The following is a 72,089-nucleotide window of genomic DNA, read 5'->3' on the forward strand; positions in this document are numbered from 1 at the left end:
TATTTGATTATTTATTTGATAACTTGCCAAATAATATTCATAGATTTATCATTTGAAAAACACTTCAGAATGTACAAACCTCAGTTAATTAACGATACAAATACATTGCATTTCAGTTTGGCGTTTACTAATCGGAGTATTTTGTACGATTTTTTTAATTTTCTTTTTAACACACCCTAACTGTCACTGGTACGTTTTTGAAAAGAGGTGCAAAGAGGCACATATATGCTGTGCAACAGTGCTCTTACCACAGGCCTACCACTACTTTTTATTTGTATGACCTATTTCTCTCGGTCACATAGGATAGTTCAAGAAAGGCCCACTGTATCTTCACTATCTACTTAATGTACGTTAGACGTTCGACCCACTATGTGCACGAGTGAAACATTTTGATTGAACGTATTTTTGCATCTCAATTTTTAATTATCATTTCACTGGTTTGATATTCACAATAAATACATTTGTGCGCATACACTCTTTCCCTTTTCTTCTCGACGTGCTTGCCCATCAAATGTTTGTAAATTTAACCAGTTATTTTCAGCATACGCTTTCTCGGCACAACTGGTATTCTGACATATAAATATTTTCAAGCGAATTTATAGTTGTACTAAGAGAAGCACACAGTTGACGAGTCACCAGGCTAAGGAGTCGAAATTGGGGAGTAACCTCAATAATCTCACTATAAATTGAACTCTAACTTTGATATAAACATGATAAGGTAAATAACACTTTTGGTTGTGATTATTTGAATGAAACAGGTTCTGATTCATAATAAATTTAATCCCACTTCGAACTCGTGACCTACCTTCGTTTATTAACTGGAAACACTGGTTTCAAACACTCAGTGAAAATATCTAACAATTTTGAGATAGTATAAGGATTGCGAGCGTGCGAATTCATCGAGTTTTGAGAGTGTTAAAGGTCAAATGTATCCTAAAATACGGTCATGATAAATGAAAATTTAAGACGTATACAGTAACATGAAATGTTTGCATGTATTTATATGGAAGGAAAGAAAGGGAAGGTTAAGAATAATCCAAGCATTTGGTGAGGTTTTAGTGGGGTTGCAATATTCAGAACTGCCGAGCGGTGTTATTTTTACTGCTAGACTATCAGGTCTGATACAACATGGTTGACTTACAATGACGTGACCATTTAATATATGAGATATCGTTTTGATGTTTCACCACTGTCTACCCTAACGCGACCTATCGTGTTAACCACAGCATGATACATTTTAGAACCTTTAAAGGACAGGTAGAATCCTTCCAACAGAATAATGTATCCTACATAATGATGAAAATGTTGCGCAGAGTGACTAAGTCAAGCCATATAGCCTCATTTGTGTTCTTGTTTTCACGTTTATTGACCTACACCACTTTTCATCGTTCAAAGGGAAATTTTTTAAGCTGGAAACTAAGTGTTATTCTAATGTCTCCATAAACTAAGGATCTGCGGGATTCTGGCGTAAACAATGTTACTATCACTATCGTGGATTCCTCAAGTAGTCAAGTGAACTTTGGCCTCACCAAGCGATTCGCGATATTTTGACATGGTAATATTGGACCTATTCTCAAGAAAATTCCGACGCACATTTTATTGGATACCGGAAAACTACTAAAAACATGGAATTCATGGAATGGGTCGTTGCAAAAGTACCCTGAATTATTTAACTATCCACAAACTATTTTTATAAATTTTGACCCCTTCTGACTGGCGACACGGCATAAAAGCTAGCTTAAAACGGCCCTGTCGATCTTTACATGTTATCGTGGCTTATGTTGAAATCGTTAAAAATAGGCACTGGAGTCAGTGAGTGCATGCAAATTTTTGTTGTCCTAGATTCAGAAGCTGCAAGGCATTGTGGCCAGTATGGATTACAGGAAAACGGGGTGCTTGCTTTGCAGGTAAACACCATGAATACATGTCATTTGCAAATGTCAGAATTACACTCTTTCTTCATGCTGGAGAAGTTTTGAGTCACTTTCGAATCCATCATATATCAAGAACCTTTGAGATTGAATTGTTTGACGAGAAGTATCGGCAAAACGGGTCGAACTACTCTCAGGAGTATTTAACGCCGTATTACTACTGAATAAACGGACAGAAAATAGTTCGACCACCGAAGGGTGTAACACCGAGGTTTATTCAGCATGCGGGCAGACAAAAACGTACCATGCACATCGCTACATACAGTTCGGCGTTTTCTGATGTAGGCCTCCTAAAGGTACACAAACTACAGTTTGAGGTTAGCTTATATCCCGTTCCTACTTTTACTTCACCCAACATTTATACTTAGTTCGTTAACATATTTAACTTCGACCTCTAGCTCCACTCATTATTAGTTGTCCACATGTTTCCTGAATTCGTAAAACCTTAATAATGAAAGCCTATGATGTGTGTGAGTGAAAGCATCATGTCGTTCTTAACACCGAAATCATTTGAAATTATCAAACAAATCTTGGACACTGAACGAATAACTGTAGCCTTGGTCTCGGCCCAATCGTTACCTGGATTGTACACTATCGAGTGGGTAGTTTTTCGGCTGTCTTAAATAGTGACTCAAATTCGAGCTTGCTTACAAGGTTAGAGGGAAAGTGCTAATTTTTCTCTCACAATTTTTATGTAAATTTGTGTACATAGGCTGTAAATTTTCTGCAGCATTCCCTCGGTTTCAGTAAGATATTTCCCTAAAATAGCTACTATGATTAAAGTGAGGCCGTTTCACTGGTGTTTCGTCACAATATGGTTTCGTTACCGACTTTCTAATATTTAGATCTTTCGTGCAACAGTTTTTAATGAATAATATTACCGAGGGATAGATTCATCGTCATTAACCTACTCAGTTGGCATATGGCTCTTAGCCATCGGGTTTTGGGGTTAAAGTTGAGGTTTCCAGTTAGTGTTAGGATTTGCGACTAGTTATTACATATATTTCTATCCTAGGCTGTGAACTCTGACGCATTTATAGTCCTCGCCTTAAATCTAGCCCTAAAATACATTGTGTTTTTCAACCAGCCATTTGGTTCTTGGCTTTGTAATGCCTACTTTGTCCTCCAAGTTGTTACGGTTAATGGTCAACATCCTTGTTTGGTATGTGCTCCATGACCTTGGGGTCTCTTTCTTGATCCTAATTAACTCAGCTTTATGTTGTACTGTTATACTATGATGATGACTAAGCCTTTATATGATTATTTCGGTTTGTTTGACCAATTCATGTGTGTCCTGTTGTATGAAGGTCCACGTGTCCCGTTGTCCATATCAAGTTCGAAGCTAAGTTAAAAAATAGGTCTTTAGATTTCTGAAAGGCTGTTAAACTACTCATGCGTTTTAAAGATTTTGTCCCTACCCATATAACCAAATATATTCAATTGCGCATAAATTTATTTGCTTTTAATTTGTAATTGTAAAATGTTCGGAAAATATCCACGTTTTATCTATTTTTCATGTTCTGATATTTTTCAGGAGCTTATAGTCTCTTTTACTTCAAGTTCCCAAAGTGTATTCAAATAATCTTTGAATTCTTGTAATTGCTTGTGCAGAGTACTAGTCTAATGTATGATGCTATCTCCTAACCTGATCACGTGTTCAAGGGGTACTTTCTTTATACCTGTTCGGTATTACTTGATGAGAAAGAGTTATGTGCCACCCATACTTGAGCCGGGTGTCTATCCACATCCGAAACGTCAAGTGCCGGAATGTGGTCGGAAAACATTCAAAGAAAGAATCAAAGGTGAGGTACTTAAACTACGTAAAACAGGTTTGTGACAATTCACCGATTTTGTTTGTATACAGTATCGTTTTGTTTGAGCAATTGGGTAACGGCAAAATACCAAAACTTGGTATAGTACAACGTTGTTTCATATATTATTGTGTGCTTCATAATTATTGTGTCCTTGTGGATTAGCTTATTTATTTATTTGGGCATTTCAATATTAGTACAAAGGGGCACCAAATACATATGCACCACACAAGTCACTTGATTTGTGTGTGGGCTGTAATACTGTCCGGGTGCCCGGACCGAAGCAGGTGGTTTCCTTAGATGGCCATACTCTGAGCTTTTGACCTAAAGGCCTGATCCACAAGGCAGTGGAGCACCGTCATTAGATGCAGTCCCATGGTAGCCAATGACCAATAATGAGTTCATACTCCATTTGTTCCCGCAGGATACTGGAGCCTATATGCACTATTGGTTTGGAATTAGGGTTTTCCAACTCCTAGGTAGATGTTTCATATCCACCTACCCGGTTAGAGCGCTGGACATTCGCCTCTCGTTCTCTCAATTCCGTAAACAACACCTCAGCCACGAGAATGCAGTGAGTAAGACTTCCTGGACAGTGGCTGTATACGCGTGACCATGTGTGAGCATTTCGACAGGAAGAGCTGACTTCCCCACCCTTGGCCGTACCAGGGCATTTGGGTACTGATTAGTTACAACTTTTAAAGCAAAACTCGATTGTCACTACTTAAATAGGATTAGTTTGTTACTATTTATTTATTTATTTGAACATAAATATTAGTACCAGAGAGCGCCAATATATATGCGCCACACAAAACAGTGAGAATTCGAAGAGAAAAAAAGGTAAGGAGCGTAAAAAAAGAGAACAATAACGAAGAGATTGGTGTAAGGTAGTGGGTTTCGTTCCGATCGAGGATGTATTGACCATATCTTCACCCACCGCCATACTTATCAAAGGCCAACAATCATAGTGTTTCTTGACATCAGGGCTGCCTTCGATTCGTTGGATAGGACTGTTCTCTGGGATTGTCTATTGAAGAAGGGTGTGCCTGAGAAGTTTATTAACACCCTAAAAGCCCTATATACAAACACCTCAGGCAGAGTGAGGGCATACAACCACCTTTCTCCATTGTTTCATTTACGAAGTGGGGTTAGACAGGGTTGCCCAATCTCATTATTTCTCTTCAACTTTGCCATCGATGACATTCTGGAAACAGCTCTGATGGATGTAAGTAATGGCGGTGTGGATATGTTGCCTGGAGAAAAACTTCTCGATCTTGAGTATGCGGATGATATTTTCTTACTGTGCGATAATGCCCAAGCCATGTAATCCTCACTTTATGAGTTGGCAATCAATGTCCATAGGTACGGTATGTGCTTTGCACCTTCGAAGTGCAAAGTACTTCTACAAGATTGGCAGGATTCTAATCCTGTACTCACCCTGGGTGGTGAGCAGATAGAAGTAGTCGAGAAGTTCGTGTATCTAGGTAGCTGCATAAGTGCTGGTGATGGCGTGAGTGATGAGATCGATTCACGTATAATGAAAGCCAGAGCGGCTTATGCCAATCTGGGCCATCTTTGGCGCCTTCGTGATGTTAGTCTGGCTGTAAAAGGTCGGGTCTACAACGCATCGGTGAGAGCAGTTTTGCTCTATGTTTGTGAAACCTGGCCTCTCTGAGTTGAGGACGTTAGACGACTCTCTGTGTTCGATCATTGTTATCTCCGAAGGATTGTTGACATCCAGTGGCAACACTATGTCAGTAATGCAGAGGTTCGGCATCGTGTGTTGAGGCACAGAGACGATAATGCAATTGGTGTCACTATCTCGAAACATCGACTTCGGTGGCTTGGATGTTCTACGAATATCATTCCAGAGAATTCCACGACGTGCATTATTCGCCAATGCTGGGACTGGTTGGAAAAAGCGGAGAGGTGGTCAGTATATGACATGGTGTCGTGGGATGAAAGAAAGCTGCAAAGGACTGGCATCTGCTAGTCCTTCACGACTCCCTGGCTGTGGTCCTAGAGATGGTGCAACACAGTGGCTAGAGACGTTATCAGATATGGCTCAGAATAGAAGCCAGTGGCGATCCTGCTGTAACTTTCTTTCACTTTCTTCATAAAATGTGGTTGTTTCTCCCTTAACCGAAAGATTTCTTCTGATTGTACCTTTCCGTTCCCCCATTTTTACCATTATTATTATTACATCACCTTACATCAATCTCTTCGTTATTATTCTATCTTTTTTTCCTTCCCCTTAAATTCTCATTGTTTTGTGTGGCGCATATATATTTGGCGTATTCTTGTACCAGTATTTATGTGTTCAAATAAAATAAAATTTTTGAAGCTATAATAGTCATTTAACAAATTGTCACAACGAAATGATGGTTTGATGTAAACACTATCCTAGGTGACATAAAGTAGTAAAATAAACAGCAGTTTGCTCTGTGACTGGAATAATACGTGTGAAAATAAAAGACACGTGTGGTTTGAGAGAATGTTGTCATAAATACTTCCGGAGCTGAACTTGCAGAAGTTTTCTTGTTGGACTTTTTCAGTACCTGATAACGTGCAGACAGACACGCCGACAGGCCGAATGATAATTTGAGTTCGGACATTTTTTAGGAGTGGGAGCTTCTGTCAACTCTTTTCAGCTGACTGATAACGATAAATGTAAGCTGTAGGTATGTGACCATAGATATTTCGCTAACTGATTAGTCCTAAAGTTAGGTTTAGGTTGTGCTTGTCAGTCAGTCTGTCAGCTACAACGTAGGACCAGGCACATATATGCATCGGTCCAAGTTGCCATACCTCATTAACACAACAAGTTTAACACTGGATTCATGAAAGTAGTTAATTCAGTGGTGGTAATATATAAAAGAAAGATTGAAATAAGGATATAGTACAGGAAGAAAGAATTAGTTCGTAGAAAGAAAGATATGAAGCGATTTTAATCTCTTAGTTTAAGGGAAGACAGAGAGTGTATACACCCACGCCATTGTGATCGATTCTGAGCCATGTCACTAAGAGTCTCCAACCATTGATTACGATAGTCACGCGGACTCCAACCAGGTAGTCTGCATCTTCCAACATGGCTCAGAATAGAAGTTAGTGACTTCAAGCACTGATGCCACGTTTTGGTTTGGCTGCCCCTAACTTTCTTCCAACCATCTCCAACACCGGTTAGCATTGCACGTCGTGGTAATCGGTGTTTAGGCATATGTAACACGTGGCCCAACCATCTCAGTCGATGAAGATTCACAACCTCATCAACTGATTTACCATCCTTCCCTAATACCCTGCGTCTAACCTCACTATTACTTACCCGGTGATCCCAGCAGACGCCAGCAATATTTCTAAGGCATCTGTGGTCAAATACTAGTAGCTTACGAGTGTCTTCTACTCTTAATGGCCATGTTTCGCTGCCGTAAATTAAGACAGAACGGACTGCCGCACAGTATACTCATCCTTTTATTGATAGATGGATATCTCGCCTTCGCCAAAGGTGACGTAAGTTGGCAAAAGCCAAACGAGCTTATCGAATCTGTACTGAGATTTCGTCAGACACCAACCCATTAGGGCTGACCAGACTTCCAAGATAAGTGAAGTTGTCAACGCGTTCGACTACTTCATTCCCTATCCTTAGTTCAGGTGTTGACGCAGACCAGTCCTGAAGCAACAACTTGCATTGAGAAGAAGAGAAGCGCATTCCAAATATTCTGGCATTGTTGCTTAGTGCTACCAGAAGACTGCATTTTGTCAGCGTCCTCACCAAACAGGACTATATCATCTGCGTATTCTAAGTCGATAAGTGGACCTCCTGGAAGGAGATCAATACCCGAGAATTCAGAACCTGATGGAATGAGTTTAAGAGAATCCATCAGTGCAATAGACCATTGGTTCCATTGGTTCTTTGTAACCCTGTGGTTTAAATCACTGATAGATATCACTGCTGTTTCCACAGCTGCTTGTATATCTTTCCAAGCAACATCTGGGTCAGCCTCGTTTTCAGAACTACTTAAGTGTGACCTCAGTTGTTCCTGGAATCTACTTTTGGTTTTCTCGCTACTCAATTCAGTTCTAATGCGTCTTTTTAGTGTGGCTTTTTTGCATCCAGTGAGGCGCAAGCAGATGCGTGCCCGTATTACGGCATGGTCAGAGTCCAAGCAGGTACTCCAGAATGAGCGACAATCTTCTACCGACCCTCTCCAACGATGACTGATGGCAATATGGTCTATTTGAGTCCATCGTAGGTTTGGTGTACGGGGTCGCCATATAAGACAATGTCTCTCCTTATGCTTAAAATCAGTGTGTGCTAAAAATAAACGATTGTCTGAGCACAGTTGCAACAGATGATCACCATTATCTGTTCGTTGTGCCGGAATACTAAAATACGCACCTAAATGCCTTTCTGTTTGGTTCAAACTACCTATCTGGGCATTAAAGTCACCTGCTACGAGTACCATGTCTGAACGTTTAGTTTTCTGAAGAAGTTCAGATAGCTTTCTGTAAAATTCATCTTTCACTTCATCTGAGCTGTAGTCGGTGGGAGCGTAGGCAGAAACGACAAAAAGGCAACGACGTGTGTCCCTATCCTTCCGAGTTCTTACGGAGCCGTTTAGCCGAACAGCACATAAACGACTGTTAACGGGGATCCACTCTAACAGTGCTTGTTCCGCCCTCATGCTTAGTGGTATGCCCACACCTGCCAGTCAACGAGAACTGGCCATCGGGTCACCAGATACACAGAGGGTGCATCTCGTTGGCTCTCCGTTTTGCCGAGGTGAGGTCAAGTGGATGACCACACTGGAATCCTGTATGCGTATTTCGGAGACACAGCACACATCAATGGTACGAGATTCTAGGGTTCTAGCCAAGGAAGCCTGTTGACCGATTTGACATAGGGTGCGTACGTTGAAGGCTCCAATGTGTAGTTTGGAGCGAGGTTTCAGTAGACCTGGAACAGTGTTTTGAGCACTAGAATCGTTGGCTATGGTGACACTTGAGGGGGAAGCCGAAAGAGGAAGTTTAGAGTTGAAAGTCGATGTAGGAGGAATAATAGGAAGGGAAGACGGAGGTTGATTATGAATACAGTGGTCTCGAGTGCTGTTAGAGGTATGAGGGCGGTTATCACTTCCCGGTTACCCACACCGTGGAAGGGTTCTTCTGGAGGTACCTGAAAAGGAAATTGGATTAGAGGTGGTCTCAGTGACCTGAGAGCGTGACCGCAGTGCCCAAGGGACAACTGCACGGCCTTTTCGTGGGAGGTTTTTGACGTGTTAGCTCCGTTCTTCAAAGGGCCTTACCGCCGGAGACGGAAATCCGTGAGGTAAGGTAAGGTGTGCATTTTTAGGGTCGACCTTTTCTAACCCCACCCTTCCTTGTGGGAAGGCAGCATCGCTGTCATGCTGCTGTCACATCTTTGTACAGTCAGCAGTACGACTTCGCCTTCGGACCTTGGGTTTGTTGCTTTTAGTCTTACCGCTCTTCAACCGACCTGTCTGACATGGTAGGACCTTGAGGAACGGTTATGCAATGAAAACGATATCGGTTTATGAGGCTGTGAATCTTCATCTACTCAGGTGTTTGACAGATATGCTACTCATGACAAGCCACAGCAACGTGCAACCCTAGCTGGCTTAGAAGTAGTTTGCGAAACGGTAGGAACGTACAGATTAGTACATGACAATGGCACAGTTGCGTTCATTCTGTATCTTCGTCTGAATCTTAAACTGTATCATTCCATGATTTTAGTCCTTATGTTTTGCTATGCTTCGCTTGTAATTAGGAGTGGGAACCAAATTTATTCCAAAATCCCACTCTGTATAACCACTGAGCAAGAAATTGACAGAATGGGGAAATACTGAGACGAACAAACATAAATTGCAGGTTGATGTTACTTGTTAAATATTAGCTGAGATGTCATAGATTTCACCGTTATTTGTAAATATCCCAGTTAGAGAAAAGCAAGAGATTACACGGTAGGGATTCTTAATTGTTGCTTAGTGACTTATATGTCTCTTTACAAACTACTGGTTCATCTGGTTTAAGTCGGTTTAATTTGCTTAGTTTTCTTGGGTGTTTTCTTTGGTTTACATGCGATAAACGTACTTTAAAACATGGAGGACGGTTCTCCGTATAGTTACTAATTTAGCCGTTAAGAACTTAAATTTCCCCAGAACAGTGTTTACTCATACTTTTTTCCTCATGATATTTAGAATTAGCTGTGAAACCAAACGATCTTTCATCGTTGGAACCCCTTGACATTGGATTACCGTATGTTTTCCCTAAAGAATCAACAGCGTTTTTGAAGAGACTGGATTTGGAACCTCAAGCCCGTAAAAGAACACTACAAGTCCCGCTCGACGTAATTCACTCACCGAGTGAAGATAATGAAGCCCCAGTTCGTCTGCTAAATATTGCGCATCATTACGGCATCTTCAATTCACTTTTTGGACCGCCCCATATCTTCGTTCCTGTTGTGAATTTCGAAGTTGAGTATTTAAAACCAGATGATAAGCCTGGTATTTCGGATGAAGGTAAATGTAATGATGACAAGTCAACTACATATGTACAACCTGTGTTTAGTGGAAATCTAATATCTGCCAATATAGCTATGGTTAGTTAGTTACACTTTGCTGTACCCACTTTTAGTTTAATGTTTGGTACTTTAACGTTTCATTTGGAGTTTTTATAATCCATAAAGTTAGGAGTCCATTTCCATATTTCAGTCGTTTGTAATCGCTGATTCTTATTTCTTATTGAGATTGACCATTGATAATTTTCTAAAGATTAACGCAGGTATAAAATAATCGTTTTGTAAACAGACTTCATGAACCCAAATATTCTAATATTACTGTTTGGTCACATACAAACCAAGCGAGTTGACGGAGAATTCCAAGCTAGCTTTCTGAATGTGCCTAACGTTTGTCAGATACTAAACTACCAGGGCTGAGAGGCTTCAAAGATGAGTGAGAGGTGGTGAGCACGCTCAACTAATCTACTCTGAGTAGTCATCCTAGGTGATAGTCCAGACTAATTCTCAAGCTACATTGTGCATCTAAAGAGAGACATGTGCATCCTGAACATGCTTGAATCACGCCATTTCATTATTTGCGTCCCGGTTACTGCATTATGTCAGTATCGTCACTAGAACAACATACCATCTGCGTACTTGATGTATATGAGTAATTTTTCAGCGAGGAAATCAGTTTTTGAGCAGTTAGGTGAAGTATAATCTACAGAGTGAAATCTATGATGGAACTAAGTAAAAGTGAGGTTGATGTGAAACTAACACAAACCACTTGATGGATAGTGGCTAGCAGTGGAATCCAGGATGCGCTTTTCGTCCTGCCTGGGACTCGTCAGTTGGGTGTGCCTGCATCCCAGAGTTAATGTTCACTCCGGGACTCGAACCCAGTACCATTCGCTTCAAACGCCATCGCGTTATCCATTTAGCTACTGAGTGCTGATAACCACCTGCTTGTGCAATGGGGTTAAGTTAGAATTCACTTGGTTTTGTTTTACTTGTATCTTCCCATTGTTGTTTAGGGCTGCAATTGATCAGTCTTTTATTGGCATATGTGCATTCTGTGCGGATCGCCTCGATATTGCCTGAAGTCACAAGCTTTTTGAGCAAATAGAACGAAACCCGTGTCCTGGATTCAACTGCTAGTCATTGTCCATCTTTGCTTAAAAAGCTTGTGACTTCAGGCGATATCGAGGCAATCCGCACAGAATGCACATATGCCAATAAGAGACTGATCAATTGCAGTCCTAAACAACAATGGGAAGATACAAGCAAACAACACCAAGTGAATAGAAACCACTTGAGTTTGAAAATTATCCACATGTTATAATTTGATCGATCACATTCTAACGATGAACATCCAGAAAATTTACGTATTTCTTCGACAAATCTTATGGTGACAAATACTACTATAAAACCTCTAGTGCCGGTTTCAGGTAAAGAAATGCAGTTATGGTCGAGCGTCGATGACTATGGATTTGTTTCAAAACGTGGTGAATATTTGATTAATAGATCTGAATCTTGGCCCGGAGTTGGCCTATTTTTTCCGAGTTTACTTTATAGCTCTGTTTGGTAAGCTTTACAGTCGTTTTTAACGAACAAGCAATCTATCAAAGCCATGAGTGTTCAGTTTCTAGCCCTCTCATAAACTGTGAATCAAAGGCGAGTGAATAAAATATGTACTGTGTCATTGAGTTATGCTCATCGCTACTATGAGTTTACAAATAACAGATTCTGAATTTGAGGCAGTTCAGCGAAGAAAATTTTCTTTTCAGTGGTGTCTAGTATCAGAATAGTTAAAATTGCCATCTATTGCTAGTTAGAACACTGCCTCATTAACCTAAGCATTTGACTCTCAGTAGTTGGGACTTCTCTTCGTCTGCATCATTTGCAGTATTCAGATAATAAACTTATTCTGTAATTTCGTCTAAAACCTGATCTCATTAATCCGTTCTTTGTTAATTATTGGCCTTAAGTTAATTGTATAGTTTCCATGTGATATTCAAGAGAGGCTAAACACATGTTCATTTAGAAAATGAATGTTAGTTGTTTACTTTTGTTTTATTTAAAAGTTGAATCTATTGTATGTAATTAAAATCAAATTGGGATACTTCATTTCAATGCATTTTAATAGTTTGACTACATTTCACTTAGTTTCTCTCAAAATTGAGGATAGTGGATTAGCATTTATTCTCAGGTCTTTTCTCTTGATAACTATGGAGGAAAAATATATCCAAACTAGAATTGTTTTTCAAAACGTTTTTTCGTAGAATCCTCCATTGATTAACTTGTCTACAGCACCAAGCAATTTCTACTGGACTTTGTTGATGACCTGTCCGGACGAACCCATAGGCAGCGATAGTTGTGAACCATCTAATGAATATATTCACTGGATGATGTAAGCTACTTTATTTGTGATAACTCTTATTTGTTAAGATCTTTTTTACATTGACATTATTTAGTGGTTGTCATCGGTGAGATTGTATATTCACTCGATTGGTCTTTGCTAATAAATCAAAGCCAAAAAGCTGTTCGATAATGCTCCAACTTACCTTTACACTAGTGTCTTCTTGATTGTTTACATGTTCTTTCTCATTCCATAGTCATAATTAGATTGAAGTGAGGTTGTGACGACTAGATACAAACGTTGTATTGATGTATTTGTGCTTTTTAGGATAATTAATCAGGTAATCTTGCAGGTTGTCTTATTTTAAACGTGTAGTACTATACTCATAATGTATTGTTTAGATAGTCAGAATATACATTTGGGTGTGGTGCCTTCCATCTTTGACATTGGATTCTTTCACTGTTCATTCAAGTAGACAACATTGTGGAAGTTAAAACAAATATGCATTGGTTGTGTTTACCATACTTCAATTACTGAACGAACTTCGTTGGCTTGCATTTGAGTTAGTGTTGTTTTCTGTCATGGTGTCCCACAAAATAATTTTCCGAGCACATTTTGGTTCGAAAGAATCTATCGCAGTACACTTACGTTCTTGATTTTTCTACTGGATATTATCAACAATATTCGTCCTTAAATTATGTTCTCCAAGGCTTTGTAGGTGTAATATTGGTTCCGTAATATATATTTAGTTAGCTAGTGATAATATCAATTCAGGGAATAAGGGGTTTTATTGCTTTTAGTTAGCAGTCTTCAGAAGAGACAAAATGTTGTTCCACATTTGTAACCATCCTCATGAGTTAGAATCATTTGTCAGTTTAAACACTTACCATTTGTGAATGTACGTACTCGTCAAATGTATAGTAAGTTTCATTTCTAAGTTTTGAAAAGTTGGCTAAAAAATCCTGACACATGTATACATGTATCCTACGTAGTACCATTCTCAGTTAATATCTGATAACGTTAATCACATTTATCTATGAAAGTCATGTGGTATTTCATTATATTTACAAAATTTATTCTCTATTGAATTGTGAAGATCACCTGTTAAACACAGCTATATAGATATCATCTGAAGCTTCGTGTCTCTTTGTTGTTGTGAATTTCCAATATGTAGGACAAATCTACAGTCCATACCAGAAGGTGTTGGTGTTATTGGGGATGAGATTATTCCATATATGCCACCTATACCGTACCAAGGAACTGGTTATCATCGGTATATATTTGTTCTTTATCGACAAGATCGTGGGAAAATTGATTTAAATCAGTGGAGAAAAGGAAATCCTAGTGGATGGTATGTTTAAAATATGACTCTCCTTTTTGTTTACAAGCTGTTATAGTTATTATTAGCATTCATTTAATTACATGATTAATATTCGTGAAAATCAAATATCTTATGGTTTATTTTCTTAAAACGGTGGAAAGCAAAAATTGTTATGTAGTTTAACGGAAAGAAATTGAAATATCTCATGGAGTATAATTGGTACATTTTGGTAGGTGTGAAGAAGTTATGATCATCAAAGTTAGGATAGAAGAATGATGAATTATTTTCCGTATGACGAACAAGTAGTAAATATCAGTCCACAACCATTGTGAAAAGTGGAAGACAAACTATTTAGGTCTGAAAAGTAGTTCAGGTGGCTAAAAATGTATCAGATTAAGCTGTTGAATGTAATCCGCTTCAACATAAAAAAGAGGTGACCAAGCGGCCTCTGACTATTCGGTGCTCGGAATTGCTGCTAGGGCATTAAACATATAAGCAGAGAAGTTTACAGAATAAAAAATAGGATGGAATCTGAACTCGTAACAGTGTCAGGTTATTGAAGTACTCTCATAAATGGTTTTTAACTTATTGTGAAAATAACCATCAGCCTGTTATTTTAAAGGTATGCCTTAGATTGACACTTATGTTTATCCACACATTTAAGTTTTTAATTTGTGGATAGTTTTCATTACAAGTTGAGTTCGGACCATGTGCTATTAAAAGCATGGAGGCTTTGGTTTAAAACCCCTTGGTAGTATACGGTTGTAACGTCACACAGGACCAAATTAAGGACCTTGGGGTTTTTTGCGAGGAACGAGATATTACTGAGTCGAAATCTATCGTTTAACACTTATCACCATTCAATCCACAATATAATACATCCACTATCTATTTTCATCAGTATTTTCCCATCCTTTCTTCTGCCATACCACAAACAGCACTCACAAACTAGCTAAATACACGAACATTCCTATTACTTGCGTAGACCAATATTGAGTGCAAGCAGAGACCATTGGAAATCTTGTAGAGGTACTTTGATTTCTGATCTTATCATATCATACTTACAAAAACTCACCAACAAACCAATAAAGTGCTATTTGAGCGAAACATAAGTCACTATATAGTAAGACGACATCCAGATACTCGAAGTTGAATAAATTGTAGTCTAATTCGTTGTTCTTTCTGGTGTCTGTGCTTGACTTTATAACAGAGAACTTGACACAGTATCGGTTTTTCGAACAATTGAACTAATTGCACCTTTTTTGTTCAAATTTTCCATTTTAACTGTCAGTGATGTTCAGTCTCAACGCGGCTTCAGCACACTAGAATTTTATCGAAGTTTAGAAGATGAAATTACTCCTGCTGGTTTAGCATTTTTTCAGTCAATTTGGGATGAAAGTGTGAGATCTTATTTTCGCCATAAACTTGGTAAGCTGAATTATCCCTTTGTGTTTATTTATAACAAGTGTATTCTTTGCATATTTAACCGTTCAGCCGACAAATCCGGAATTTTACTGTTCGTCCTACTCGTATGTTGGAGTGTGGTAATGCTACTGATGTCGATGGATATAAGTAGTATGTATCATCAATCAAAAGTGAAATACCTGTCGTCAGAAGGTAGAATAGAGAATTATCGATGTGGAAACGAAGGAACAATGAAGTCTGAGACGATTGACTGATGTTTTGCAAGTGAAGTATTTACTGTATGGTTCTCAGATTTTACTAAGACTTTCTGTAATTTTGTGTTCAAATACATTCGACTGTCCCCACGTGTGTTCTCGTTCACTACGGTAGAACTTGTTATATAATAGCCAATGTCTAGACGATCCTCTCATGATGCACATATACCAACAAAGACCGATCCAAGTTCAATCCTGATTATAAACAACGGAGTATTACAAACTCTTATTAATAGTATATTTGGCCATTAGTTTGAAAATGTAGCTCGGAAAATTAGTTTGGATTTTCATAAACCTGACTAGAAACCATGTTTATTGGGTAATAATTAATGACACCTGAGCACAGGAAAATGGGTACTTGAACTGTAGTTCAAATGTGTAGTCTAGCTGCTTGAATTTGACTGACTAAATCAGTAATCTGTAGGTCCAGCATTGTATAAACAGAAGATACCTATTATCCTAACTGTTATGTTTTTATATTCAAGGATTAGTGAGATACATTTATACTTTAGAACAGAAGCTGATTGTTGGTTTTTCAACTTTCCACTCCCGATCCGATCAGGAATGTAATATTTTGTCTGTAATAGTTAGGTAAATACTATATAGCAGGTGTTAAGTGTGCATACTTGAGACATAGAATATTATGTTTCGGCCGTTTGGATGATATATGCTATACTATGTTATATCGGTGCTTTAGATTTGAAATCATATCCACCTATACGTAGTTATTCGCAATTTCAGTTTTCGCCTTCATATTTATTTCTATAGGGATCAAACTACTTAACCAGTTTCAGTAACACAACTTGGTTTTCTAAATTTTTAAGCTTTTCACTTCTAACTTGTAGACTCACCAGAACCAGTCTTTGAAATTCAATTCCCAGATGCTCGTTTGCCACCTCAACAGAAATTTCCAGTCGCTGATACATGGACTAAACCTCGTCGTCACCCTCATGGTATTCCTCTGATAAGAGAAAGATATGGTGTGCACAGTGATGTATCTTTTGATGTATACTTGGATCGTTATCGAGATCGCAAAGAATTATACGAGGAGATAGTCCACGAACGACTATCAAATGAAGGTAATCCTCTTGATCCAGAAGAACCTCGTCGTAAAATATATGAATACCCAGCTGCTGTTCCGATTCCCCCGAAAATGCCAAGTTGGTGGGTCAAACAGGAAATGCAGCGTCGCCTACGTCGTGGTAGGTGGAGAGAATTGAATGGACATGACGGTTAATTATCAGTTAATCATAAATAACTAGTTTCACTTTAAACCCTTGTACAGCTATAAATATAATAAATATGTTTTCTAATCATCTGTTTGCTTTACATTTTGTTCGTTGATTAATTTAGGATCTGCTAAAATATGTATTTACAATCAAATCTGCTCTTATAGTAACTAGGACGGAATTTGTGTTGACTAAATTCGTCTTCCTATTCAGTAAGTTCTGGCTTTCAGAATAAGTTGGCTTATCTAGATTAGTTGTTAAGCGTGGTATCTGATATTTTACTGGCCATTTCATTCCTTAACGGATCAAATATAAGCTGTTGTTTGGGATATCTCAATTTTTTTGTCTTAAAGTTTATTTACATTTACGTGGTTAGTTATCTGCGACCTGCTCATCCCGAACACACTTCCAAGTATTGTACTATCTGGATCTCTGGATGAGAATGTATACGAATTAGTAGCTATGTTTTCGAGTATCTTTTCACAGTTTCTCAAAAAATCCTTTTAAGTCATCTACAAAATAAAGGTTTCTAGTTATAAGGTAATTAAAAGTTAAATCTTCATAACTAAGGTACCGGAAATTAAAGAGTTGAGGCTGCTACTTGGTGTATTAAGTTGGCTTGTTCAGTTTTAACCGTCTATTTCGTCTACATTATTATTAATTGTTACTTCACTGTTGTCACTTTTTCCCCTTATGCAAAAATTAAGGAATCACTTAATTCAAATAGTTCTTGTTTGTAAGTAATTTTTATTCATGTTAGGTTGTATACTGCTCCAACCGATTCCATTGCTTTATGAATTACCGTGTAACCCCTACGTGAAACGGTTTACCACTCGATTATTTTGTTAATAGAGCATAAGCAATATAAGTAGTTGTTACCTGTTAGCAATGACAATAAATCAAATTCTTCAGACTTACGTAATGACGTAATCCTGAGTCCCATGCAGATATTTAAAATCCCTATAAACTGTGAGATACAATTTTTAGACCTGAATTTACTAGGGACTTTATTTTGAACGATATTCATTTGCTTATTCGGTCACAGAAAACGTAATAAATTCCGTCTCTAAACTTCACATCAGGATGTTGAAAGAAAATCGAAGGAGCTGAAGTAACGGCCATATAAATTGTACAAAAGAACCAAAAATAACACGGAAAGGAATAGAATTTAATTAAATATTGCATTTCGTCATTATCCTTATATGCACCAAAATTCATTCAATAAGCCAACATAAACATTTTTAATAATATTTATTGATTGCTAGTCATTATTATTAGGAATGTAATTAAATTATTTACAGTCCTATCCAAATAATACATTAAACCTAAGAGGAAATCATGTATAACATTTCCTACGAGATATCTGTCAATACTGTTAATGTTAGTCGATATACTTAATTCATAATAACGCAGATTGTTATGTTATCTGTTAGTGGTTTACTGTATAATAAAGTTTTCTATCGTTCCCTGAACCGCATTTCTAACCCATCACCATTTGTGAATTTCACCTGAATATTTACTAGTATTTTACAAGCCATTATGGTCACTTACTTTCATTAATCTACTGTCGAGTATCCGTTTTTATATCATGTTGGACAATAAGTTTTAATAATTCTTTTGCTCATAGTACGTTGTGTATTCAGAACACTTTCTCACTACTTTATCAAAATAATGCAATAAGCCTTCATAAGCATTTTAGCTTTACAATGCGATTAAATATAAATGAAAGTATTTTTACTGTTATAATTAACATTGTCACAAATAAGTCGTTGCACAACATAAAGATTAATCACTTATCAACATTAACTTATAAATGGGGTGTAATGATTTTGGTTATTATTGCCGCTGAGTAAGAAGGTATCTTAGTGATTTACGAGATTTATGATGCGAAAGTCATTTGAGTTGCGTGATAGAAAGATAAAAAAGAGTGATATAGAAACGAAGATAATGTGATAGGTAATTGGTTTTTATTCTACTCAGTGATCATTTTTTCAAGAAACTCTGAAGTGGTCTTGGAGACTACTGAAATTAGTTGCTTTTTCATTCCATAATATATTTTTATGGCTTTAGTAATCCATTACCATGCATGATTAAAATGCCTTTGAGGGAGATTGTCTGAATAGTTTGTTAGATACATACTCAGTCGAATTTTCTTATCACTTATTAATTATTCATATTAACCTATTACATTTTCAGAATGATAATGACTGCATATTTTATCAATAATCTTACACAAATTCCGGAGAATGGGTGAGTTGATCTGTGTTTAAGAGGCAGAACTTTTTGATGCTTCAAGGAAATTTGGACATTAGTAGGGTTCAAACCAGTGGCTTTAGAGATTGTCCTTTCTGTTAATATAGATAGGATAACGTAAGATTGCACGGTGTTCTGTTAGGTTGAATAAAATATGTATGTTGTTCGTATGCACATCGTTGTGGTTGTATTCGATAAGATTTCAAGAAAGTTTGATCTCAATTGTTTTTCTAGTATAAAAAATAATTTAAAATAATCTCGATGAATCGTGATATTTTTGAGTTTTACGTAAAATGTTTGGTTGCTTCATCGGTCTAGAAAAATCTAATTTTTCAATCGTTAGCTTTCTTTTCAATCTGCCTGTTCAGTACTGTCATTCCATCTGTTGTATTAGAGCAAACATCATATATATAACTACTTACTTGAGCATTTCCAGACTCATACCATCTTATTTGACTGAATACGTGGTTAGAAAAAGGTAAACATATGCATACCTGTAAATCATAAAAAGATACCACAACAGATTAGTCGACTAATTCAACAAAGGGGTGTCATATAAAAGTATAACTTGATATTTTCTACTAGTTAGCGTTTACAGTGATTTTCCACTGAAGTTTAATTTCATTTAGAGGTAGATAGATAAGTAGAGGAATTAGTAAAACTGTTTAACCACTTGGGTACAAAAAATGTATGAACGAATTGGTCAGCCTGCTGTCATTTGCTTGGATTCATTTTAAGATGTATTGCTTGACTGAGAAGATTGATTGTTATCATTATTAAGTATCTTGATCTTCTTCATTTTCTAACTTTTCTGCCTTCCTTTTTTGTATGTAAAAAGATACTCGTTTTTGATTCTTATCCTCTTCTGTTACTTTTAAACACATGACTGAATTTTAGAAAGTTCTTTATCGGTGTTTGCTTTTCAAAACTCTTCATGTCTTTTAAAAAAAATAAAAACTTCATTTCTAAAAGGGAAGGTAGTAGTGAGTTAGTAGGTAAATAGATATAAAAAATATGAGTAAATGAACATATTCAATAAGAAATGAAAGTAGTAAGCGTAACAAAAGATAGTGGAAATCATTACTCATCATTGTAATCATTTTTGTCTAGAGTATCGGTACTAGAAATAACATACTCTATGAAGTTGATGTGACGACCAATAATAAGTTATAATTTTTCTATTGAGATCATGAACTGATTGATGTCAGACCACCGTTGGAAACCTGGAAGCACTGGACGGCCATTTCGTCCCATTGTGGGACTCAGCAGTGCGCACCCACGATCTCGCTTGTGGGATTCGAATCCAAGGTCTCTAGTCTCGCGTGCGAATGCTTAAACTACTGGACCACTGAGCCGGCACCCAATGGCGTTAGTGTCTAACATCAACCAATCCACGAAATTGCGCGACCATCTTCGATTGTACTAAAGTAGATACCTGTTTCTACCCGACACGGACTAGTCCCACTGGTCACGGCTTCTCATTAGAACTCTGAGAACCCTCTCAAGAAGCTAGTCCCTAGTGAGCACATGTTAATTATCAGTATAGGGGTTGTTGTGATTCAAGGTTTCCGACGGTGGTCTAATATCAATTGGTTCATGATCTCAATCAAAAACTTAATAATCTCCGCAACCCCTACACTGATAAGTTATGATGTTTATTTATAAGTGACTAATAATCGTGACTGTCACCCTATATTTACGTAATGAAGTCTACTACTCATTGTGAGACTACTTCTATCCTGGGCTCTTCTTTCAGTTGTTACCAAATAGTGTTTATGGTCTTAATATCTATTTCCGATTTCTGTCGCCATGTATTATTTGGTCTTGAGCCTTTTCTTCCACCCTGAAGATTCTAAATTATGACTTGACTTATGATATAGTTCATTGGTTTATGTAGAGTATATCCTGTCCACCCCCATGCGTACACCAGTGTTTAGTCTAGGAAAAGCTCATTACACACTTAAAACATTGTAAATTATCTAGTTTTATGTCGATATATATATGATTAAGTAACAATTAACAGTTCGCAAATATTCCTTGTTTTTTCCAAACTTTTAGTTATATCACAAAACGTTATTTATAAATTTTGGTGCTATGAAATATCTTGTCTTCAGTGCAATTTTTTTAAAGTGAATTTAACAGGAGTACTATCATTTTTCTCATGTCTTACAATTGGGCTTTGGATAAGTTACTTCAAATCCCTCTAATTATTATGTCATTCATTCTATTGTCAATTTTTTCTTAATCAGAACTAAATAGTAATCTATTGAAAACTAATAATAATAGCTAATCTCTCATTATATTTAAATGGAATTATTATGATTTCATTTATAGCTCAATGAACAATTAAATTCATTATTTTTTTAAAAAACGATAATACTATTCAAACTAATTCATGTATCCTTTTAATCACTAAACCAGCATGTGATTTATCTCTATGTTATGATTATAAATCTTTGATTAATAATATCTCTCATTTGTCTACTGAATAATAATATTTATTACGTTTTATTTTGTTTTTAATGTTGGAGTTTATGTTTACCAAGTTAGATTATTTTTGATTGTAAGTGTTTCTCTATATGTATCTTATCAACAGACAAAAATATTTCGAAAATATCAGTAAATTTGATTATATTTTGATATTGAATAAAATTATCTCATCTAGTCTTATTGATATGTGTTTATATAAATTTAACTATTCCTATAGAATGAAATGGAAATTAAATGATGAAGTAAACTTGTGGCACGAATAGATATTTTTCTTTTTTTTCTAGTGATGTTACATCCTCTCCAATGAATGGTTTATTTGTGAAATGTTGAAACAGTGTTCAAGATAACCACATAATTGTATTCCTTAAAGAAAAATAAATATTTTGTTGAGAAATTATTATGTAACGGGCAAATCACAATACTTTCTTATGAATCGATTTGTAATAAATTGTTTTCAAAAACTTAGTTTTCTTAATGTGAATTTGGATCTTTAGTGAATATTGTGTTAAGATTTATTTGACTGTTTTTGTCCTAAGTTTTTGGTAGAATGAATTTATGTCGAAAATGTCTAGTGTTTGAAGATTGGTCTAAATGTCGAGATTCTGAGCATTATTCAGAATGAGTACAGTTTCCTCTTGGTAAGATACAGACATTATTTCAGTTAAATTCTTGCATACAGGTGTCTATATAGGCAGGCATGAATGATGATGTATCTTATCGTTTAGGTGTACATCTATTTCTGTAAAATAAGAGTGATTCAATTAGTTTTAGCTCAACTAAACTTCTCACACTCACTAGAATTAGTTGTTGATTATGTTGCCCGCAATATCAATAAAAGCTTGGCTAGTAAACCATTCAGCCTATAGAACGCGAGATCGCATAAAGAATAAGTTGTATTATACAAATTGAATGAGTCAGTCTTTGTACTTAGGCATTCCGTTGCATCAGGTCTGTCACTCTTCTTCTTTCCGATTGTCACCAAGTTTTATTTATTCGCTTGATGTTCACCTCCGATTCCTTGCGCTATCTGTTCTTTAGCCTTCTTCGTTTTCTCTGACGATTCCATGTTAGGACTTGCTTTGTGACACATTCTGATGATTTATCCATCTCTAGTGTCTTTTCCTAATTTCCTCTTCAGCTGGAAGTTGGTTTGTTCTCCAACATGGTCGACTGTTGCTAATGTAATCTGGCTAACGGGTCTGGAAAACTGCTTACAAATACCTGTACCCTTTTGATAATGCTTTTAGTAGTTCTCCAAGTTTCAGCTCTATGCAACAGGACTCCCTGGACATTCGTATTGAGAATTCGATTAGTTTTCCAGCATCAACTCCGCCTGTAGCTCTTATAGGGTTACTGCCGGTCCCAAGCCCGGGTAAAGGAAGAGGGTTGGGCATGGGGTTAGCGTTCCCATCCCGTAGAAAACTAACTCGCTAAAAAAACGCTTACCAGAAAAAAATGGTCCAAACCATTTTAACTCTGCCCTGGGAGTTAGAAGGTCTTCATTTAGAAGAATTATGACGCTTCATGGTGAAAGCCGAGCTCCTTCGGAAGCCACGAGGCCGATGCCCCTTCTAACAATCAGAGCAAAAATTTTTATAGGTACATGGAACGTTCGAACAATGTGGGAAACCGGGAAGACCAGTCAAATAGCAATGGAAATGGGGAGATACAACTTAGCAGTACTGGGAATCAGCGAAACCCACTGGACCCAAGCTGGACAGAAAAGGCTAGCTACGGGAGAGATGCTGCTATACTCCGGTCACGAAGAGGACAACGCTCCACACACTCAGGGAGTCGCTCTTATGCTGTCCAAAGTAGCACGAAATGCACTTGTAGGATGGGAATCTCACGGATCCAGAATCATCAAAGCATCATCCAAAACAAAGAAGGAGGGGATCTTAATGAATGTTATCCAATGTTATGCACCCACCAATGATAGCAACGACGACATTAAAGATCAGTTCTACGAGCGGCTACAGTCAATCATTGAGAAATGCCCAAGGAAGGACCTAACTATTCTGATGTGATATCTAAATGCCAAAGTCGGAATAGACAACATTGGATATGAAGATATTATGGGACGACATGGACTGGGACAGAGAAACGAAAATGGAGAAAGATTTGAAAATCTATGTGCATTCAACAAATTGGTCATAGGAGGCACAGTATTTCCACACAAGCGTATACACAAGGCTACATGGATCTCGCCGGACCACACTACAGAGAACCAGATAGATCATATTTGCATCAACAAAAAAATTCCGAAGGACAATGGAAGATGTGAGAACCAGGAGAGGAGCCGACATAGCTTCAGATCACCATCTTGTTGTGGCTAAAGAAGAACTGGATAACTGGACAATCAGCACTACAAAGGTTCAATACAACCTTCCTTCGAGATACTGAAAAACTAGACAAATTCAAGATAGCTCTCAAGAACAGGTTTCAAGCCTTACAGTATCTCCTGAAGAAAGAAGCTACTATGGAGGACAACTGAAAAGGTATCAAAGAAGCATTAACTTCAACGTGTCAAGAGGTTCTGGGTATCAAGAAGCATCATCATAAGGAATGGATCTCTGTAGAAACACTGAACAGGATCAAAGAGAGGAAGAACAAGAAGACACCAATTAACAACAGCCGAACACGAGCAGAGGAATTCCTAGCACAAGCTGAATACATTGAAGCAAACAAGCAAGTGAAGAGGAGCATTAGAATCGACAAGAAGAAGTACGTGGAAGAACAAGCAACGACGGCGGAAAAAGCTGCTAGAGAAGGAAATATGAAACAACTTTACGATACAACGAAGAAACTAGCAGGGAAATACAGTAAACAAGAGAGACCGGTCGAAGACAAAGAAGGCAAGTCAATCACTGAAATTCAACAACAGCGGAACAGATGGGTAGAATACTTCGAGAAACTCCTGAATAGGCCGGCTCCAATGAATACACCGGACATCGAAGCAGCGCACACAGATCTTCCTATAGATGTCAATCCACCAACTACGGAAGAAATTAGAATGGCCGTCAGACAAATCAAGAACGGGAAAGCAGCAGGACCCGACAACATACCAGCTGAAGCACTGAAATCAGACATCGAAACAACCACAGTCATGCTTTATCTTCTATTCGAAAAGATTTGGGAGGAGGAACAAGTGCCGATGGACTGGAAAGAAGGACACCTCATCAAGATTCCAAAGAAAGGAGATCTGAGCAAATGTGAAAAACACAGAGGCATTACACTACTGTCAGTACCAGGAAAAGTCTTTATTAGAGTTTTGCTGAACCGGATGGAAGATGCAGTAGACGCCCAACTTCGAGATCAACAAGCTGGATTCTGTAAGGATCGGTCGTGCACAGACCAAATTGCAACACTACGGATCATCGTCGAACAATCAGTTGAGTGGAACTCATCACTATACATCAACTTGATCGATTATGAAAAGGCATTTGACAGTATAGATAGGATAACGTTATGGAAACTTCGACACTACGGAGTTCCTGAGAAGATTGTCAATATTATCCGGAATTCATATGACGGACTCCAGTGCAAGGTCGTGCATGGAGGACAGCTGACAGATGCATTCCAAGTAAGGATCGGAGTCAGACAAGGCTGTCTACTCTCTCCCTTCCTCTTTGTTCTGGTGGTCAACTGGATTATGAAGACCTCGACATCTGAGGGAAAACACGGCATACAATGGACAGCTCAGAATCAATTATACGATTTGGTCCTCGCAGATGACCTAGCCCTCCTATCCCATACACACAAACAAATGAAGATGAAGACAATTAGTGTAGGAGCAGCTGTGGCGGCCCTTTAATCTGACTCCATTTAGAGCGTATGAATGATTGTTATCGCTGATTCTCGTATATAATCGTCGACTTAAATCGCGTTATCCAATAACGGAATTAAATAAGTCGAATAACGAGAATTGACTTGAGAATACATATATTTCGTACATGAAGTGAATGAAGCACAGCAAAGCAAAAATGACACGTATGGAAGATGGCTGGGAAGCCAACTCCATTTTAATCAAGCGTTACTCAGTATTTATAGTCAGACAAAAATAAACTACAAACATGTGATGAGTCATGGGACATGAAGTGTACACACATATACGCTCATATATAAAAACAGTCAAGACTGATAAGTGAATAATTGACAAGGTCAAAATATGACTCAAGTAGAATGAATAAAATGGAATGTCCGAAAACTAGAATATAAGATATATGGGCTTAAAATAATGACTGACACTACATAGCCCCCTCGTAGAAAATAGCACTTTTAAAAAATGTCTGTTTTCGAAAATAACACTGAAGTGATATGAAGCTAACGTTAACAATAAGTAGCCAAAAAAAATTGTACAACACTCGATAAAGTACAGTGTCACATGAAGGGTGAGTGTATTATATGAAAATGTTATACTTATGCAAAAGAATACATGAATATCGAAAAGGCGCGAACAAAAATGGAAACGTTAGCATGCGAATATGAGAAAATTAATGAGCGTACAACAAATTAACATGCACTTATGTTGTGATTGTCTGAACGATAAAATAACACGTTTGTATGAGTGATTCAAATTATCGTGAAAATAGTAATAAATTGTTTCTGGGTATGACAGGGAAATAAATCGTCAAAATGAGTACAGTAGAATACGACAGAAATTGGTCTGTGATGTTGACAGAATAGTGAAATATGCGAAATATATGTTCTGTTGAGCCGCAGCAGAATAAATAGCATCGACTAGCTATGAGTGAATTCGAATTTGAATGCGTAGTTCCCGTTTGTAGGATGATAATAGGCAAGTCGTGAAATGATATCTGCATTGACGGGTGATATTAGTTGCTGTACTGCAATTGATAAATCATAAAATTTGAAGTCAGTGAATGTTGTCGTCTGCATTATGACAGATGCATTGAGTTATCATTAACTATGTATTAGTAGAAGAATGACCAGAGGAACAGAATGGTGACTGAGCAGACGAAATACGTAGAGTCGAATTCCTTTTTGGTCATGAAGCCTAGAGTGGTTTGAGGGAGATGCGCTCGATCTCGTTTGTTATAAAACCGTACTAAGGCATGACAAAAATACCAATACATATGATTAGCGATGGCGACGTATGAGACTGACTTGGATGTAACGAACAAGAGTGTATCTTTGAGAGACTAGCTCTAAACTCTATGTTCTGACATGCAGTGCGATGTGAATAGAATAGTAGTTGCAGTACTCGAATAGCGTTTTTGGGTAATTAATGATGCGGCATGCAGTTATGCATGTGAAAGAATAGATAAGATGAACGTAATGATTTCTAGTTAGCTAGTTAGATGCATCCACAGACATAATAGGAGGCGATTTCGAAATGAAAAATGTATGTTATGATAACATAAATTGCTGACCTCGACTAAGTGAATGAATGTAATATTAGGTCAAAATGACATGGAAAAAAATTGGAACGAACTCACTTAAAGCAGGAAAATTTCATGTTTTGGATAGTAAAAATATTCCAGTGAGTTTTGAATGTCATAAAGTGGAGTGGAATTTTCATAAAATGATAATTTGTTCAGTGAGTGATATGGTTGCGAAAATGTCAATTTAGTGACAGCACGAACAAGATTAATGATTCCACATTCGGTCATGATATTGGCAATAATGTAATAATAAGCATATAATGATAATTTGAATCGTAATTAAACAACCCAACGAATGGATCAATGAGAATGGTTGACATGAGTACAAAGTATCGATAAGATAATACGACATGAGCATGTCCATACCATGATGCACCGGCTTTGCTGATTGCGTCGGATTGGATATTTCGCTGGCTTCGCTGAGTTTGTTCGTCGAACGTATAGAGTGCAGCAGTTCCTTCATCGACGTAGCCTGCTGCGTTGCGTTCGTCGTCGGCGGGCTCACCAATGTTGTGACCCTTTAATCTGACTCCATTTAGAGCGTATGAATGATTGTTATCGCTGATTCTCGTATATAATCGTCGACTTAAATCGCGTTATCCAATAACGGAATTAAATAAGTCGAATAACGAGAATTGACTTGAGAATACATATATTTCGTACATGAAGTGAATGAAGCACAGCAAAGCAAAATGACACGTATGGAAGATGGCTGGGAAGCCAACTCCATTTTAATCAAGCGTTACTCAGTATTTATAGTCAGACAAAAATAAACTACAAACATGTGATGAGTCATGGGACATGAAGTGTACACACATATACGCTCATATATAAAAACAGTCAAGACTGATAAGTGAATAATTGACAAGGTCAAAATATGACTCAAGTAGAATGAATAAAATGGAATGTCCGAAAACTAGAATATAAGATATATGGGCTTAAAATAATGACTGACACTACACAGCCTTTGCATCAGTAGGCCTCAACATACGCAGGGGAAAAAGTAAGATTCTCAAATACAACACAGAGAACACCAACCCAATCACACTTGACGGCGAAACTCTGGGAGATATGTATCCTGCACATACCTGGGAAGCATCAACGACAAACAAGGAGGATGTGATGCAGACGTAAAGGCGAAGAATGGCAAAGTAAGGGCCTCATTCCTACAATTGAAGAGCATATGGAACTCGAAACAACTGTCAACCAATGTCAAAGTCAGAATCTCCAATACGAACGTCAAGACAGTTCTACTGTACGAAGCTGAAAAGTGAAGAACTACTACAACCATCATCAAGAAGGTACAAGTATTTATAAATAGTTGTCTACGCAAGATACTCAGCACCCATTGGCCGGATACCATCAGCAACAGTCTACTGTGGGAGAGAACAAAGCAGCTTCGAGTTGAAGAGGAAATTAGGAAAAGACGTTGGAAATGGATAGGACATACATTACGGAAATTACCAAACTACATCACGAGGCAAGTCGTAACTTGGAATCCTGAAGGGAAGCGGAAAAGAGGAAGGCCAAAGAACACATTACGTCGGATAATAGAAGCAGATATGAAAACGATGAATTACAACTGGACGGAGCTAGAAAGGATTGATCAGGACAGGGTTGGATGGAGAATGCTGGTGAGCGGCCTGTGCTCCTTCACGAGGAGTAACAGGCGTAAGTAAGTAAGTAAGTAAGTAATCAATATCATAGAATAAATCATGGACTAATTATAGTTAAACCACGAAACACTAGACCGCTGTTTTATTTTAGTATAAAACTCATTATCATTAAGCGACCACGATCTCACTACCCGAGATCGAACCCAAGACCTTCTGTGTTGCTCTTGGACGCTTAACCTCTAGACCACTGTAGGGATCGTGACACACACACACGCGGTTGTTGAGCTTCATATTAGTACAAAACAGTTGTTCAGTGCTCCTCAGTTTTTACCGGGTGATTATACCAAGAACAGTCCATGAATAATTTCATGAACATTTAACAATTTGTAGAAAAGTCCTTATACTATTATCATTATTATTATCATCATTACTATACTTCTTATTTAACCAACACGAAAGATATCTGAGTCTCTTTAATTAAAATGATTATATTCTTCTGATTTCTAGTCTAATTAAAATTAAACATTTGTTTTCAAGTAATTAAATTAAAAATGGTTTGTTTTTGCGTTTAAATACTGTTTCTTTTTTTACTCAATCTTAATTTAATTAGATAATACTTTTTGTTGTTGTTGTTGTTGTTAAATCCAAAATTAGATCATTGTGTAGTTTAAATTACAATAATCATGTCAACATATTGTATGATTTTTTTCTCACAGTTTCGAGTACATTTATTCTTTCTTAACTTACTGTTAAAATAATTTTGTTATTATGATTGTTATTACTTTGATAAATTCCATCTCATAATAATTGATTAGAATCTTTGTTGTTGTGGTAAATATCATCTTTAAACCAAATGAACATTTAACAACTGGATATGTATACAAGTAACTGGCCATTTTAAAGAAATTTTTGTAGTGTAATGAAGTATCTTTTTTTAAAAAAATCTTATTGAATTTAATCTTATTATATAATGTAAGTTTAGTTAGTTAAGGAATCACGATGAATAATTCAAGAGTATGTAAGGTAGGATAAAATGGGGTTATTTTAATCTAGCAAATAAGTCAGAGTATGAATAATTATGTCTGAAATGTTCTATTTCAAATGATTTGGGCAATCAATTACATTGACCAGAATGCTATCAAATATTCTCTAGATAAAAGTAAGAAAATATCAGCCATAGTAAGTCTATGTCTCTCATTGCAGAATAGGGGATCATAGATTTCACATACGAGAAGAAACTTTCAATTCATAACAACTTTTGATTATCGGTCTGACAAAGTTTATTTCATTCAACCGGTCACAAAGTCCCGATATGTTAACTTTGTTTCCTGTGGTTGTTTATATTAAGGTTTAAGGGATTCAATTAATTACCGGGAACAGCTGTGTGAAATAAACTGATAGTTTTTCTTACTAATACTGTTACCTCTACTTCTAATAATATCATGTTTAATTACTGGTTAAGAATCTCGGTTGTATTGTTTGTATGTATTTAACAGAGATAAACTTTTCACGCTAGTGTTACACAGCTTACTGACTTTTTACTCATCCAAAATTTTCAGTTTCTTTCTTGCTTATATGAATACTAACTTGAAGCTATAAAATAAATTTAAATTTGCCTGTTATCTAATTCATGTTTTATGTAAATTTAATCTCTTTATATTCTTATAGTTTTCTGATAGCTTTTAAAGAATTACTGAATAAAGGTATCCACTGCAAGCTTTTATGTTGACACAAAAAATACTTGATAGAATTTTGATGGTTTTAAGTTGAGCAATCTTCATTTCTATCAATTATTTGGGTCTGTTTAATTAATTACACGTATTTTGGTCATTCAGTGACTGGTTATGTTTGAAGCTGGACTCATTTGTTTATCTTTCATTGATTTACTTAATTATGCCCGTTTTTAACGCTGTCTTTTTCTATCTTTATGCTTTTTCTAAAACTTGATCACGTCAATATCTGTTCCTTCTTTTGCCTTTATTCACTTATAGGGTATATTTATTATTCGAAGCATATTTTTGAGTTAAAGTTTCTTTAAATTGAATTTTTTCCCTACAAATTATTTGTTTATTATTATCATCTAAAACATTGTCTAGTATTTTTAATAGTTGAATTCATGAGTCAATCAAAGTTAGATCACCATAAAAAACCTGGAATCACTAGACGACCGTTCAGTGCTAAATCACTAAGATCTCCATAAAACCCCATTCTGATAATATTTTCAGTTTGATGAGGTTGGTGAGAGTTTTTTTAGACAGTGAATATACAATAACGTTTGTCGTTTAGAATTTATACTTAAATGGAAGTTGTTATAATTATATCAACTGGTAATTAACAAAGAGAATATGAATATTTCCAGGAAATGAGCCTTACTTATTCCGACTAATAACTGAAGTGCTAGGAACTTGATTAGTATTTATGTTGTTATGAAAAAGTCATCATTCGAGTGGTTCAATCTTTTTTCTCTGTAATCCTAGTACGTGTATCATACTGCTACTGATGTCATATAACTTTGTGTTAGACATGTACCACTGATCTGTATTTGGATCAAGACGAAACAGAATCTGACTGACCTCATGAGATCGTAATAAAGTAAAACTCGAGTTATAGATATTTAGAACAATTTTTCATCACTTTTCTTGCTTAATCATTGTATTTCGAAAATTCCTAGAAGAATAGAAACCACTGGTTTAACTACAGGAAAGGCTTTATGATATCAAATGAATTTTTTTCTTACAATAGTACCATAGTATTTTTTAAAGAAATTAATCTAACAACATGACTAATTACACAGATATCAACTGATTATAAAGGGTGTGCTTGTATCTATGTAAGCTTTATTTAGGTTAATGATAATAATTCTATTAAGGTTGCTTATTGAATTAAAAAAGATCATCATCTGAAATCAGTGCATCGGTTTATACAGACAGATTTGTATTTCTTAGTTGGTAATATATAAGTCTGGATAATCAACCGGAGAGCGGATATGGATAGTTATTTAAGATTTCAGGACTTATTTTTTAAGATTTAATGATGTAACATTTATTATTATCTGTAACACCAGGATTTCAAACTGGATTGAAATTATACTATTCATTCACAGAGAAGAATTTAATTTATAGTCAAGTTCAATAACATTTATTTAGTTGCCAGTATTCAATAAACATAGATTCTACGTAACGAAAGAAAACTATTGTGTCACTGAAGAAAAATAAAAATAATTCATTGAAGAAAATTCCCTTCATGACTATTTCATTTGCAACTGTACAAATGTTCTTGTATTTAATTTACTTGCCAAAATTAGTAGCTCATAGCAGAATAGAGTAGTGTTGAACAATTTTAAAAACTGAAATGATATCCTGTCATAAATCTGATAAGTCTTATAACCGAACGCTCGATTCGATTCCTTTGCCGCTTCTATTAAATTTAGACAGGATCTACACAGCAACTTGAACATAGGAAAGAAGGCTCGAAGACGTGTGATAAGGACTTATTTGATTCGCAACATAAATCTACGTAATCTGCAAATACACCACGTTTTATATTATTTATTTACAGTTAGTTAAGCAGTCAGATTCGTATAGGTTGAACTGAGTTTTATTTAACAATAATAATTCATTAACTTTGTGAACACATATTTGCAACATAATGTAGTGAAACATCTATAACCCGTCTTAAGATGAGAATGTGTGTCACACACGATAGGAAAAAAACCCAGTTTATATGTCATTCTCATTCCAATTAATTAAGCTATCCGTCACCAGATCAAAATCGTTTGCGAAATTTAAATATTGAGAGGAATTTATGTAGTATTCCAATGGCTAATAAAAAGCGTCAAGATGAAGATAGTTTATAGATGAGCGTTAATTGTCCATTTGATAAATATTAGGGACAGAATAATTAAATGTTCTAATAATGGCTAGTTAATAATCGTGAAAAATAATTAGGAAGGAATGGAAAAAAAGATGGATTATAGAAGATAGGAAGGAAAGTTAAGATCACTGTAGAATGGATGACTGAACATACTGAAAACTTGTACACGAAGGTCAGGCTTAAATTAGTGGATAACTAGGGCCTTTGGCGCAAATATAGTTTTCATTCGTGTTTCTTTTGTACCGATTCTTCTGACTCTATAAATATTTTTAAAGGAATATTCTGTTGAAGTTTAGTAACCAAAATTAACTAGATGTTTCTGGATTAGGCTTTTGATTGACTTCTGTAATCTTATATGTAGTATAAAATTCTTTGGCCTATTATTCGTTTGAATTGAATCTTCATCAAAAGTACGCTGCCCTCGGGAACTAGTTTCATTTTTGTAGCAAAATTTCCATCACCTACCTAACGGTGAACAAACTTTGATTGTGTTCTACAAAGTTGTTTATTTGCCCTTGGTTACTTAATGGCTGAAATCTGTTTAGTGTACTGATAAACGGGAAAAAAATAAAAGTTTTGATCTTGCTAACTTTTCATCTTTACAATTGTAGAATACTTATGTAAACTAGTTATTTTAATTACAGCAATTTACTATTGTTTTTTGTTGTACTATGCACTTTCAACTTTGTACGACTTGCCATAAGCTCAATGAAATATTAGAATAGAGCGATAACTGACTGTCAAGTTATTTTGAAGGAATTTATAACTAGTATATCAGTATTATGCTCTTCTTAATCACAAATGTTCATGATTACAATTTTTCTGAACAAGAAGTTTCAGTGTTGCATTTAGAATAGGAGGAATTATGATATATTGAGTCAGATATATATAAATTAACGAACAGTGTATTTATAAAAAACTGGTTGTGTTCAATGAAATGCGATGAAGACAATATTCAGTACTTTTGTTATCACTCTGATCAAATACATGACTACAAATATGATAAGTTAAGTAACCTCTAAGTAAAATCACAAACTCCTTAAGTAACTTGAAAGGCTTAAGAGATTAGATGATATTCCCAGAAAAAATAATTGTGGTTTAATCATAACAAGTACGTAAAACGAATGCAATCATCTGATTACTATAAAACTGATAAAGGGGATTAATTAAGAGAAAAATGGCATATTTACTATGTTCACATCTCATAATTAACAAGATACTCTTCATCCCTTGAATCGAGATTTAGTAGTTCACATTTTCAGAATGAAACAACCTGTAAAATAACATTATCTCCAATCAGTGTCATTAATGAGTAATTATCCTTTACTTATTTGACTCCCATATAAGATGAAATAGCTTTCCTGCTCTTTCTACTTATTAATGGTTTTCTATCTGACATAAACTTATTACAAAAATCATCTTCAACCCATGAAAACTGTTTTTTTTTTAAAAAAAGAATTTAAATGAAACCGACTTAAAAGACATAAAAATCAATAATTTGGAATCTATACTTAAATTGTTAACTATTCCTTCAGTTGGTCTTCTTAAATTTATCATTTACAAAGTATTTATTATACTCATGGGGATTCAATAAATATCAAACTTGGATATATACAATTTCTATTTTATTTTACATCAGTATTTAAAAACAATCTACTTTAGTTATTTATTGGAAAAGTAGAGATTATCATATATAATTAATAATCTTTATTAAAATAATATTCAAAAAAAAAGAGAAAACTTATTTTAATTATAACTTACCATTAGGTGAATAACTTGATTGCTTACGTGATTTTATTGTTGCTAACAAATAATCTTTTAAAATACAATCATATGACATAGATGTAACAACGATGTAATGGTTTTTTCATTACAAGAAAATTAGAGTATAGTGTTTAAATAATTACCATTAAAACTATAGTAAAAAGAATAATCTGGAGGAAAAACTGAAGAAAATTAGCGAGTAATTTTTCTTAATTACTAGTGGAATGACCTCAGTTAATTGAGTATAAAAAGGTGGGATGGAGAAGTTTTTATTCTAGATGAGATAATGAATGAAGTCTCTCTAAACAAATGACCTGTTTAGAGTTGAAGATAACTAATAATAAATTAAACAAATTATATATTCAATGTTTCTGTGTGATTAAGAACAATATATACGTGGTTTAAGTTTGTATGTTTTAATAATCATAAGTAAAGTAACTTCAGAATAAGCTACTACTTCTTTGGGTACTTAGGTGTGTATCACTTGGTACCGTAAAAGGAGATAACAAATAGTGTAACGGCAAAAAAATATTGTTTATTATGACAAACTAGTCAACCTGGAGTTTGCATGGAAATGCAACTAAACATTTGAATATACGGTACCGTCCGTTGAGAATTCTCGAATTACATGTCTAGCAGAGAGTAGTGATTATCACTTTAGGCGGATAGAATACCTCCGTGAAAAACCGTGCTTAGTAATTTTTGAATGTGAGAAAGTTTTATCATTCTTTTATTTAAGTTTCATTTTCTGAGTTGATCAGTGAGTTATTATTTATTTCATGTGTATTTTTATGAACGTAGATCATTATTTATCAGTATAAATGTCACAGTGAGTTTTTAAAATCTCTGTCAGAAGTAAATACATGAATTATTTTATATTAATACTTCTAAGCACAAATTATTTTCAGTGTTAAGAGATAAGATTTACACAGTAATATTCTAAACAACTGGTAAGTCAGACCAAATGAACAGCTGAATTATATGATCTACTGTCCCATTACAGTGCTGTTTTAAATAGCTATTTAAATAGAGATTGACGAATTACTTTGTAAATCTATTCAATAGTTGTAATGAAAAGTTTTCTTAAAATATGAAGTTAGAATGGAACATTATTTTCTTAATGAACACTATTTACTTAGTGAGAATAAAAGTGATTTCATACAGAAATTCAACCGAGAATTATTGTTTCTTAGATCTTGGCATACTTGAACTGTGTTTATCAAAATTAAAACTAAACTTGTTTCAGACAAATGACAATGATTAAAACCCACAATGTCAGTCTTAGAAAAAACTATTATAAATGTGATGTTTCCGTGATCATGTAAACTATATATTTTTATAGGTGGCACAAAATAAAGAACTCCATCTGTGGCTCTTCTAGGATTATTACCTGTCCCAAGTCCGGGTTAAGGAGGAGAATTGGGTAACCTTACTAAAAATACGCTAACCAGAATAAAAAAATTAAACTTCCTAAATTCTGACCAGTTATTAAAACAAGTGTGTATACAAGAGTTAATATACAGTTTTATGAAATCGTAAATGTAAAATCAGTAGACACCAGAAATATTCAACTAACTCTTAAACCTTAATCATATTATAAAACAAAGGGATGGTATTCTCAGTTTGAATTGGACTCTGATAATGCTATCTAGAACGACAATGAAAGTTTCATAATCAGATCATCCAACTTGAAAATATGCAGCATCACCAAAGGGATCTATCTAAACTACAAAAGCTCTTCGTTGTCATATAAATTGTAAAACTCAGTAGCAAAAAAATACAATATAGTGCATAAGTATTAGGTTTCAAATACGTCAAATATATAATATTACTTTACTTATAAACTGTTCAGGATTGAAGCACTAGCGACATTTTCAAATCCTATGGAGTTTCATAAGCTTATCGATCCATGTTTATCATAAACTCAAATAAGTATCAATCCCAAATAAAGGAATAGCATATTATTAGTAGAGATTTTAAATTTATTCTACATACCCATATTTAAAATACGATACTTTTTATCATTATGGCGTTTGGAATCGGACATTAACACCGTCGGAAGTCAACTCAATGTTCTACAGGTTACGCCTTTGTGGTCAAGGTCGAAAGTCTTGTGTTCGAGTCTTTTGTGCAGGATCATGGATGCCGACTCCTGAAGAGCCCCGTCATAGGACGAAACAACCGTCCAGTGCTTCCAGGTTTTCAATGGTAATTTGGCTTAGATCCATTTGTGAATTTAACTGTGAAAATAATTTTTATTGTTATAGTTACTCTTATTTCCTCTCTATCAGTATTCATTATCACATCAATATAGCTTTATTCATCTTAAGGAAAATTTAACTGCTTATTCTTACCTCATTTAATATAATACTTTTACAAAACTTTCACCACTCACACTATAAGCTTTTGTCTTTCTTATTTGTAGTCGTGTTTTTCACTTGATGATGATAACGGTATGGACAGTTTATTTTACTTTTTTTTAAAATAAAATTAATCGATTGTATGAACTAGTTCAATTTCCTTTTAGATTATGCTTCACTTGTGTATTTTCTTGCAGTTTGAGAAAATCACTAAACAATTTAGTAACGAAGGAAGGAAGATCATTGAGAGAAAAAATCCAGTTTTACGTTGAATGTTAAAAGGAAAATTGAAAAAACACACAGAAAAGTGTTTCTTTTTGTGACAGAAGAAAAAAGAGAAATGATTTAATCGAAATCAATTAAAACTAACTAGTTATAAGTGAATTAATTATGAGAATTAGCACTGAGTTATTATTATTTTGTTTTTTCTTCCTGAATAAAAATGGATTAAGTTGCCATGAAAGATTTGCCAAAATTATTTTTAAGATTAATTTAAGTCTTAAATCTAAGAATAAAAATTAAAAAAAATATTTGACTGTCTATAATTTTATTTATATTAATGAAATTCTATCAATCAATTGTGAGACATTTTTATCATAATCATTTAATTTACGAATATTATCGAATCATATAATAAGGACTTTAAAACAATCAGATTTGTTAATTACTCAACTTATAGTTAAGGCGATATTCTATTATCAATAGTTGAAATCATAAGTCAATTGAAGCCGGACCACCATGGAAAACCCGGAAGCACTGGATGGCCGTTTCGTTCTAGTATGAGACTTTTCAGCACATCCACAATCCCATTCTCTGCGAGATTCGAACCCAGGACCGATCAGCCTCGCACGCGAGCGCTTAACCATTAGACCAGTGAGCTGGCATTCAACGTTGTTAATATCTAACTTCAACCAATCTAGCTTCAACTGACTCATGATTTCAACTATTGAAATTACTAAAATCTCTACAAAACCCCTTCTGATAATATTCTAATAGTTGAAAAAATGTTGATTTAGAACTTTTACAGATGTTCTTGAAAAAGTCATATCTTACTATTTGTCGAAATGGTATTGGTTTATCAGAGAACTTAATGCCATTCTAAAGGTTTATATATTGAACTGTAGAAGTCAGCTTTAATCTCATAAAAAAATCGAGCTAGAGTTTCTACACACCCGTGACAACTGTAATTCATTCTAAAGAGAGTAAGAACAAAGGTTGGTGCAGAATAATATGAATTCATTTTATTTCGTTAGGTTCTCATCAGCTGCTTACAACCTAAAATATTTGAAATTCAACGTTATTATAGATATTGACATACTTATACAACAGAGGGCGATGAAGGATGAATATATGTAACATAATGTGGTAAAGATTTCGTTAGAGTTAATGAGGTCATAAAATTTTTGTTTCGAATATATAGAGTTTGGGAGGGAAGGTTCCAGAAAATTGAAATAGTGATTAGAAATCATGGAATTAAAACACATTAATTCCATGATTTCTAATCACTATTTCAATTTTCTGGAACCTTCCCTCCCAAACTCTATATATTCGAAACAAAAATTTTATGACCTCATTAACTCTAACGAAATCTTTACCACATTATGTTACATATATTCATCCTTCATCGCCCTCTGTTGTATAAGTATGTCAATATCTATAATAACGTTGAATTTCAAATATTTTAGGTTGTAAGCAGCTGATGAGAACCTAACGAAATAAAATGAATTCATATTATTCTGCACCAACCTTTGTTCTTACTCTCTTTAAAATAATAAAGGGAACTATGTGTATGTAATTCATTCGTCAACTTTCATTAGCCGGAGAACTATTTGAACCTAGTAGGTACTGAAAAATTGTTTCTTTGCAGTTTGATACTCGCCATCAATTTGTTTTTATAGTCTTGTGAAGGATTGAAACCAGGACTTTTAAGAATCACGGCAAGCTTGTTAACTCCAGGAAATGGGGTTAGAGTCTAATAATTTACATTTGGAACTTCAGATGAACCGTGATTTGTCACGACAACACATCTGATAACATTGGAGATAACGGTGATTGTTATACGTCGGAAGTGGTTGAACTTTATCACTTGTTATGCTTTTATTAGGCTTTCCAGAATCCACTTCACTGTATAACTAGTGGATATTTGTAATGGTATCCCTGAATTGGGCAAAATATGTGTATATAAAAGCTACATAGTGTAGTATTCAAAATACATTATCTGACAAACAAATAACCGTTCATTTAGATGTTTTGAGAAATTTTGTGTTCTTCGAGTTGTCAGTCTGTACTGGTATTATCACTATAAATCGTGGAGCATTTCAGAGTCTAATTGGAGATGTTTTAACAGTGTATACTGAAAATTCGTAGCTTGAACTCTTGTGATACTGTGGTATGATACGTATTAGGTTGTGAACAAAACTGTACTAAATAGTTTTAAGTTAAATCGAATACTCTTTGATTCTTAATAGAGCTTCTCAAGTTTTCAAAATATTATGAATCTATTTTCGGACTGCATAAACGTCAATAAAGTAGTTAGCTAGCTCCTATAAATGAAATCTAACGACCGAGAAAACTTTGATTCCTAAAAGAACACACAAAAAGAGAGAGAGCAGTTTAGTGATAAAAAGTGTTGATTTACTTTGATCTTGTTTGCACGGTATTTTAGCATTATTTTTCTTTGAAGCCATTTTATCTTAGAGAACTGACCTAATTGCACTTTTAAGTAAGTGCTATCAGCATATCATCTACCAACAATAAATTTAAGGAGAACCTCTATTTGTAGAAACTGAATATGTTTTACGAACCAAAATACCATAGAATTCTATTAAACATTTAGAAGTCTTGTCATCTGAGATGACTATAACATCGATTTTCACGAATAGTACTGCAGTTGTTGTGAAAGACCATCCACGATGTTTGTTCGCTACATAAAATATTTAAAATAGTAAATATTTATTCATAAAATTCTATAATGTTTTTCATTATAACTACAATTAAGCATGAAAGTAGATCGTTAAATTATCAGAAGTATGATCAAAAATTTAATCTATCAATGGTAAAAAATAAATTATTGTACTTAACTACAAATTGAAAGACTAGTATCATTATCTCTAGCTACACTCAAAATGTATTACTACACTCATATATCATTCTAGTCAAAGTAAACCACAAGAAAATGACTTCAATAGATCGTCCAGTTAATGTATTCAATCACTTTTTTCTTCTTCAGAAATGATTAATAATACAAGTGTTTAAAGAAGTTTACGAAATGAAATATAAAATTTATTAATTTTTTGTTAAAATGTCAACGTTAAACAAAACATAATGCTGACATTTTAAATAGATTTATTTGAGTAAGTGACGTTCTTAATTGTTTTTTTCCTTCTATTTATACTAGTGAACGTAAAGCATATTTCTTTTGAATAAACTGTCTTTCTGTCAAATCTTGTAAAAACTCACTTCTTAATGAGCTATGAATTGATGATGAATGATGACTGTATATTTAGTAACAAATTTCTATGATTTTTTGTATAAATAGCTATTCATTTTTAACACCATTCGAAGAGATTGTTGTGAATTCATATATAGTTAAGTAGTGAAACAGAATAGAACGCTGTAGATAAGTTTTAGAACTGGCTAATAAATTTGGTGGTTATTGTTGTTTACTGAGTGACATGCTACATATTCTTCTGGATAGTCTGTGAGAAATGTGGATGTGGCAAACGTGAAATTGAGTCAATGTGAAGGCAAATAGTGTTGTAAAGTAGCAAAACCGGTATTCAAGAAGTTTAATATAGAGGAAATTAAATGAAATCATTTCTCATATTTTTGCTAGTTATTTATAGCATCTTTGTGTTGCAAACGTTTTTCTAAACACAAACACTGTGGTTATTGAATTGAATAGCTATATCTGCTGCTATATATAACAGATTAAATAAAAGTGTATATTGATGTAAATCTTATAGAAGATCTACCTGAAAACAAAATTGTCCGTTAATTACACATAGATTTAAAGAAACGGATTGTATTCCTTTAACTATTATACATTACAACCATAGTTGTATATTAATAAAACAATGGGTATCTATATTTTTATATGAAACTAATTATATCTCAAAAAATATTTTAATTTTATTTATATGACAAAAATAACAGAAACATTATCTGTAAAAACAATAACAAATATCTTAACAAAACAACTCACCATAAACAAGGGGATAATGTATATCCAATGACCTATAATTACATGATGTTAATGTAATGAATAGGATAACTGGATGTGTTTAGTTATTCCCATGCTATATATATATATATATATATATATATAAACCTTGAGAATGCGGCATTTTTAATAATATATGTGTTATTATTGTATTTGTTTATATAGGTCAAATTATGGTGGTTTTTCCACTTCATTGTTTTATTTACGAAAAAGAATTAATTGTCGCATGAATTTTCTACTTGTTTTCTGTTTCTATTCATAACAGTAATTATAGTGAGCTTTTAACTGTTAAATTTAATTTATTTAATGGGAAGTTTGTTATTCTTTCAACTTCACTTATTAAGTAAACAAGTAAGATAAACCTTTGAAGAGTTTACATATAATAAATAAATAAATAATTATATATTTCATATATTTATCACTATTGTATATTATATTACTATTAGCGGCTTTATTCAATATTATATATTTGGTACAATATAGAATTCTCAGAATAAAGTATTGCAACACGTTTCCTTTTCTCATTTCTTGATCGACCCTTGCAATAAATAATGAGTGGTCGCCAGTTAGATGTTGACAGTTCAGGAATCGACATCTGAATAATGTGAATTCTTTTCGATGTATATTGGCAGCAGACACAATGTTGCCTAACTTGTATAGCTAAAGGTCGTGAACTTTTCACAAACACACCTAAATAGGTTATACAACTAATAGGCATAATGATTTGTTAAAACAAACGAGTAAACAGATAACTTATTGAAATATCCAGATGGCAGGAACAGATGGCCCACATATTCAAGCAGTCCGCCTTGGTCATGTGAAAACTTAGCTTAAAAAACACTATACGACATCCATAAAATATTTTTAAATGATTTTTCAATTTTTCACCACGTTGAATGTTTCGTCTCAATTGTTATCAGGTAAATAAACCGTATTTTACTAAAGATTGGAGTTTTAAAGTAAAACAACCACTTAAGACTTTATTTTTTGAATGTCTTTTTTAAAAGATTAATTTATTGAAAAGCTTCTATTGACAAACTTTTGAATATCGTTGCTGGATCAAGAATGGAAAATGGTTTTTAAGTTTTGAGTGGATCATCAATATCAGTACCAAGAAATTGTTGGACCTGAGATAGATAAAAATGTTATAATAACTTGGTAGTTAAGGTAGTTATTTTACTTATTCAAACCACTTTTTATTTGAGAACATGGCTGTTGAGATCGTTAATTGTCTGTTCACCTTAAGTATAGCTATAGCTGTCAGTTTATTAATAACACTGTTAAGTGAAAATGATGACAATGGGTGCTTCGGTGCACACTATGAGTCATTGGAAGCTCAGATAAAAAGCCTATGTGGTTGAAAGCCCTTGAGTAATTTCAGGTAAAGGAAGATTTTTATTAAGTATTTTGTGTTTCGTGTCATTTTCTAATCAAACGCTGCTAACGGAGTCTTTGAACGGCAGGCTTAGGTTTTGTTTTCAGCTCAGAAAAGGATGGTATACGATGTGAAAAAATATCTGACAATCTGATATTGAGCGGGACGATTCTGCAAGTTCTTTGCTCGATTGTTTGGGCTTCTAAGTTCGCTTTGCGCTACATTGAGAAACAACAACGGTAATATGGAGAAACTTCATTGCTGGAATAAGATGTAACCAGGAGATGGCTTTGGTAGATAATATGACAAATAAATCATCACGGCATTTGGATTATTAGCTATTAAATGCGTACGAAACCTAATTTGATTAACAGATATTTTTAGAGCTCAGTACCTCAACCGTTTTCATCAAACTCGTTTGTGGGAAATATTTCAAAAACCTTAACCTGACATATAATTATAACTCTATTAATGTGAATTCCATTCAGTCTATTAAATATTGTCTACAGTCCATAGTTTCCGTATTCTCATTGACTTTTAGGACATGTTAGTTTTTTCTTTATTACACTGAACAATTTCGGATTTCTGACTGTTCAGAGAATAAGCATTATTTTTATTAATTTAAGTTACTTTTGAATCTTTCAAAGAAGTTTCCATAACTACGAATTAATTTTAATGTATCCGTGCAAAGAACTTTAACTTTGGTAAGTAATCAGCCGCTAATTTCCGATTGCCTTTTTTATTTGATATTTAAAGTTGTCAAAATGATATTAAAACCTACAGCAAATAGAAGAACTAATATTTTTAGATTTATTAAATAAGTTTCTTCTTTACATGGTCTGTATTAAGTATTGAAATGTGATTAGAAAATGTATAGCTAATTATATAATAGAAAAAAATAATGTGTATCAAATTTATTGTTATGATTATGGTTTTTCTGGAATATGGAATTGAAAAATAACGCCGATAGATAGTTTTAGGCTTATGTGATAAATCATTTTATTATGAACTAAGTAACATAATTGTGGTAGAATTGAATTTAAAAATAATAATTGATCACTGTTTTGATATTAATAATTAGTATTTATATTTCAAGAGAGTCAGTGCTGTATTCTTATTTTCCACTGTGACCTGTTTCACACAAATACAATTATATAATTTGATGGAATACATATCTTTCATCTCAACTTGATATAGGTGTATAGAATGATCCAGTAATAGATTATCGTCTTGTTTTTTTATTGGGATCATGAACTGATCGATGTTAGACCACCACTGAAAAGCTGGAAGCACCGGACGCCCGTTTTATTGGACTGAAGGCCCTGGGTTCGAATCCTGAGAGCGGGATCGTGGGTATGCATTGCTGAGGAGTTCCACAGTGGGACGAAACGGCCGTTCAGTGCTTCCAGGTTTTCAATGGTGATCTAACATCAATCAGTTCATGATCTCAATAAAAAAAACTTAATAATCTCCACAACCCTATACTGATTATCGTCTTGTGTTGACGGTTACACAACTCGTGAGTTATATTTTTAATTGCTACATCATACTTTAACAAAAATTCTTTAGTTATTTGTGAATATTAATATATAATGCTATTTATGTTTATACATTTCAGGTGAATCGCATACTTTAATGATAATGTGAAATAGATTTTATTGTGGATGAGTCATGTGACGATAAGAGGAAATGTGGAAATATCGGGAATGTAAATCGCTGTAGTGATATTTCATTTATTTCAGGTGGTATCAAACCAATATTGTAGTGAGTGAGAACACAAATAGGGACAATCGAATGTATATGAATACGAAATAACACGATATCTTAGTAAAATCTGAGGATCATACTTCACTTACAGAATGTCAATCAGTTGTCTCAGATTTGATTGTTCTTTCGTTTTTACACCAAACATTTTCTGTTTTCGTTCTCTTTTCTTCGATCTTCTTGACCTTCTGCATCCAGGCATTTCACTTTCGACTGATGATGCGTGCTACTTATATCTATCGACATCAGTAGCACACACCACTCAATGGATCAGAAATTATAGGCGTTTTTCTTTTAGGATTAACTATCTAAAGAAGTTCATTCGTCCCAACTTAAACTGCGATAGGGTTCCTATTTTTAGTATAATATTAAATGAATACAGGTGGAAACCTGGAAGCATTCAGACATCATTGGATTATTATTTCTAAATGTTTCTACTTTGTGAAAGTAATATGGTGCTTAGTTAGTTTGAAATAATCTTACTCGAGCTGAATCAAACTGATTAATCTAAGAAGTAAAACCCTTTCTTTAAAACTATTAATTTTTGTAAACCTTTACACTTTACGTACCACAGGGCTATTCATCTAAATGAATATGATATTTTGAATTATTTTATTTTCACATTCTGATCGTGTGTACAATATCAAAAGAATAGTTGATTAGAAAGAACGAAAGTTAAATCTATCTACAGGAAAAAACAATTCAAATTAAGGAAATTCAGAAGAAAACAGTTAATGATAGACTTAACTTTCACACACTTTATCTTCTGTCATTGTTCTTTGTCTTCTTACTACTCTTATTATTACCATTATCATCATTACTTTTACTCATTAAAAGCTACTCAAAGCAAAACTGAAAGGAAAAAAAACACATAAAGCTAAGCAATAACGACAACAATCTATTTATTAACTGACGTTGTAAAGTTGAATGCCATAAAAAGGAGTGACATAAAGAAAAAGATGAATACTGAAATGAAAAACAATAAAAATCTTAAGATTAAAATACATAATTTCAGTATACAACATGAAAAGAAATTCGAGAATTTTTAAATTATTTATAATAATAAGTAGATGAGTGACTTTGTGAGTGAACTTGACTTTATAGAATGACTTTGACAATGAACTAATAGTTTGATTTCTGATGTCAAAATAGATAAAGCAATTTATTTTCACGTATAAATATACTGTATATATTACTTTGTTACAATCGTAATGATAATAATTTTTAAAATACAACGGGAATGTAATATATGAACTCGGAAATGTGTTTAATTTTCTTGAAACTGATAGAGACAACTTTAAGGAATCAGGAGACAGGAATACTGTGTAGGACCAGGATAAGTCGACTGCAAACTTTATGTAGGTACAAAACCATGTATTATCATAATACTAACTATCAAAGCTAGTTGAATGTGATGAATGTGATTTTTCCTATACATTTTGTTAGGCAGTTCATAATCAAAGTTAATATAATGTCTGGTCCTTGTAAGATGTTAACGTTTAGTTTATAAACTTTGCCTTAGTTTCAAAATTATCTTAAATTAAAATGTTTTTATTTACTGTGCTTTCTTTAAAGTCTTCATTTGAGGGATACTGGTCTAAATATTCCGAGAGAATAGTTTAAGAATTTTTTAATATAATGAACTAGCTATCGTGAAGCAAAAGTATAATAGTGATTATTGACACACATTTGAAGAGTTTATGGGGAGGTAACACTTCACGAAATGTTAAATAGGAAATAGTAACATTCGATGTACGATTACCTAGAAGTTAAAATTTTGCGCGCGATAACATTATGTCCTGGATTCGAGTCTCGCGAGCGAAATTATGGATGCGTACTGCTGAGAAGTTCCATACTAGGACGAAACGGTCGTCCAGTGCTTCCAAGTTTTTCATGGTGGCTAAGGTTTAGTTGACTCATAAATTCAACTATTTGAACTTCATTTAACTTCACTGTAAGTCTTGAACCAGTACGGAAGAGGATGAGATACCGCATATACATCGAATAAATGCTTTATACTATTTAATGGGATTTTAAGAGAAATCAGTATTTATGGAATAAATTTTTAAATTAGAGCTAAAGTTTAACATTGGTTTGGCTTAGTGAACTTGCTTTTCAGTTGATTTAGAGACAAATTATAGAAAAAGGTTACAAAACCTGAATGAGTACACTGGCTTCATGCAAGTATGCCAAGTATTCGTAGCTTTGATTCCTGGAGTTCTAGGACGAAACGGCCGCACAATACTTCCAGATTGTCAATGTAGGTCTAACACTGATTGATTCGTGATCTCAATAAAAACTCAAAAATATCTACAACAATATACTATGTTTTACCCTTACATTAAGGAAATTTCGCCATAGAATGTTATTTCTCTAGCCCCGAATACTTTTTTGTTTAGATCCCATTTGTGTCTATAAATAGTTACTTAAGAATTTCATCTATGCGTACGAAATGGTTCTTGATAAAGTTATACAGAGATGACGGAGTTATGAAGCAATTATTAAGAGGAGTCGCACATGTATAACTATGATCTAATCTGGAATTCTTAAGCCACTAACATGCTTATTAGTCATATAATTGCTGATAAAGTAGTTTGCTTGAGAATTCTTTCTAAACAAGTGATATTTGTACAGAAACTCAGTGGTTTACGAGTTTAAGAAAACTATTTATGAAGGAAAAACATCTACTTTGACTTTGATTCTACACTCATTCTCTATCTATAAGAACCTTTGTAGTGAATTATTATCATTCGGATCAGTAAGTGTATTGTACACAGAACATTTTATATGATGTGAAGTAAAAGTTTGAAGTTCACACCAAAACTTAAAGCAATTTTTTGGAATCTGATTAAACTAGTTACTCAGCATAGGTAAACTGCACATGTTTAATCCAAATAATTTCAACTGGTACTAAACGCCAAATTTTTTACAGCAAACTGTGAGAGGTATTTAATTCCAATGTGAAGATTATTGGGGATTGAATAACCGATTTGAACACCAACCTAAAGAATTGATACTTGATAATCAGACAGCCACCACATCAAATCATAAATTTCCCGAGCGTTCTCATACTTCATGCGCTTGAATTACGACAGGGAATACTAGTCTGAATTATTTGATTTTGAAAAACTGTCACTTTAATCATAATAGATATTTGTAGTGAAACGAAATGAAGACTACAATTAATAGTGAGTTACCTAGGTGTTAACGATTTCATTATTGGTTCATATGATGAAAATTTCTCAAGTTCAAGTGTTGAATAATAAATTTACATCTTTTTAATAAATCTAATGACTTTACAACAAAATATTTGTACACTATGATGTTTTTTACAAAGGTTCTCAGTGTATGTGAATACAGATCATTAAAATGGTGAAAGAATAACTAGGTATCTTCATTGAATAGTCAACTGACATTCTCTTTGTATATGTTGTAAAGCTTAAAACTATTTAACATGAGGAATTAGGCGAGTGTTCTATAAAGTCACATTTTTCTAAAGGATATATGTGTATGGATACACAATTGTTGGAAGAATAAAAGTGAGTTTTATTGGTCTACTTTGTAAAGAAATGAATTCAGGTAGAAATAGTAAAATAACTCTCGATGAACTAAATAGCTATGTATTATTTGGGTTATAAGAATGAACATTGATAAACAAAATAATAATTTTACTATTTATTTTAACTTGCTGACAATTAGTGTTAGTCATGAAGAAACTGATTGTTAACAGTTGATTTCTTTCATCTTTCTCCTCTATTTTTTCTCTAAAAAGTTTTATTTTCATTTAGCATAATTTTTATTCTGTTATGTTCATAGTTTAATAATCAAACAAATGTAACTACAATCAAACATAAACATTATTCGTATTCAATCATCTAATAAACATCTTTTTAACAAATTTCATTGTATAAACTAAACATTTGATGCGCAATCTTTCTTTTCGCTTGAGTACCTCTTCTCGTTCTCTCTTTCTTTCTCTCTCTCTCTATTTCTTTACATATATTTCTACTTGTTCTCATCTTCCCTTTAATTCTTCCTTAATTTTTCACTTTTGGAAGAAGCAATTACTGCTTGTAAATTTTTTCTCTTTTTTACTTAAGTATACACTGTGAATATTCTGATATACACAACAAACTGACATACGAGAAAAAAAAAACGGATCAAGCAAACTAGAAATAAAGAACTAACTGCATTATGAAATCACTTCTTTATTTTGTTGTATTCATCTACCACATTTGAAAAATCAGTCAAGTGAGGAGAAGAAAAGAAGAAAAAGGAAATTAACAAAAACTTCAGTTCGTTGTTACTTAGTTTTTTTTAAAAAAATTTGTTTGCTTTCTTTAAAAGGAAAAAAATTATGTTTTTATTTGGAGTTTTTTCTTTGTTTTCCATCGAAATTTCATTGACTAGTTAGTTGTTCTATTTTTGATTTGTTTCACTTTTTTTTCCACATCAGTCTTCTTTAATGTTTACTTACATTTGTTTTTATTGTATGTATCTATGTATAGTGTAGGTTTGTGAAGTATTTGACTTTTATATTTATCCTGAATAATACTTTATGGGATGAAACATTCGATATATATATATATATATAAAAATCATATTCCTAACTTAAATGATGCATGCTGCCATTTGATCATTCATGTAGATTGTTAGTATTTGTTTTGTAACAACAGTTAACAAGATAAATCCCAAGTGTATCTGATATTACAAGTTACATGTATACAAGTTGTTGTTTACTCATTTACCTTTCATATTTATTTTTAACTAATAGAAAATCATTAGAGGATAGTTTTCACTAAAAGCTTATAATGTTTTATTGCATTTTAGAGAATAGATTTTATCATTGTTTTTCATTAAATCACTTAAAAATTGTTTTTTTATTATTTTTGTAGTTTCAATGCAAATAATCAGGTAAAGTGATAGTTTGTTTTTTTATCTAAAATTGATGTGAACTGAAAAATCCATATAAATCAAAGAGCACAGTGTCACGCAGAATTGACTTTAGGACCTTTAGATTTCATCATGAGAACTATTTCAATAAAAGACGTACATTTAAACTTTCAGCCCATTCTTGATAATGAATAAGCGAAATATATAGACATAGATAACCTTCTTTCTATCAATTTTGGAATTCACCATCAGTGAGCTATTGAATAAATTGTGTGGATTATTTCTTATCACTGATCTTATAAATATTGTCACAAGTATTAAAAAATATATCTACAACACAGAAAGTAAACTGTTACATTTCAAGAATTTAAACAATAAATCATACTAGGTAATAATCATGCAATAAATTTAGTGAGTTTGACTCACTTTGAACTTAGTTTTATGCTAGTTAACATTAATTAGGAAACGTTTCCTTCTACTCACCTTCGATCATAAAATATCAAACAAAATGTATTGTGATATAGAGCAACCTATTCTAGTAGCCAAATTGTACCATTATTTAAATGAAAAAACTTCAATCATCATTAAGGATTAGCAAAGTAATACACTTACAAACTTTGATTAAAACATTAATTTTCTCAATACTTTGTCTAGTATATGAAAATGTTCAGTTCATATAAGCGAGAATTATTTCATTTATTAACCCATTCATTATTTCAATGAATTTTTTTACAATATGATTAATTCAGTTCATAAAAAGACTTAAGCTTCTTTATTTTTCTTGTACTTATGAAAACACAAGTAACTTTTTAATAGTTGAATTCATGAGTCACTTGAAGCTAAACCACCATGAAAGACCTGGAAGCGCTGGATGGCCGTTTCGTGCTATCATGAGACTCCTAAGCAGTGCGCATCTACAATCTCACCTCACGAGATTTGAACTTAGGACCTATTAGTCTCCACAAAACCCCTTCTGATAAAATCATCGTATGATCTCTGGTGACTGGCTTACAGATGTATTTCATGGAGTTCTAGGAGAAGCAGTGACTAGTGGAGTTCAACCGGGTCTATTGTGAGCTAGGAACTCACTGATGACAATGTTGAATGTATTGCTCAATTTTGTGAATTGGTTGAAGTTAGACATTAACACCGTTGGATGCCGGCTCCGTGGTATAGAGGTTAAGCTTTCGCGCGCGAGACTGATAGACCCTTGGTTCGGAGCCAGCTAGATACGATTGTACATGTGCACTGCCAAGAAATTCCACAGTAGGACGAAACGGCCACCCAGTGCTTTCAGGTTTTCCAAGGTGGTCTGAATTCAATCGACTCATGAATTCAACTATAAAACTACTAAAATCTCCACAAAATCTTTTCTGACTAGTAGTTTTGTTTACTGCACTGTTAGAAATTTTTAACAAAACATAAATAGAATTAGCGAGTTATTTGATTTATATGAATTGTGATAAAGAAAAACACCACCACAACAACAAGCCAAACAAAATAATTCTGTCTAAACGATAAAACAAAGTAGAATTGAACTTACAAGAAAACCAAAAAAGTAAAGAAGTTTTGTCTATTTTTTCAAAAATAAAATATTCATTAAATTCTTTATATTATAGGCATGCCATTTTCAATATTCAATTAAATTTAATAAATTTAAGAAAAAAAACTACAACCATTATGATAAATATTTTTGTGCGGTTTTACTGAACATGACTACAAAGAATTGATTTTGTGTAACTGTATCTATGTGAAAATGTATACGAAAAGTAAAAAAAATAAGAAAAAAAAACAAACTTAATCAAATTAGTGAGATAAATAGATTTAAATTATCTTTTGTTGTTTTCCTCTTAAAATATTTGTATCGTTAAAAGCGAACTAGAATTTAACAACATGAAAGAACATGAAAGATTTTTTTATATTTTGTTGTTTATCTTTTTCTTTTTATTTATCCCTGAAATTCAATCAAGGCGAGACTATAATTTATAGACAAACCAATCAGATTTACGATAACAGATCTTGGATTTCGGCATAAAATTCTTTATTTATTTGGCTAAATTAGCATCTTGACATTTAAGCTGATGTCAGTTCGTGATGGAAACCCTACATCTTATTTCTAAACGTAACTATCAACTGTAAATATTAATCCTAATTCCTCACACTGGTTTATAACCATCATTTAACCTTATTATATAGGTGGAGATTCTCTGGGGCTTTTTAGTGACGCTCAAAGGTCGTCTATAAATTATAGTTTCACCTCAATAAAAATTCGATGTAAAAAAGAAGAATATCAGGTTCACCATATTTTAAATAAATGTTCACACAATATAGTGAAATGATTGACGTTAGAGATATACATCACTAGATTTTGGCATAGTAATCTCAATGTTCACTTGGAAGTTTCAAGGTCGTGAATAGGTCCCCGGTGATGTGGTTGTGGATAAGTATTATTGGGAAGTCTTGTACTACTACAAACTAGCTATTGGATGCTTCCTGATTGTTAATTATGGTCATACTTAAATCAGTTCGTAATAAAAATGTCATTGAATAATCCCCACTATCTTCTATAGTCTCGTTTTGCTGAATATGCTGTTCGGAAGTTTGTGTAACAAATTAACTAGTTTTCTAATTATATTTTTTTAAAAGCTGTTCAGCACAAACATATACTTGTCAGACAGATGTCTACTCGTTTTTTTAAGTAAAAGTATAATACTGTGTTATGTTCAGAGATTTTTTAGGATTCAGCTTCAGGAAATATAACTTAATATACATTGATTCATGGTAATAAAAGTTATTTATAGTAGTTATTGAACGTGCTTAGTTCAAAATAATCTAAAAAAATTTGTGAAGATTTTAAAAGTATGAATTATTAAGGAGTTTAAAAAATGTATAATATGTATTTGTATATGATTGATGCACATCATACTCTAAATGTATGTGATTTTTCGTTGACTTGGATGATTATGAAAATGTGCCTGGATGGTTGGAAGTAGTGGACATTCTAAACTTGAGTCTAGGTTTTGTGGTAGTCGTCACTCATCAGCGAAACCTACCTGTAATCCTGAACATCAACCCTGGGATTAAGGTGAATCCAGCCAACTCTTTTCAAGTAAAACGAAACTCGATTCTTGGATTTCATTACTAGCTATATTCCATCAATTCTTTATATGACATAATCTGATTTATGCACGTAGATTTTGTTACTTATGTTGAAAACTTTCGTTTAATTAATGTGATATCATTACCAAATTTTTTAATGGCTTGAAACGTTTGTACAACAGTCTGTAACTCTTATCGAGTAATAATTCATTATCTTGAAAAAAGACGAATTTATTTCGGGTTAGCTTTATAAAGTATGGAATATTGAGGTCTTTTGCCTTCTTGTTCAATGTAGATAGACCTATGAGAGCCAGTGTTGTGATAAACAATGTATTGATAAAAACATGAGTTCGAACATTATCATTTACACTTAAAGTAGTGATATAATGTCAATCTTCAACTTTAAATATTTGTTCTTTGGAGCGGAAATATGGACTAAGCACATCAAAGCTTCATCATGTCACTACTGTTTATAAATATTGTTCATTAGCTCAAAATACCATTTTTACAAAAAAAATTATTATCGTTTGGTAGAATCAAAATGATGTTTATGTCTGAATAATTCTGTCATCTAGTGCAGTAATCTACTATTCAGTAATATAAATTTGTTTATAGAATTAAAGAGCGTTTCGTTATGATGTCATTACATCACTTGAAATTGGATTTGGGTAAAATCTTTAAAAAAAACAAAATCATCATTTAATCAGTCACACGTAAAACTCGATATTTGATAAGTATGTTTGCCTAATGCAATCGTTTTCGCCTTTTACCGATTAAATCATATCTAAAAACACTATATTTTATTAGGTGTAGACTAATACCTCAATACAATAGATTTACGGATGTTGATTAAAAGGGATTTTTGCCCTAATGAATCTATCTTCGGTGTTCTTTATTCTGATTAAAAATGTCTTTTAAAAAACACTTGACACACTTTCTTTTTGACTGCATTTTGCTTTACGGCACGCATTTTATAACATGGATGTAAGCGGTAATGTTCAGTGTAAATAATCACGTCAGTTGGTATAATATTTACTGTCTGGTAAAATAAGTTACCCTGTTATTGAGGAGACTGTAAATTTGAAGACTTACGTGTATCAGCTTCAGTTCTTAAACTTTTACTTAACAAATTGCCACGGACCAAACATTGAGTTATTAATTTTTTATTGAATAGAAGGAATTAGGCTAACAGTTCAATCCGGAAAGAGTATTTTGTCCCATTTAAAACTTTCTGGTGTTTTGAATTTCACTGCTAGCCACTTTCCTTTTTTCTATAAAAACATGGTATATATGGTAACTGTCAAGGCAGCCTGTGTACGATTCACATATCTTAACCAAGGTTGGTGAAAATTTATTTGATCCTATCACTAAAGGATAATACTAATCATTAGAAATTAAGCTACCAAGCTTGTCATTATTTAAAGGGTCATTTATGGGCACTAAGTACTTGAATCGGACGATATTTACTGAAGTCAGCATAATTAATCTGCTTGTTTATTTTTCGGAAAAAAGGAACTACTGTACGCTGAAATAAATCATATTTATTTTTAATCATCTGTTGAATTGTTTGAGATTTTGTTTTCAGTTAAAACTGTTAAACTAAAAATATTCCTTCTTATTTAAGCTACTTAATACTCAAGGTGAATAAAATAATACATGCAACTACCTAAGACAACAATTATACAGTTTATTTTTTACGGAATAAGTACGATAAATTGCACTTTCACGACATAATATGAATTCTGAAACTATAATTCGAATTTATCTCTGTAGTTAGCAGCTATTTATTCTTAGTATAGGGTTGTGGGGATTGTTGTGTTCTACTGAAATCGTGAAACGATCAATGTTAGACCACCATTGAAAAGCTGGGAGCGCTTGATGTCTTTTTTGTCCTTGTATTGGACTGCTCAGTAGTGCGCATCCACGATCCCACATGCGCGACTCGAACCCAGGTCCTTCATGTAAATGCTTAACGTGTAGACTACTGAGCCAGCATCCTATGGCGTTATTGTTTAACTTTAACCAATCCGCAACGTTGAGCGACCAACTCCCATTGTCTTCTGTGAGTAACTGCCTTACATGCGACACTGTTGAACTCCACTAGTCACTGCTTCTTACTGGAGCTCAGAGAATTCCTACTCAAAGTTAGTGGTGTATAAAGGCTTTCATACTGGCTGGTTAGTTTTTACAAATGCTGTTGATTTCAAAAGTACCAAAGACGAATCAAGAGGACTGTTGCATTTCATATTTTATATCACAGACTAATCTTAGTTAGGCAAAAATTAACATTCATGAGGTACTCTAGAGCTGTTTCGTTTAGGCATGAGGTTTCTCATCAGTGATCGCGAACCACCACACCAGAAATGAATCCCAGTATTAGCATTACTGAAAAGTCTCAAACAGGGGCAGTAAACTTGCTTTCACGTAATTAATGCAAATAAAAGAGTTAACATCGTCATCGGATTTTACGGAAAGACCTAAACCTTTTTTTTGAGAAGGAAGGGTTACTAATGCATTATTATACATATTGTATACTTTTGCATTATATGCGTTTATATTTTATTTATCGAAAATTAACTAGAACTCAAATGTTATGAATTCATTCAGTATGAGGTGAGATAAAAATACTTTCTTCGAACATTTACAAGATCAGCAAAGTGTAATAAAATATTTCGAAATATTTGTTTACATAATTTAAGGCGATTTAATCAAAGAAAACTTTTCATTATATTAGTTGATAAGCTTTTGAATTTACAAAACAGAATAGATCATACAAAACATTTGATAAGTATGAATATATCGGACGTTACCGAGTTTTTTCCAATGTAAAGTGATATAAAAGGAATAAGTAACTTTCAGTGACTTCCTAAAGAATTTAAACATTATTGGTGAATACATTATTATGCTTTATTTATTCATGCACCATACGGAATAAGACGATCAATGTAGAAGGAGAAGCCTCAACAGCAGTAGGTCTCAACACACACAAAGGGAAAAGCAAGATTCTCCGATAAAACACAGCACGCAACAATCGAGCCACACTTGGCGGAGAAGCTTTAGGAGATGTAAAAACCTTTACATATCTGGACATCATCATTGATGAACACGGTGGATCTGATGCAGACATGAAGGCGCGGATCGGCAAAGCAGGATCATCATATCTACAATAAAAGAACATCTGGAACTTAAGAAATATGTCAACCAACACCAAGGTCGGAATTTTCAATACAAATGTGGATAGGATACACATTAAGGGAAGCACCCGACTGCATCACAAGGCAAGCCCTCAAACGAAATCCTCACGGCCAAATGAGAAGAGGAAGACCAAAGAACACATTACGTCAAAAAATGGAGGCAGATATGAGAAAAATGAAGAAAAATTGGACAGAACTGGAAAGGAAGCCTCAGGGTAGAGTGAGTTGGAGAATGCTGGTCGGTGGCCTATGCTCCATTGGGAGTAACAGGCGTAAGTAAGTAAGTAACCATATGGAATGATTATCATGGCAATAGTATCTACAAATTTAAATAAGAAGAAAATAAATTTCTCTCTTTCGCACTATTACTAATCAAAATTGTACAACTAGTTCAGAAACAGTATGATCGTTTTATTCATTCTTGTAAAATCAGTATGAAGCGTTGGAATAACTGAAAAAAGTATGGTATTTCTCTGGATTACTGCAAATTTTATAAACATTCTTCACTGTAGAGCTAATTTTCTCCTTTGATTACATAAGAAACAACAATGTTATCCAAAACTATCTGACGGAACTACCAATAGTGTTCATTTTCAATCTATAATTTTGGTTTAATAATGGATTATGATCGATAGATAAATGATGTAGTAATTGGGTCACCTGTAGACCGCTTTCATTGGCAGTTTGGTTAATAATGTATTAAAATTAACAGAGATATACTAGCAGTACTTTTATTATCTACGGCTGAGATGACCAACTCTATGAAGTCCTTCTGCACAATTTAAATAGGTCAGCTATGAAATCAGTGAGGAACTCAGATATCCCCATTTTCGATATTCTACTGAAATTTATACAAAGGGTTCTCTATAATAGTGTTTATATCGAAAGTCAACTTAAAGAGGTTTCCAAGAAAATTATGAAGCCACTTTATTTTATTTTCAAATGAACCGTTATGTTTATTAAATAACTATAAATACTGTTGAATGAGTTCAGTAGATGTTAACATTTAAATGAAAGTTTTATTTGCTAAACAATCACTTTTTGATCAGTGACGCATAGAAGATTTTTGTTGTTCAGAGGTTTACAGAGAGCTATTTGTTTTCATTCACCTACTCGTGAAATAGTCTAAACGGATCTTTTCTTCTTAGTTCATGAAACATGTATTATATAAAGAATAACAAAAATAAACAATTTCAGAAACGTCAAACCAATAATTCTATTTTACTGGCTGTATGATATCTTCTATTCTTCAATAATTGAATTTTATGAGTTCACTGTTTCATAGAGCTATCATGACATGTTATTGAAAGACTAAATAATATAAATAACCATCTACAGAAACTCAGTTTTGATTACTGTTTTGACTTTTTTCAACTATTGGTGAGCATAATTGTTAGACCAAACAAATTTCGCTAAATACTGAAGTTACTGAAATAATTATTTTTGATGAAAACCTCTGAAATGTTTAATCTCACTATATAATAACACTTTCATCTCATTTCGCTGCAGGAAAATGATGACTCGCTATTAATTCTCATTATATCTCATTGTCGACTAATTTCGAGTAGTATTTATCGGAGTGCCGAAGGGTTAATATAACTAGTGTAGTACAAACGTTTTGAGTGTTGTGTGGTAGCCTACTAGTGATTTTGGATAATTGGTGGACAATATTGTGAGTTAGTTGAAGTTAAATATCTAGACTATTGACTGCCGGCTCAGTAGTCTGGTTTTTAAGCTCTCACTGATGAACCTGAAAGTTTCGAGCTCATGGTAGGGCACTGCTGAAGAATCCTGCACTACAAAGAAACAGTTGTCAAGTCTTACTTGATTTTTAATGTTTATTTAACCAAGGTCATTCCTTGATGTTAACCAACATATTAATTGCATTGACACTTAAATTCAGTTCCATTTATTTGTGATATTCATAACATTTTATCACGTAATCATTTGCCATGCACGTGCTTTCTTTATGATCTTAGTCCAATATTATCTGTATTTATTTTATAAACCTATCTCAATAATTGTCATTCATATTTTCTGAAGTTTACAGGTTAATCTAATTCGAATTATTTTTGTTTGTATTGCTTTTTATGTATTTTTTCTATTGATTAAAGAGTGGTTTGTATTCGATAATAACGGACAATTAGTTTAATTGGAATGTAAAATAACTAGTCATTATGGAAACATTTCATTATATATAGAATCTAGAATTAGTACTAAATGGTCATTTGCTTATTCATTGCGTAATGATGCTTACAGTATAAACAATGAGGGCTAGGAGTTCACTGTAATCGTTTTATTATTTATAAATAAAGTGAAGGCCAATTTAACTTTCAGTCTAAATTAATAAGCCCAAAGAATTAAATGTGAGGTAGGTAAGTATACATCGTTTGTTTAATCCGAGCCCAATTTTACGATTTTATAAATAAACAAATGAACACCTAATAATGCCATTCTAACAAAGATTTCATTGCACAGAAAATAATATCGTTAGTTTGACCAGTTAAGATAAAGCTTAATTCTGGATGGATTGAAAAGTTTACTCTTGTTATGGACTACTTAAAGTTGATTGTGCAAGTCGAACATCTAGTTGCTGATTAAAAAGTAATTGTTTTTTATGTATTGCGCTTTCCAAAGAAAAAAATCACTTTTAACTGTCATTCATATTCTAGCTACAGTGGAGACGTTCATATCCTAACTAATGAAATTTTAATGAATTTCAGCATATATTTCTGTTGAGCTAGCTATTTAATTAATCTGCTAAAGAACCTATTAATCCACAGTCAGTAATTTTGTTATATATATATAATGCTCAGTGCTACTTTCCTGTAGCTAAGAAGTACTTAGTAATGAGAATAAAGAGGTAAGTCGTAAAATAAGCTAGGATATGTAAACAAAAATACTGTGGGTTCATTTTTCAAGCAAGTTACACTTTAGTATGGCTAGATCAAATCAAAACGTTTCATCAAGTAGCCTCTCACTGTCGAAATTTAAAGTCATCCGAAGTTTCAGTTGACTGTTTTCATAAAACATTAGTCAGTTAGGTTTGCACACTCTAATTATTTTAGACTAAACATATTTCTTGAATAAAACAATGATTTTGTCAGTTTGTTTTGTAGAAGAGATATAACTATTACCATGTTTACAACCACAAAAGTTTCTAGAGTACTTGTGAGAAACCCTGGTCGGTGCAATACAATGGTGTTGGGTGTGATGAAAATACTCATCAAAGACAATGGTAGATGGTCCAATAATATGGTTGATCAAATGAGTTAGACATGTGTACTACTTTATCCCGGCTCAGCTGTTTAGAGGTTAATATCAAGATTTAGATTCCCAATTGAAGGGACGTGGTTAGGTATTGTCGTGAAGTCTCATTTTGAGATTAAACGGCGGTCCAGTACTTTCAGGTTCATTTCAATTTAATCTGTTTACTTTCCTTTTAAATGTTACAAATGAATTCCTTTTTTAAAGAGTAAAATTTTGTTAATGCTTATAAGAATTGATTTAAACAATCAATTTGGATTTGAAAACAAATAGATGATTTTGTTAAAAGCTATACCAGAACAAACACTTTTTATCATAACAAATACTTAGTTTTCTCAAAATTTCCAAAGAGCAAATGAACATATAGATAAACTTAAATAACGACACTTGACTGGTTGTTGCGTGTTTAGACACTAAAGGTCAATTAGTCAACATCATCAACATCAACAACAACAAAATACTGGTTTGAAATACAGTAAGTTATTTAATTCTTTTTTTTCTGGTCATCTATTTTCTGTTTTATTACGAACATTTATTTTTAACATCTGAATCTAGAAACAATTATGTATTAGTCATTATAGATTAAGGAATTTATTTAGTTTCAAAATAATTAAAGGTAATATACAGAAAAAATGTCTATCATCAAGTGACATAGAAAAGATAGATTGACTTAATAAGTTTCATTTAATTCATGACAGATACTTATTAAAGATAATAAAATAGCAAGTCAACTCAATAAGATGATATTTGATCTGATTTGGCTATCAGGATTCAGTAGCTAATTGGGTAACGAGATGGTATTTGAAGCGAACGATACTGTGTTCGAGTCTCAGAGTGAGCATCAACTGGGATACAGGTATATCCAATTGACGAATCCCAAATAAGACGAAACGCGCCTCCTGGATTCCAGTGCTGGCCACTATCCATCCTTGCTTATAAAGATTTGTACTTATATTTCATGGATCCTGAATTTTATAGAACAGTACATAAATACTGATAATAACTTACAAAATTCAGCATACGTTTGTAAAAAAGTAGTCTATAGCCTCATATACAGTTTCATTCATTGCAATATAACGAGGCTCATAGTTAGAATATTCTCGAAATAAATTGAGAGTTATGAAATTAAGTAGGGAAAACGTGTTTTTAATTAAGTTTCAAGTTTTATTAATTTTACTTTCACAATGTAAAGAATTGTTTACTCTAAGCATCATCTGTAATGCAGCTAAATAAATATACAATTCTGACAGTCTTTATTGCTTCTGCTTAAACAGTATTTTAGTTACAAGATGATAAACTATCTAGTTAGATATAAAAATCGAATAACAAGTTACTTTTAGGGAGTCCATTTTTCTAATCTCTTAACGGAGAATATTTTGTACATTATAGTTTTTTTGTTATTATCATTTAACACTAAACATAGTTTATTCGAATACATTACAACAGTAGGACGTTATTGTTTGTTTTTTATATATCTATTAAATAGATTAAATTTAATGTTATCTAACATAACGTACTACGAATAAAAGATTCGGGTTTAGATATTTAATTCAAAAATATGTTTCTGTTTGCTACTTTTATAATTCCAGCTATTTATATGTTGCATAAACTGAGTGAGTTGTGTTTTCATTATAACCAACAACTATAAACCTTATAGTCGACATCATGTATTAGTGTTAATTAAATAATCATGGAAAACCATCAAGTACGGGACAACTGTATTGTCTTAGTGTGATATTCATCAAGAGCGGGTTTCCATGTCACCATCGCGGACCGATCAAAAGAACTTCAGATCTGATTTCGAGAGAAAATCCCTTAGAACAATGATATAACATGAAATAGTTCACCGCTCTGGCTTCAGTGGCTTAGTGGCATAAAGATTAAGCGTTCTTTGAAGGCCTTAAAGATCCTAGGCTCGATTTTTGTCTGTGTAAAAGGTACACACTAGTGAGTGGTCACACAATGGAACGGGACAATTATCTGATGCTTAGTAGTTTTCAATATTTGGTTAACTAAGATTCGTTTTTAATGTAAACCATAAAGGTCAATCATCTCCACAAAACCCCCGCACTGCTGATCAGAAATAGGTATTAATCAGACTATTGAAAGATGTTTAAGAATCTGAAGTAAATAATATAAACTTTTAGTGGCTCTTTACTGATTTTTATTGGTACAGATGTTGCAAATGATGTAGATTTGAGTAATTCATTATAAGTTCAAACAAGTGATTGTTGAACTATTCTTCAGGTCTTAAGGCATGTAAGTTTAATTTGAATTAAATTTGCCTACATATCACAGTAGTAAACATCATGATCAACAATGATTACAGTTCATCAACGAACAAACCTTCATAAGTAAATATTAAATTTCTAAATTTACAGTTTTTTTTAAACCTATTTCACCGAGGTAGTTGTACCAGAACAACTAGACAATGTAAAAATTAGAATAGCTCTGTGTAACATCAGGCTGAACCTCATTCTTCACGAGTTCATACAATAGTAACATTTTGATTCATAAGCGATGATGGATAGTGGCCAGCAGTGGAATCGAGGACGAGCGTTTCGTCCTATTTGGGACTTGTCAGCTGGATGCACCTGCATCTCAGAGTTGATGTTCACTTTGGGACTCGAAACCATTACCAGAATGATCAATTGCAGTCTTAAACCTCAATGGAAAGATACAAGACAAAGAATACCAAGTAAATTTTCATTCATAGTAGAAATCACAATTAGCTATCCATGTTTCTTAGGAAACTTATATTTATCGCTTTATAGTTTTCAGTGGTTTCCAAGTTGACATCAATTGTGTGAGAAACTATTTTCTAATTGTAAAATATTTGAATCAAACCCTCATACTCAATTATAATTTACTTATTAGTGATTAATTTTCAAAATGAATTTTTGGAAGTTTAGTCAAGGATATGTAACTCATAGAATTATTTCAAAATATAATAGTTATTACATGGTGACGCTAATCAAGGATCAATCTACAATAAAAAATGACATTTAGTCAATACTAACAATTGAATTTTGACTGAATAGTTGAATGTTTTCGTGTTCACAAAAAATCTATTGGTGTTCGGTTTCATTTTTTTTTAGTATACTTGTTATTAAACACTTTTATTTAATACTATAAATATTATCATTATTTGTATCAGTGATTTATTGTTTAAATTAGGCTAATATTTATATTACAACTATAATGTTGCTGTTTATTATGACAACATTTGTCTTGTTTTAGTCCTCCAATTACATTTACATCGACACTTCATACAATTCATAAAACAATAAACTAAGTAAATTTTAATGAGATAAAACATTTGGTTAAAATAAATTAAGTAATAACACTTTATTCTAATATTTCCTGTCAAGTCAGTCTAAGCAAATACAATTATTCATGAAAATTTATCCAATTCACCTGATACACATGTATACTGTTTATAAAGGGAAGTATATATATAATTGTTTGATTCATAATTTTATATAATTTTATGTTTACTTAGAAGGATAACTTTAATTGACTTATAAATTCAACTATTAAACTACTAAAATCTTCAACAAACTCTCTTCTGATAATGATCCTCTTGTCCTCTCTAGTAACTGGCTTCATGAGGTATCTCATGAAGTTCTAGTGAGATGCTGTGGTTAGTGGAGTTCAACTGTATCTGTTGTGAGGCAGTGACTCACTGAACATAATGGTGAACGGTGTTGCAATTTTGTGAATTGGTTGGAGTTAGACATTAACACCGTTGGATGTTGGCTCAGTGATCTGAAGTTTAAGCATTCGCAATCGAAACCGAAGTTGCTGGGTTCGAATCCAGTGAGAGGGATCATGGATGCACACTGCTGAGGAGTTCCACGGCCGTTCAGTGCCTTCAGGTTTTCCATGGTGATCTGGCTTTAATCGACTCATAGATTCAACTATCAAATTACTAAAATCTCTACAAAACCCCCTTCTAACGATAATTTTATGCCTGATTAACACTAGTCACTGGTTGGATAATTAACGGATGTAATCAAAAATTGTTCTTTTATTAAAAGAGAGTTTATCAAAATTATATTTAAAATTGTATTAAAAATGAATATACCTTGTAATTGGTTGACATATTTAGGTCAAAAAATAAAAGAAATTTGTAAACTATTACTTGAAATAAACAGCGATAAAATTTGAATAATCATTTTAATTCAATGGACCAATTCAATTGACCTTTGTAGTTAAATTAGTTTACATTTAAACAATATAAGTCTGTTTCTTTATATAGAGCAATCAATTGGAGAAAAACGAAATTATTGACCAATAATTAAGTGATTTTTTCTAAAGTGAATGGAGATATATCAGGTTTGTAATTTAGTGGAAAAGTCTGACTATACTAAAATAAAATTTACGTTCACTATCCGAGACATACTTCATGAAGATATATTAATTAACAAATTCTTGACAAGTTTTTGACGAATCTTTGTCACATTCTAAGACTTGAATAAATGAGTAACTATTTGTGTATTACATAATATTGATTTGTTGGTCAATATATATATATATATATATATATGCAGTCAATTTGACCAAATTATACAAGCTTCCTAATCACTTGACCAAAAGAAAAGTTATGTCATCTTATTTGTTCTTAAAAGCATTAACAAGATATATATATTTTTATGGACAGTGATCTAGTCTGTATATTGGGCTATTTGACTATGTGGTATGTAATTAGTTATATAAGTCAGTGAATATTTTCTACCAGCTACATATTAAATGAACACAAATAAAGAAATTGGACAAAATTGTTAATAATAAAATTTCAGTGGTTTCTCTCTCTAGAGATTTTTGAAATTCCATCATCTTGTGGAGCTTTGCAGAGTTTCGCTACATTACAATCAATAAATTTATAGTTTAAATGTTCGATTCATGAGTTGGAAAAGCTAGATAAGTATTGAAAATCTGGAAGTACTGGATGACCGTTTTGTCCTAGTATGAGACTCCTCATTAGTGCGCATCCATGATCGCGCTCAATGGATTCGAACCAAGGACAAATTGGTTCCGCTCACGAACGTTTAACATTCAGATCACTGAACCAACATCCAACGGTGTTAATGTCTAACTCCAACCATTTCACGAAATCGCAACACCGTTCACCATTATGTTCAGTGAGTCACTGCTTCACAACAGATACGGTTGAAATACACTAGTTACAGATCTCACTAGAACTCCGTGAGATACCTCATGAAGCCAGTTACTAGTGAGAACATGATGGTTACTCTCAGAAGGGGGTTGAATTCACGAGTCAATTAAAGCTAGACCACCATGTAAAACCTAGAAGCACTAGAGGCCGTTTCGTCCTGGCATGGGACTCCTCAGCGGTGCAAATCCACGATCTCGATAGTTATTTGACAAATATTGAGATCACAAGCTTGATTTAGAATAATTAAATGATTTTAAAATGGTAGCACATCATCTTTTAAATTCAGATTTTGATCATGGTTAGTAATAACTTGGCATATTTCCGTCGTAATACTTGCGTATAAACATCGAAAATATGATAAATTTTGAGCCCACAACAAATTTCATATGTAGAAAATTATAACTGCGTACTGTATAGATAAAATTTTATGAACGTTATCTTTTATTGTTTTGCAACTTGAATTCTTCCGACTTTTATGCGTTGAAAGTTCTTCTTGAGTTTAGTGTTTGTATCTTTTTTTTAGGGACATTCACTTAACTCTTACCAGTTTTAGAGATAGACCTTCTTAGCAATTAGCAGAATTTCTCAATAATTGGGTTCATTTTCCTTGGAGTAGGTGGTTAATCCATAGCTATTAAAATAACAGTTATTTGTGTTTATTAAAAATTACTTATTAACTAAACGTTAGTTTTAAAATAATTTGCATGGAATTTAGGAAATCAGAATTGAGTAAATAAATGAATATAAATAACATTATGAATCTACTAGCTTTTCTTGTTTTCTAAGAGATACGAGATACCAGAACCTTGAGTTATTATGTAAAATCGAATGTTAACAGTTACAACGTAAAGTAGTGTATTTTATACCTTTGTGTATGAAAATTAATAGTGTAAAACAACATTCCGGTTGTTAACAAAATTCATATATTTTATAGAGTACAAATATCATTATAAAAGATGAGTACTATTAAAATTAAATTATAAAAAGTACCTTTCGAAATAGATATACGTTGAAAGCTGAATTCTCTTTACAAGAGACTGAACGTAATTACTTACGCCTGTAACTGTTCATGGGGGTGTATAGGTCGCTCACCAGTATTCTCCATTCAACTCTGTCCTGGGCAATGCTTTTCAGTTCTTTCCAGTTGCTATTCATCCTTTTCATATCTGCTTCTATTTCCTGACGTAATGTGTTATTTGGCCTTCCACTTTTCCGCTTCCCTTCAGGATTCCAAGTCAGGGCTTGTCTCATGATGCAGTTTGGTGATTTACGAAATGTATGTCCTATCCGCTTCCAACGTCTTTTCCTAATTTATTCCTCAAATGGGAGCTGGTTTGTTCTCTCTCATAGTAGGCTGTCACTGATAGTATCCCGTCAACGGACACTAAGTATCGTACGTAGACAACTGTTCAGAAATACTTGTACATTTTTGATGATGGTTGTAGTAGTTCGCCAAGTTGCAGCTCCATGCAGTCTGACTGTCTTGACGTTCGTATCGAAAATTGTGACTTTGCTATAGGTTGCCAGTTGTGTTGATTTTCATATGTTTCTCAACTGTAGAAATGATGTCCTTACTTTGCCAATCGTACAAGAGACAAGAAGTGGGGTTATAATAAAACATTACTTAGTTTACCGACAAATATATTTACTACTGAATATTCATTATAAATTTAAATTAATATCAATACCTGACTTAATAATTATTTTAAAGAACTCAGATAAAACTTCACTATGATATTCAATCGTTTATGTCATTAACTTAAGGAATGAAATACTATATCTTCAGTTGTTTAAACATAAAGAAATATTTTCTATATACAGTATTCTGAGTAGTTTTATTAACTATAGTTTGATATACATACAATTCTCTTGTTAAGTCGTATTAGAAATCACTATAATAACGATACCACTTTTCTGATTAAAAAAGTGAAGTATTTATTTTGCTTACTTATTTCTACAAGTGCATTCATCTAGAAAAGTCTTCACCTTACTTACGTTGAGTCTGTTTTATTAAAAGCCGCATACAAACATATCTATATCTCTTCATATACATATATATATCTATATACATATGTATGTATATATCTTGTAAGCTTGACAAAGCTTTATTATGCATGTCGGTGAAAAAAAATAATCACATTACAAATCTTGTAGGAATATATATATATATATATATATATCGTAAGTATAATAAGCTCCTGTTATTATTTATATACAAGCCTACTTTTTATTTGCATAGGAAAAGGATCCCTGGCTCTATTTCTACAGTATATAACAATTCAAAATGTCCTTGAAATATAATTGAAAACTGGCGAAAAAAGAGTGTAAAAGGCGAAATTTCTTCATCTATATAAATAGTCTTTTTTTCAAACCTGTTTCTTTTTGTTTTTATCACTTGTCAGTTGAATAAGCATGTAGTTCTCTATCGTTACAGTTTGTTATGAAATAAATTTGTTAAATGAAATTATTTCCAATTGTTTTTTAAGTAAGTAAATAAGTTAAGTTATTCTACTACTCATATTTGCTTATTTTAAGTAGTTTGCTTGTATATAAACTTATGAAATAAATGTGGTTGGTTAATTTATGATAAGATATTTAATAGAAAACATAACGTATATTAGTTGATAGATTGTTTTTTATACAGGATAATGGTATATTTATGTAAATATCAATAGACATGAACTATCAAACAGAAAAACTGATGACAAAACTAATTAGCTACGAAAAAGTGTATTAGAATTCTATCTCTATTTCGCGAACTTATTTCACTATTTATTGTAAGTGGAATAAAATTAATTCAACAGCCAGTGATAAATTTTTATGATTAATCGATCACTGAGTAGTGACCGATGTTATGTTCTCCAAGGCTTTTAGTACTGAATGAAATCAATCGATCAATTCGAGATTAGTCTATTAGTGTAAGCAAATTGAAATAGTGTGTAGTATGTTTCGATTTTAAGTTGTTGAATGTAGTAGACACGAAACCCTTAATCTTGGTTTTGTGCTTTTTATTAGATATTAGTACGGTCTATCTATAATCTTAAGATAATTACTGTTCCCTGTAGGATATAATCCTGTGTAACCCAACTCATGTCTTTAAACACAATCATTGAGGTATTTGATAAACTACTGACTTCGTGTTAGATTTAACATTTCTAAGCAATTAGATAATGAATTAAATCACTACTAGATGATTGATCAGTGACAAATATCTCATTCCTATAGGAAATCACTTACAATAACGATATCACAGTGATAGCATCTCTAATAAGAAACTGGTTGACTTTGTACTAGATCTCACAAGGAGCACAGGCCCATTTTGATGTCGTGTTACAGAATGTGCAGAACCTAGGTCCGGAGTTTCATGTCCACTACTTTCAGTCATGTAACGTACATGATTAATGTCATATTTAAAAATAAACATGTTCGATTTTTATTGATAATGTGAATAAATAATTAGTTTTTTATATTAGGCATCTTTTACTTTGAAGACCGCTATGATACATTATCGATATGATTAATTTTCAGATGGATGGTTAACAATTTAACAGCGAAGTTTTTCAAAAATTGATAAAATAATATTTAATAGTTGAATTTACGAGTCGATTGAAGCTAGATCATCATGAAAAACCTAGAAGCACTAGATAGCTATTTCGTTTTTGTATGGGAGTCCTCAGCAGTGTGCATGCGCGATTCCGCTCCACGAGAGGGAAGTCAGATATTAACACCATTAGATTCCGGCTCGGTAATCTAGAGGTTAAGTGTTCACGCGCAAGACCGATAAGTCCTGGATTTTAATCCTAGGGGGTGAGTTCTTGAATGCTCACTGTCGAGGACTCCCATACTAGGAAAAAACGACCGTCAAGTGCTTCCAGTTTTTCTATGGTGTTCTTTTTTCTGTTGTCCTGTAAATTCTATAATGTCCACAAAACCACTCTCTGAAAATAATACTTGTAGAACCCATCAGTTTTTGACTTGAATTTGGTCTATTCCAAACATTTCAAAAAAGCAACAAAGTTGCGGGAAATAATAAAAATTATAATTTTTTAAAAGATACTTCCTGAAAAGATGATCACAGTAAGGTGACAGATCATCTGATGTGTTGAGTGTTTTTTTCTAAAGTTTTTTCTAGAAATACCTTAATTTTTACTTTTGCAAATCATGATCGTTTTCCAATTTGTAGTAGATTCATACACCAAAAGAATTACGTTTTATTGAATATTGAAAAAAAGTATTCCTATCATTTTCATTTTTGTAAGTATTTAGAATTATTGAGGTTTTACGTTTTATTCTTAGAAATATGGTCGTTGTTTGATGGAGAACCTTTTCAGGTGTACATTACAAAGCTATTCATGATAATAGACTATAAATAGGTTACAAATTGAACAAGATTGTGGGAATACGTTTTAAGAAATAATTTTAATGAAGCATAAGTATTTTCTAGCGCTGTTTAATATTAATATTGTGGTTAAAAATTGCGGTAATTTTATTCATTTGAATTATTATATCTATCATATATCACTGTATTACTGTTTTCATTGCTTAACCTATCACTTTCATTTCTCATTTTTATAGTGTTTAGTACTACATAACCGATATAATATAGTCTTTTCTTAGAAGCACAGTAAAAATATTCCTGACATTTGCATCTGTGTCAGTCAGACGTGATCAAATTTGAACGTAACATTTCAGACCATAGTTTATCATGACAATATATTTTAGCTTTCCACATTGGAAGTGCTAGATTCTAGTGAAGATTACGGGTAATTTCTGAGAACTTTTGATGGACTAATATTATATATATATATTCCCATTGCATCACTGTTCGGTAACTAGATAATATATTGTCTATATTTTTCTGATTATAAGCTTCATTTTGACTTATAGATTATTACTATACGATTTACTGTTCTTAAGTTATGTTCAGTTTATTGATTATAGTCTACCATGTTCACTGTCACTTTTTGACTTGATCTTGTACAAATATTATTTTCTACTCATACCGGTCGAACGTCATTAGTTTAGAACAGCACTAAGATTGAATAAGTCGTATTTTGATTTGTGAATAAATCATATGATAATCAGACGGCCTTAAAGACACAACAGAAAGTGAATTCGTCTAGTTTTCTCAAACACTATTTAATCTTAATACGTCTATATACTGAATACACTTTTTATTAAATTTTATTTAGCTGTAATTGTAATTGATTATAGTTAATAATTAATTAGAATTAATTTAATTAAAGAGAAAAAAATATATTTGAACAGTAAAACTTCGACTTCTTCATCCAGCTAATCTACTGAAATTGGTAGAACTGTAAATACTGAATGTCATCTTAATACTGTTTTGAAGAAACAAAAAAACAAACAATCATTTAATTGATTTATCGTAACTTGTTCAAAACATAAATATTTTTTTAAAACTAATTATTATGTGTAGATCATTTGTTTTTCATTCCTGTAACCACTTTTTAAATATGTATATTATATTGGCGTAATTGATATATGATTAAAATATTGAAGTAGAAAAACAAGCAAACAAACAAACAAACAATCATGTTTACTTAATACTTAATCCGATTGTAAATTTTCTAGATAATCCTTTGGAAACGAGAGAACTACAAAATGTTCAGAGTTTCAATTGAATCTACGCTTATCTAAATGAATCAATGATTATGTGTTTTATTCGTTTATTTCATTTACAAATGATTATGGAATTATGTGAAGTGTTTTCATTTTATCCTTATCAGTGATTATTTTGTTTTTCGTTACTTTTGCATCATTGGCTCACTCTGATTACAGTTGAGATATATATATATATATATGATTGATAATTTATGTATAAGATTAGTCAATGAAATTCACTAAGTGGATAATAAATATTTAGTGAGTGTATTTTCATATATTTATATAAAGTGTGTCATAAGGTGAAGAATGAATGAGAAAGGATGTTGAACATAAATTAGAAGGAAAAAATAACTCATCAGTGAATGATAAATCTATTTGTATACCATACTTTTAATTTCAATGAATTTATGGGACTTTCAACAAAAACTGATAAATTAAGCCGAAAAATATTATAGAGTTATAAAGCATTTAATCCTTTTATAGAACGTATACTACAAAAACAGTTTTTTTAAAAGATTAAAGAGATATTCAAATGATAATAAATAATTTACTAGAAAAAAATATTAATCAAGGAGCATGAGAGTGGATAACCAGATGAACTTTGGAGAGAACAATATTATATTCGAGTCCCGGAGCAAATATCAATTTTGGGATGAAGGTAAATTCAGATGATGAAGGTCTTAGATTTCACTGCTACTCAACTCTCCTTATAGAGTAACAGCTGTTTAGATACATACAAAGCTAAACTTAATTCAGTAATTCATTCTGATTTTCTTACTAAATTGCTGAGAACGAGTTGCAGTCTTTATGAAGTATATTATTTTTAGATATAGGCAGGTGACGACTGTGTATTTACAGTAATCAGATGCCAATGTAAAAATAGAATAAACTAGTTATTAGGGTTTTACAGGTTAAATTATTCGTCACTGAATGTTTTTAATATAGAGTTTTTAATTTACCTAACTGATGGACAGCGATTATTTAGCACAGCAATGAATATTCTTGATGAAGCAATCAATTTCATATTTATGCTTTTCTTCCAAAATCATGCTTCTGAAAATGCAATTCATGTGATATTTAAAAAGTTAGATGAGAGCTAACAGAAAAAATCTTATCCTGTTTATAAACAAATTTGAATAATGTTTGACAGTCAAACATGTGATGTACATTCGTTTCTATTTGAGAATCATTTATTGATTGTGCCTGGATTCCAGTGTCAATGTTTACTCTTAAACTTAAACCTAGTGACTTTTCTTCAAACTTCTAGTGCTTTACTAGCTTAGCTAATACATTTAGACAACCGTTGGGTTGTGGAACCGCAATAAATCTAATTTCATTTCGCAGTGTCTGAATTTTCCTGTTGTTGTTATTAAAGAGACTAAGGATTCCAAATGAAATAAACTAGAGACGAGTTCTAGTGACAATATCGGCCCTATGATAGGGATACATCCAACGCATGAGTTCTTAACAGAACATCATGTTCCCTCTATATTCCACTATTAACAAATACCCAGTTCTTCATAAAAATTCTTGTGACTTATTGAGACAATCGGTTCACTATGCACACATCCCAAAAGAGACTGCTTTTTGCTATTCTAAATAAAAACCATAGGACGTTTTAGGTACTTACAAATGTTTTGATTTATATTAAAAATTTCTATATGTGTTATTCCTTTCCTAATCATAATACAGAAAAGATCACAGGAATTTTATTTCGATTGTTGTTAACTAATTTTACACTTAAAACATTAATATCCTTGAGCGATATCGTAGTCGATGTAAGTGAACTACAATCAACATGTAGGTTATATTTAACAGCGAATAAACATATTTATATCCAAAGTTATGTAGCAATAAGACACTTGTAGTAAGGTACTAAACAATAATGATACACTTTTTAAAACGTTTAGTCAATAACCCATTTAAAAAGTAACAAAATTTGTGAGCCGGTAGAATTATTATCAGTTCTCTCATGTATGACTTACAATGTACAGTGTATTATACTTCTACTTATAGCATATCAATTGTCAGATGTACGAAATTTAATATCAAATATCTTTGAACTTTTATTTGGAGGACAGCTGACAGACGCATTCCATGTAACGACCGGAGTCAGACAAGGCTATCTACTCTCCCCCTTCTACTTTCTTCTCGTGATCGACTGGATTATGAAGACCTCGACATCTGGGGAAAGCACGGAATACAATAGGTATTTCCAAACCAATTAGACATTTTGGACTTCGCAATACTAAATATATTTATCTCGGGTGACGTGAGGCAGAAATCAGAAATCTAAAACAACTATCAGTACTTAACTAAAATAACGAAAAGATATCCCACTAATGGGATACATTAACATGTTAAATTGTTTGCATATTCATCACTAAGACTTTTATTCATTTGCTGAACAACTTGCTCCAGATGATTCATCCTCGTACTGTAAATTAGAAACAACGTGCCCAAAGTCAATAAAAAAACTTTGAAAGCATCAAATGTGTTTATTTGAACAAAAGGATATGACTGTTTATCTGAGCACTCGTACAGACATAAAGTATTAAACTTTTGAGGCTTGCTTGGAGACTTTATGTACAAATTCATGTAATTTGACATCTGATATACACCAGGGGAAAATAAATATAGATCGAATTAAAACTCATCCATAATTAAATCAATCATCTCATTGTGTTTTTAACTTATTTAGTCAACATGTAATCTTACACTAATTATCGTTATATTAATAAATAAACATGAACTAATAAGATTAGTATGAATTCCTTGGTGATACTTTAGTTTATAAGTATGAACATGCACACATGTTTAAATTTTGGAGTACATTATTATTCACCTTCAGTATTTCTGAACT

General features: G+C 33.0%; 1 protein-coding gene across 1 annotated transcript; it reads left to right on the forward strand.

Moving 5' to 3' along the window:
- Positions 1–2,342: 2,342 nt before the first annotated feature.
- Positions 2,343–17,301, forward strand: MRPL38 (39S ribosomal protein L38, mitochondrial). The gene is made up of 7 exons (XM_051216191.1): positions 2,343–2,585; positions 3,466–3,733; positions 9,958–10,358; positions 12,539–12,666; positions 13,790–13,966; positions 15,228–15,364; positions 16,461–17,301. Exons 2-7 carry the CDS (start codon positions 3,559–3,561, stop codon positions 16,850–16,852), a joined length of 1,410 nt encoding a protein of 469 aa, XP_051066758.1. The 5' UTR covers positions 2,343–2,585; positions 3,466–3,558; the 3' UTR covers positions 16,853–17,301.
- Positions 17,302–72,089: the final 54,788 nt, after the last annotated feature.

The sequence above is a fragment of the Schistosoma haematobium genome, chromosome 4 (genome assembly GCF_000699445.3).
Source record: "Schistosoma haematobium chromosome 4, whole genome shotgun sequence".
Classification (NCBI taxonomy): domain Eukaryota; kingdom Metazoa; phylum Platyhelminthes; class Trematoda; order Strigeidida; family Schistosomatidae; genus Schistosoma; species Schistosoma haematobium.

What these genes read in the sequence shown, in the direction of transcription:
- MRPL38 (XM_051216191.1), top strand. Translation starts at nt 3,559, where the DNA reads ATGATGCTATCTCCTAACCTGATCACGTGTTCAAGGGGTACTTTCTTT. An exon ending in AAAGGAAATCCTAGTGGATG is followed by an intron (nt 13,967 to 15,227) that starts GTATGTTTAAAA and finishes TTTAACTGTCAG; the next exon opens with TGATGTTCAGTCTCAACGCG. An exon ending in TTATTTTCGCCATAAACTTG is followed by an intron (nt 15,365 to 16,460) that starts GTAAGCTGAATT and finishes TCTAACTTGTAG; the next exon opens with ACTCACCAGAACCAGTCTTT.